The 72,089-nt window shown below is 34.1% G+C and overlaps 4 protein-coding genes, 2 long non-coding RNA genes and 1 pseudogene across 7 annotated transcripts in view; 4 read left to right on the forward strand and 3 right to left on the reverse strand.

Moving 5' to 3' along the window:
* The window catches only part of LOC126723459 (mediator of RNA polymerase II transcription subunit 15a-like), a 10,164-nt gene extending 4,708 nt beyond the window's left edge, over positions 1 to 5,456 (reverse strand). Inside the window, exons 1-6 of the mRNA XM_050426880.1 lie at positions 5,234 to 5,456; positions 3,859 to 4,467; positions 2,918 to 2,988; positions 1,731 to 1,805; positions 252 to 1,580; positions 1 to 139 (exon numbers count right to left, since the gene is read on the reverse strand). The exon at positions 1 to 139 is cut by the window's left edge and continues 89 nt beyond it. Coding sequence (XP_050282837.1) covers positions 1 to 139; positions 252 to 1,580; positions 1,731 to 1,805; positions 2,918 to 2,988; positions 3,859 to 4,384 — 2,140 coding nt within the window. The 5' untranslated portion in view covers positions 4,385 to 4,467; positions 5,234 to 5,456. The remainder of the gene's footprint in view (positions 140 to 251; positions 1,581 to 1,730; positions 1,806 to 2,917; positions 2,989 to 3,858; positions 4,468 to 5,233) is intronic.
* Positions 5,457 to 31,719: 26,263 nt separating this feature from the next.
* On the reverse strand, positions 31,720 to 32,688 carry LOC126722448 (zinc finger protein 1-like). The gene has a single exon (XM_050425599.1). It carries the CDS (start codon positions 32,686 to 32,688, stop codon positions 31,720 to 31,722), a length of 969 nt encoding a protein of 322 aa, XP_050281556.1.
* A 276-nt stretch (positions 32,689 to 32,964) lies between these two features.
* Positions 32,965 to 38,553, forward strand: LOC126722449 (protein WHAT'S THIS FACTOR 1 homolog, chloroplastic-like; annotated as a pseudogene).
* A 4,452-nt stretch (positions 38,554 to 43,005) lies between these two features.
* On the forward strand, positions 43,006 to 51,142 carry LOC126723460 (uncharacterized). 2 transcript variants are annotated; one of them, XM_050426882.1, is made up of 7 exons: positions 43,006 to 43,091; positions 43,211 to 43,277; positions 45,796 to 45,868; positions 45,960 to 46,053; positions 49,124 to 49,246; positions 49,484 to 49,541; positions 50,141 to 51,142. In XM_050426882.1, exons 2-7 carry the CDS (start codon positions 43,245 to 43,247, stop codon positions 50,642 to 50,644), a joined length of 885 nt encoding a protein of 294 aa, XP_050282839.1. In that variant the 5' UTR covers positions 43,006 to 43,091; positions 43,211 to 43,244; the 3' UTR covers positions 50,645 to 51,142. The 2 variants fall into 2 exon arrangements, with proteins under 2 accessions (XP_050282839.1, XP_050282838.1); XM_050426881.1 differs by lacking the exon at positions 43,006 to 43,091 and having other exon boundaries at positions 43,098 to 43,277.
* Positions 51,143 to 53,479: 2,337 nt separating this feature from the next.
* LOC126723461 (cysteine proteinase inhibitor 12) lies at positions 53,480 to 57,268 on the reverse strand. Its single transcript, XM_050426884.1, has 4 exons — positions 56,940 to 57,268; positions 55,193 to 55,412; positions 54,437 to 54,582; positions 53,480 to 53,842 (listed from the first exon to the last, which is right to left on the reverse strand). The coding sequence occupies exons 1-4, from the start codon at positions 57,048 to 57,050 to the stop codon at positions 53,705 to 53,707; spliced, it is 615 nt and encodes a 204-aa protein (XP_050282841.1). The 5' UTR covers positions 57,051 to 57,268; the 3' UTR covers positions 53,480 to 53,704.
* Positions 57,269 to 61,896: 4,628 nt separating this feature from the next.
* Positions 61,897 to 64,605, forward strand: LOC126723464 (uncharacterized). The gene is made up of 3 exons (XR_007654327.1): positions 61,897 to 61,997; positions 63,611 to 63,775; positions 63,903 to 64,605. It is a non-coding gene; the product is annotated as an uncharacterized LOC126723464 (long non-coding RNA).
* A 4,267-nt stretch (positions 64,606 to 68,872) lies between these two features.
* On the forward strand, positions 68,873 to 71,304 carry LOC126723463 (uncharacterized). The gene is made up of 3 exons (XR_007654326.1): positions 68,873 to 68,978; positions 69,980 to 70,144; positions 70,266 to 71,304. It is a non-coding gene; the product is annotated as an uncharacterized LOC126723463 (long non-coding RNA).
* The last annotated feature ends 785 nt before the right edge of the window (positions 71,305 to 72,089 follow it).

Below are 72,089 nucleotides of genomic sequence, written 5' to 3' on the forward strand. Positions count from 1 at the left end.
TGGGCATAGCATTTGTGCAGCGCTTCATTTTCCTTGTTCCATTAGCTGGTGGTGAACTTGATATCTGGTCGGTCATACACACTACTGCTCCAATTTCACTAACGGAAGCACTTAAGGCTTTAGATGAGATCAAGTTCACCTGAAATTGGAAGATGATGTTAATACTTCTCCATACATATCTATATTCTGTGTGTTTTGAAGAAAATGTAAAACCAAAATATTTGAGGTGGAAATTATCAATTTAAACTAACCAAATTAATTAAGCGCTGAATAGGCTGCTCAGCAACACTTGGCTCAGCAGAATTGATTTTAGACATTTTATAATTTATGCCATCCAGATTATTGGACTTCTCAAGCAATGGTGAGGCTGACATCTCAGGAGTGCATACAACAAGTGATGTGCCTGGTTCAATTGAACCAGGTCTGTGTCCAAGTCGATTCAAGGAAGAAGAAGGTATGACACTGGCAGAGGTAGAATTTGCAACATGGAAAGGAGTTTCAACTCCTGTAAGAGGTGTTGTCAAATTTTGCACATCAATATGAGGAGATTTCTGAGCTAGTTGGGGACAGGAGACTTTGGGCGAAGAAGTAGGAAATGAAGCTCCAGAATTTGAATGCTGAGAAATATACATTGAACTTTGACCACCTGATGGATGTTGCAAAAGAAGTCCTGATTTATCACTAATCCCTCGTTTAGCTCTTGTGTCCTTTACTGCAATTTCCTGATGCTGTGGTTTCTCAACACCCATCCCTAATCTTACTTTCAAGTGATTTATGTCATTCAACTGATGCTGTTGTTTCTCATGAGCCAGCAGCTCTGTAACCTGCTTTTGCTGCTGTTGCAATATTTGTTGATTCTGTTGTACCAATTGCTTCTGCATTTTGTGCTTTTGATATTCTTGCTTAGGCATTTGAGTCGGTACATCCTGATGTTCCCACTTTTGTTTCGGATGCATGTTCTTAGGTGTATTAGAACTTGATTCAAGAGGAATCACATTTGACTGTGGTTCATTCATTTGCCTTCTCGACAAAAAGCTGTTCACATTTAATTGTGGGAGAGTGCTCGCAGGACACTGCAAAGATCCCTTGGCAACGTGCTGCATTGATTTCACCGTATCTTCTTCTTGTGAAATTATCAAAAGCCCTTGTGAATTCATCATGTTTTGCTGCAAAGTTGCAGGATCTGACAAAGAAGACTTTGAATCCTGTTGCAAGCCTGTTAAGTTGTCCTGCTGCATTGCTGTTAGAAAACTCTGTGGCTTAGTAGATTGTAGTTGGGGTGTCTTTCGATCTTCATGTTGATGTACTTGAAGTGTCCGAGATTGTGGCTGTGCCAAATGCTGCACAGAATGCAGGTTAGGATGACTTTTTCCCTGCTGCATTGAAGAAACAGACTTCTCTCTAAGTGAGTGAAGGACACAAAGTATCCTCTTCTCAGCTTTATCGATCTGCCTCTCATAAGCAGATGTGATCTTGTTTTTGGGCACATTTAGGAAGCATATAATTTGATCCAACATGGACAATGTAGTCTTAATTTTCTCTGTTTGGCCCGTCTTTGGCTGTTGAGGAACAGAAGCATGCTGGAGAAATGTAAGAACAACAAACACAACACAATAAAATAAGGAATCATTATAGTGAGAAAATTTTAGATTTATGAAAAAACATGGAAAAGCTAATGTTGGTTAAAATGGAAAGAAAATTTACAAAAATGGTTCTAAGTGATAGCATACCTGCTGGAGTCTTTTAGTTAACAATTGCTGCCAACCATTAAGTTGTTTCAAAAACCTGCTCCTTAACTGTTCAACCTGCAAACTAAAATTGTTAGAGATATAATGATTCAAGGCTTCTGCTCATTGATCATGTCATGATCTGACCAGAATATGTATACTTGTAACCATCAATATATAATGATTGTATCAACAGAACAAGACAACATACTGATAGCAGCTTCTTTACTGTTGAATTCTGGCATACAGTGGAAAATACTGTAATATTAATAATATCAACACACAGAACAAGAGGAGAGAGGAGGAACAAGCATATTGGGGATATAATCCTCAACCATAACAGTCATGAAAGAAAAGGAAACGTGCATGCTGTGGCAATCAAGAGTTTTGCAAGGAAAGAATCTGAAAGTTACAATTCTATTGTGACTCGCAAGGCAGAACAACTTATATTTTGTAGGTGTCTACGTCTTCACATGTATGATTACTTAGTTATGGTAATGATTTTGGAATCCGTATTAAGTTTTCATAACTACATTGAGAATTGTCCACTAAATATAGAAATCTTGGAAGTTTTCAAGAGGTTCTCATTATTGTTGTCCAATACACAGAATTTTAAACTTTCTCAATATTTCCAGAATTTAATTGATGCAGGCCAGAGCAGTCTTTTACTTCCAAAATGTCATCATACCCCTGGTGGGTGCATTGGCTTCCCATGCACTCATTTCATGAGTTTGCACTAACATTAATGAATTTGTATCATACTTTTTGCTTCTAAAAAAAACAAAGTGAATAGTTATCTTCTGTCATGGTGATGAATCCATAGTTTCTTTCTCGCATGTTGTTCAATAATGCCATGTTAAGCACCTCTCCTTATTAATAGGAAAGAATTGTTCCATAAATGAAGTATATTCATTGTTTATCTAATAACATCTCCAACCTATAATCCTGAGTTCCAATTGACATTTGGGTATCCATGATAGATTTTCTCTAGTTTCATAGCATGGGTACTAACATATGAGAACTTCTATGGTCTTGGAACATAGTATAAACCAATTAACCAAACTTTTGGCGAAAATTTGTGACCATATGAATTTTACTCGTAGTTAACTCGTGTTAAGGCACACAGATGCTTCTGAAATAAGGATCAAGATGTAAGAAATCTGCATACAGGGAAAAAAAAATTATATTACCCTCTGATAAGTGTCCTCTTGCAAATCACTTATATTTGCAAACCTTTTCCCAGATGTCGAATATATTGCTCCTATAATGAAATATAGAGAAAATTTCATTCATCTGTCTACTTAAAAGTAAATCTAATAAAATGAAAGGTAAAAAACAACATTACTGATGTATGCATAAAATCAACTGCTCTGAAATAAATTCCATTTAGAGGTAAAAAAATCCAAAAGAGAGCATTTTCTATTTGTACAAAATCTCAATAAGAAACTATCTTACATTAAAATCTAGCTTCCATGAAAATTTTAGCAATATTTGTGTCAACAAAAGCTAATTTTTCATGGTTTTTATTTTGACCATATGAAGATTACGATTTATGCACTAACACTTCCTAGAACCTGGCAAGCACAACCATGAAGATTCAGTAGTTTATTAGACAAGCAGTTTAGAATTTTATAATTATAATTATCTGTGATAACCATGATGATTGAGAAACATGAGACTAGTAATCAATAACTAAGCTACAATTATATAGAGTAAAAAAATATTTCAAATTTTCTAAAATGAACTGAAATCCAAACAATGCCAGAAATGTGGGAGGAAATCAGCCTGCTTCAGCCAATGAAGTTACACAAAGGAGGCACTTAGGCTTTTATGTAAGGATAGGGAAGGAATTGCTTCCTAAATCTATGATTAATCAACTATCATCACTACATAAAATAAGTGGATCCAACAGTTCAACAATTCAGTGCAAATGTAATTCGGGAACTGTTATGTATTTAGTATAACAAACTGTCATAACAAGAGAACGAAAAAAGAACATAAGGATACATAAGAATATGCAGGTACGTATTATAACATAAAATAGTTGATGAAATGTCTGAATGGAAAATTTTTCTTTTCTAATATTGAATTTGAACAATTATTTCCTGCCCAATTATGTGCTTTAGCATACCCAATGTCTGAAAATTTCCCATCATAACTTGTGATGGATTTGGAGGTTGTTGCATCTGTTTTTGCTGTGATTGAGATATCAGTTGCCTCTGTGGAAGCTTTGGTTCTGATTGTTGCCCTTGAGTCAGCACTAAAGCCGAATCTGTCTGCTGTGTTTGCCTCTCCATTGCATCCATAGTTTGCAGCATACTAGAGTTACCACATTGTTTCGCACGTAGCTGCTGGCACGGCTGTAGTGAAGGGAAATTACTTTGTCGAGACAACTGCTGCTGATGTGTGTTTGACTGATTGTTTTGCTGATTCTGTGCTATACTAGTAGCAGCCAGATTTGAGTTCTTTAACTGTTGTTGCTGATGTGATGCCAATGATGGCTGTGATTTATTAACAGGAGCATGTTGTGTTTGTTGTGGTTGATTCAAAACCAGATTAGGATGATTCAAAACCAGATGAGGATGCTGTGAAAACACTTGACACGAAGACTTCTGGCTCTGTGGATGATCAGAACCTACAGACGATTTTGTTTGCATGATATATAGCTTGGAATACTGCAGTTAATTGGTGTGTATGAGGATTTTCCTTGGCGGCGAATTTGGAAACTTGAAGGTACAATCTGAGATTTTAAATTGTAATTACTTTCGTTAAGAATCTTGCAGAAACTTATCTTTGAATTTATTTTGCACGCACCCAATGGATCTTGAACCCACAATCTCCACCGGAGTGTGTAAATATAAAATGAACCTAACTAATTACATAAATGGGAATTACAATTGAAATGACAGAGAATCAAGGAAACCTATAATTTAATGAGTATTGCATAGATCAAACAATGATCTAGCGAAATTCGACTTCAATTGAACTCCAAGACTTTCACATATTAAATTATAAGATGAATCATTGTCGCCAACAACGTCTAACTCAACTGGGGTGGGTTCAAGACCCATTAGATGCATGTATAACTTACCAATTAAAAAAGAAAACTACGATTCTCTCTCGCCGATGGGCTCTAACTCAAATAGGTGGATTCAAAATCCATTGAGTGCGTATATAACTTACCAATTAGGTAAAAAAAAAAAAAAAAAAAAAAAAAAAACTATGACTCTCTCATGCCAGTTAGCTCTAACTCAAATGGGTATGTTCAAAATTCATTGGGTACGTGTGTAACTTACCAATTTAAAATAAAATTTAAAAAAAAAATCATATATGAATCTCTCCCCAAGTGTATAGCAGTAGCACCCAGCAGGTATTCATGCACACGATTAACAAAAGAATTCACTAATTTTTCCTACCAAATTCAAAACCAAGCACATAATAAAGAAATAAAGAAGAAAAGAAAAGAAAAGAAACACACGTAAACACAGAGATAGATGTACAGTTACCTGTATCAGTGTGAGAACGTTAAAAAATGGAGTGCTAGCTTTGGCTATGGAGTTGTTGCTTGAGGCACAAGGAAACTGTTATACTGTGATAAGAGTTCTACAGAGAGATGAACATATATATATAGCCGCTAGTGTGAAAAGACACCTGTTTGGTAACAGGTTTAAATATGGAAGGTGGGGCCTACTGAGTTGGCATTGCCTTTTTCAGTCCCTATGTCTGAGCTGTGCATGAAACTTCAACGGTTCGCGTATATTTCAATCCATATGTTTGGTTTCTACCTTTTCAGTCAAAAAAAATCCACATGTTTGGCGGCGCTGGAGAAAAATTAATATAGAAGAAGAAAATATAAAAGTTAGGGTAAAATACTTGTGGGGTCCAATAATTGATGGGCCAGGCCCACTTGCTGATGGAGAGTTCAAACGCCTAAGTTGAAAAAGGTCATGGCCCGAGCTCAAGAATAATAAGGCCCAATTGGCCCGGAGAAGCAGCCGAGGACAGTGCAGTCCTCGGCTGACCCAAAGATCCACCAAGAAGAGGGGCAAAACGGTAAAGGGACATGTTTGAAGGGAAATCTAAAATATCTAGGAAAAGCTGCCTTTACCATCTTCCCATGCATATCTCTGCGCCTAACAGAGCCTTATCCTTTAACTTTATTAACCACTCCCAACAACTTTGGGTTGGGGTTCACAGGACAAGTATCAGTCTTGGAAATGTCGACCCTACACGTGGACGAAGGAAAATGAATGCAGACTAGTATAAAAGAAAAAATAAGTAATATAGAGGGGGGTTTTCTCAAAAAAAAAAAAAAAAAGTAATATAGAGGGGGGACTGGCCAAAGAAAAGGGAGGCTCCCAGTCTACCTCCAGAGAAAAGGCTCCAAGGGTGAAAGCGCTTAAATCACATATGAACACCACCAGAACCACCACTGGGTAACTAAGGCCTAGCCTTTCGAATCCACTCTCTACAAATGATATTGTTAGGGCCCATTCACGTGCGAACCCAACTCTACTGCGGTTCGCCGCGAAACGTGTCCCTACAATACTATTTTATTATCTAAACTTATTAAAAATCTGTTTTTAATTTATAAACTTTAAGAATTTCATTTTTTGCCTCTAAATTATTAAAAATGTTTTATTTATGTTTTTAAAATTTATTAAAAATTTATTTTTTTGTCTCTAAACTATTAAAAAAGAATTTTTTTTCATCTCTATTTTTGTTTCTAAATTATTGAAAAAACTATTTATAAAGTTTAGGAATGAAAAAAGAACTTTTTAAAGTTTAAAGATGAAAAACAAATTTTTGTTAAAGTTTAAGGATCAAAATAATATTTTACCCTAAAAGTTATGGAAGTTCAAATTATAATTGAATAGAAGTGAGAATAATTTGCTAGTATTAAATTAATTCTAAATTAGAGCTTAATTTCTTTATTTAGAAAAAATAATATAAGGGTAAACTACGTATTTGATTCTTATTCTTTATACTATATTTTAATCTGATTTCTAACTTTTTAATTGTGTCAATTTGGTCCTAACCTTTCAATATTGTATCAATTTAATTCATGCAATTATCTTTTGGATAGAAATTGATGACGTAGCAAACAATAAAAATAAAAAATTAGGTTATTGCCACATCAATGGAAAATCGGAAACTAATTTTTTATTTTAACCATTAGTTACATTAACAATTTTCATCCAAAAAATAACGGCAAGAACTAAATTGACACTATACTGAAAGATTATGGACTAAGTTGACACAATTGAAAGGTTAGAGACTAAATTGAAATATGATGTAAATAATAGAGACCAAAATTTTAATTTACTCATAATATAATTATATAGAGATTTTATTATCCAAATTTTGGATTTTTAGAGAAAAATAAATTAAAAGAAAATCAACCTATCAAATGGTCTGGATATATTACTGCTAGGCGCTCACCTTTAACGGATAGTCAGCACAAGTTCTAATGAGATGAGGGAATAAGGGCTGAGATTTAAGTTTCCAGAAGAGAGCCACATACACACTTAAATTAAGTTAGAGTAAGATTTATATCTCATATTTTTTAAAAATAAAAAATGATATGGACATATAATTTTTATTTTTAATTTTACAAAAAGTACAATTATAATTAAAGTTTAAGTTGCTTTATGTGTGTTTGATTATCTCAACAGGTAAAGTTTTATATTCTCAAATAAGAAATTTGGGTTAAAACTATACTAAAATCTTATAACTATCTTGATCTGATGATAAACAACAATTATTGTAAGGCGAATGACGTAGGTGGAAATTCTATCTATCTAAAGAAAAAAAAAATTGCTTTTCCATTCTCACATCCTTCCTCTTTTATCAAATATATAAAATTATGTAAAATGTTATATATTCTCAATCTCCTTTGATATCCTTCCTTCCAAACCGTAGCAAAAGATAACAATAATTTTTTTTTTTATCAGAAAAATCTATTCTTCTTTTTTTTTTTCCCTCATGATATTTTATCTTATCCATCATTCCCATCCATCTAATTTTCTATCTCGTCTATTAAACAATGTCTTAAATTTTTAATTATATAATGAATCTATGATCAAGTGATAATTTATCCTGTAACTATTAAATATATCATCAAATAATTTATATATATATATATATATATATAACCAATTGTCACATAATAAATTCAATGAATTTTTCTTCAACCAAATATGGAAAAATTTGGAAGAAAATTATCTTTGTTACCATAAACTCAAGAGTAAGGAGTGTATTTTTTAGGTCACTCAAAAAAAAAAAAAAAAAAAATTAGGGATGTATTGGGATTGACACTGCACCAAGATAAACAAACCACAGTTCATAACAAATTAACAATCAACTTGATTTTTAACCGATGCACCTTGCACTGATAAGGCGTATATAGCAAGTTCAATTCTATGTACTTACCTTCAAAATTTAGGTTACTTCTTTTTAAATTATTTCGTAATTTGTGTGTGGTATTCCTAATATGTGGTCAAAAGAATAATGTCATTTTTTTCTTTCCTTCAACATACTATCATATTCATATGTATAGTCAATTGAGTGCAATAACTTTAAAATTATTTATAAAAAAAAAAAATTGAATTTAAACAATTGATTGGTGACATGATTATCAATCTTTAATCACCTTGAAATTTTGCAAATATAGAAAATATACAAAGATAATGTAATCCAACGGTTGATTTGTTAAAATTTGCATCCAATTAAAAAATATTAAATGGTGTAACATTGTTTAAAGGTACACGTGATGTAACTTGAATCCAACCATATATATATACTAGTTATAGGCCCATGTCTTGCACGGTTTTATGAAAAAGCTTATAAAATAAATGTATAAATAATTTTATATTTTAATAGATTCAATAAAGATAAAAGAAAAAATTATCAAGTGTAAATAATTATCTCACTAAAATCAGGGGTAAGATTTCTTCCTAAAACTAAATTAAATTGATAATTCCAAATTGAATTTTAAATTGATAACTTTAAAAAAAAAAAGTACCAAACAATTGATAAATCTAAAATTAATATAATCTTGATAATATTATAAATTAAAATTAAAGTTGATAATCTAAGAATACACGTGTAGAACATCTTGGTAATTTGATGTAACATAAAAATCAAATAAGAAAATTGTTGAAATTAATTTATTAATTCTAACTATATTTAATCATTAATTCTAAGACCCTAACCCTAAGCATATAAATTAGATCAAAGCTAAGAAAATTAGTTTAAACAAAAGGCAACCAATACACAAAACCTAATCTATTTAATAAAAACAAAATACAAAAACGAAGAAGGAGCCTTTAGAAACTTGACAATGTTTTCGAATGTTTTGAATTTATTAATTGAAATCACATGAAGACAAAAAACCAATAACAACACTAAAGAAAATAAACAAAATGAAAATAATAATAATAAAAGAAGAAATAATCCATACTTGCATTGTCATAGGATTTAGGCATTCACATATTGAAATAAGCTTCACTCCAAAAAGGATATATAGGGTTATATATATTGGTAGAGTTTCATTTGAAATATAACTCATTTAAATCTTATTGAAATTAAAAATATCTAATCAATGTGTTTGTTTTTATCCCATAAAAATTGGAATTAAAAAAAGGTCATATGAATAGAATGAAGAAGAAAAAAAAAATCAGTTGAGTCAATATAACGTAACATATAAAAAAAATTTAAAAAAAGGTGTAAATTTTTTGGTCCCTACATTTTGGGCTGATTCTTGATTTAGTTCCTAAATTGATTTCACTCTTAAGTCAGTCCTAGATTTCAAAAAATCGATTCTATTTTAGTCCCTGCCGCCAACCTAGTAACAGAAAAATCAAACGTAACAAACAGAGTACACTGTTGGCATGTTATATGTTGACGTGGCTAATAAGATAATAATAAAATATTTTATTTGACATTTTTTAATGCCACATCAGCATTTTTTAATTAAAAAAAAAACCACGTCAATATTTTCTAAATTAAAAATAATAAAAATAATTTTTATTTTTCAATTTTAATTTAATTCAAAATATAAAAAATAAAAATAAAAAATTATTTTTCAGTTTTAAAGATTGAGAAAAAAATTTGTAGAAACTTTCTCAAATATTCTTGAACTTTCTTGGCAAACAAAAACATCACAAAATTTTAAATATATCAATTTTTAGACCAAATTAAAGTTTAAAAAAAAAAATTTGAAAACCCCCCACAAAATCAAAACAAAATCCAAACTCACAAATGATTCATAACTCTCTCTCTCTCTCTCTCTCTCTCGTGGTGGTGGTGGTGGAGTCATCCCACGATGAGGAGATGAAGGAGTAGCGACAGACGGAGTTGTAGTCATCCACGGCTTTGCTGGGTGCGAGCCGAGTTGTGCTCACCAACACTAAGACTCTTCTTGGGCTCATAAATAACGTTGAAGCCAACAGGCTTGGAGACCGAGTTGAAGTGAGGCAACTCATTTGGGATTGGACAATCTTTCAGTGAGTTTGATGGGTTCGACTTCAATCAGTGGTGGTGGGTTGTTTTACTCTTAACCTCTGACTTTCTCTCTCTCTAAACCCGACTCTCTCTCTTGATTGTTTGATAAGTGGTGTGGTGGTGGGTTTGATTGTTTGATCGGTGGAGGTGGTGGCTGGATTTTTTTGTGTTTTTGTGGGGGTTGGTCATTCATTGGTTTTGTGTTTATGTTTGTTTCAAAAGAAAATTTCTGGGTTTGGGTGGAAAGAAAATTTCTGGGTTTAAATTTCTAGGTTTGGGTGAAAATTTATGGGTTTGTGTTTATGTTTGTTTGTTAAATGTGAGTTATTTTAGTGTTTGGTTTGAAAGAAAATCTTGATTTTCTGGAAAAAATGTTGATGATTGTTCAAGGAAAATTTATGAGGTTAGTTGGGTTTGTTGTTATTATGAGCCGAATCGATTGGGTTTGTGTGTGTATATGTTTGTTTCATAAGAAAATTTTTGGTTTTGGGTGGAAAGAAAATGTTGTGATGAAAATCTTAGGCTTCAACTTTTTAGATGTGAATTTAACAGTGTTTGGTTTGAAAGAAATTTTTTGTGAAAGATGTTGAATGCCCTTATATTTTTTGTGTTCCTAAGTTCTTGTGATTTGGGTTTATATTTTTGTGTATTCATGTTCAAATATGAATCTATGTATTTTTATGTTTTTTTAATTTTGTTAAAATTGATAAACTTTTTTCTTTTAAATCAGATGCTGACGTGGCATGCTAATGTGGTTATTATTATTATTATTTTATTAGTCACGTCAGCATATAACATGCCAATAGTGCACTCCGTTTGCCACGGTCAATTTTTCTGTTATTGGGTTGACGGTAAGGACCAAAATAGAATTAATTTTCTAAAATTAGGGACTGATCTAGGAGCAAAATCAATTTAGGGACCAAATCGAGAATTGGCTTAAACAATATGGAGCAAAAGTGCATTTAAGCCTTAAAAAAAAGAGTGAGAGAAAGAGAACGTGGTTGATAGCTATAAGGAATCTTGACATATATATATATATATATATATATTAAATGTCATCAATATAGAAATTATCAAATTAATGGAGATATATACTATTTTTTGGAATAGATAGAAATTATCACATTATTGGAGATATATATTGTTTTTTGGAATAGATTTATATTAATCACCTCTTGAAGAATTTGGATTGTGCTTATCCCTTAATAATCAAGCTTTGTTGCTTGATATTCTGATAAAATAATATTAATTTAATATTAAAATTTTGAAAATTTAGATGATAAATATTATCTAAATTAAATTTTTGTATGTTAAATATTCTCCCTTAATTTAAGAAATATATCCTAACAAAAAAAAAATGTAATCTAATTTTATTTAATGATAATAATGCATTAGAGTTTTGGTAGTATACTTTTTTTTTTTTTTAGTTCTTTAAAAATCTGAAAATTTAATAAAATTTCGGCAATTTGGTGAAGCCACACGACGCAACCAAGACGTCTAAGCCCAACTTTTATTATATATAATAATAATAATATGATATATATATATATATATATAGGGTTGAGTTCAAGTTTTACCTGGTGTAACTCAAAACAATGTTACATCACCCAATAACTTATTATTGAATTCATATTTTGAAATTTTAATTTTTAAAATTATATGTTCCATAATCCATATGTTGTTAATATGCATGTCAATTTTCATGACGATCAGATATAATATAATTTAACATTCGATCCATAAACTCAACTTTTATACATTATTTTAAACTACAAAAACTTAAAATATATAATTGATTGATAGCATGGCTATTGATCTTTGATCACTTATAAATTTTGCAAGCATGGAAAATATACAAAGATAATGTAATCTAATAGTAAATTTGTCAAAATTTGCATCCGATTAAAAAATATTGATTGGTTTAATATTATTTAAAGTTATACTAGGTGTAACTTGAACACAACCCCCACATGTATATATATAAATATATATATAAATATATATATATATATATATATATAATGCCATTATGCCCTCTTTATATTAGCTAGTTTTTATTTTGGTCCATTGAGTATCAAACTTTGCAATTACACTCTCAATTATATGGTTGATATCAACAAATATGTTCGTTCCCTCAAAGATTTGCCGATGATAATTTTTTTTTTCTTTGACAACTTAATATAATATGTGTTGATAGAGTGGAATATTTCTGTTACTACAAGTTAATATTAACAGTAGGGAAAAATATCTTTTACACCCTCTTACTATTAGTTAGTTGCAATTTTGATCTACTAATTATAAAAAAACTAGCTTGTAACCTCATGAATATGCATGAATATAATTAAAAACAATCACAATTAGACAGTTCAAATTATACATTTTTTTTATAGAAAATATTGAAATTATATATGATATTAGCTTACACATTTTTAAAACCATAAATTTTTAAATATGTAATGGTTTTCATTATTAATATGTGTGTGTGTGTGTGTGTGATTTAAAATTTAATTGGATTTTAGACTCTTTGGCTTTTACACCCAATAATTTATTTGCCACAAAAATTAAAAAATTAATTGGACACAGTGCAAAATTGGACTCCAAATGAAATCCAATTTAGAATTTAATTGAGTTTGAACTCTCTGCTTAGCTCATTCCTTCAAAATTCATCAATGATGAGTCTTGAGTCTCTTAAATGACTCAAACAATATTGTTTGTTAGGCCCTTTTGTAGATTTGAATATATTGTGCTATTGACCAAAAAACACACACACACACACAAATACATGAAATTTTATAATTTCTTTCTACGAGTTTTCATATTTTGAAATTATCACATGATAATTTATTATCAATTGTGATTATCTATTGTCAATGTAGATGTGACCATTTTATTTTGTTAAATTTGTATAACATTTTTATTTTTATGTAGTTTTCATTATTTATTTGTTATTGTTTTTTATAAATTATTGACCTTATATTAATTATTGATCCACATAACCACACTCATCCATACATAAATAATACATTTAACAATCACTAATTTTACTATTTTTTTTCTTTGAATCACTAGTTTTATAACAAAAAGTTATTATAACGTGATAACAATATATACATGTAAAAAATCCTCTATATTTCTTGGTTATTAAATTATATAAAGCTATATTACTGTGACTTAAATAATGCTCTCAAGTGTAGGATTGTCGCAAAGTAATAGCTCGGTTGTCTGAGGTCAAATCGACAGGGAAAAGAGAATTGATTAGCAAACCGTAAGAGAATAAAACTAAAATAATAAAATTTTATTGAAGAGATTTTTGATGGTTTAGTGAAGGTAATTTAAATTGAGTGAAAATGACAATATATTAAGGCTCTAAGGTGTAGGGATCCACACACAACACATCTATTGGTAGTCTTAACAATATTTATTTTATAACTCAACTAAAATTCATATGAAGGATGATCTTAGTCGGATGATTTAACAATAAGAACTCAAGAATTAATTGTCTAAGGTAGTTTCATGAAATTGATTGATTTTAGGTAAAACAAAACTAGTGAATTAGTTCGCAAGGAATACTAAACATTTAATGTGACCGGAGTCTACGATAAATCAAAGGATTATACAGAACTAAACACTTTTCTAGATGAGTAAAACAATAAAAAACATAAAAATATAAGCATTAAAACCAATAAATAACTGTTAAGAACATACCAATAAACGGTTGAGTTTCACCCCTTGCCATAACAAGGCTTCTAAAAAGCCATAACGCAAATAAAACTTTAAAAACTGTAAAGAAGCTTTGAGAAAACCTAAATTATGTTCTACAACAGCTCCCCTCTGAATTTTGCCCTAAAGAGCCTTTAAATAGGTCAAGGAATCCTATTACAAGTTGAATTCCCGTTTGAAGAAAATCCCAAGTTTTTATACTTTATTTAACTGACGTTTTTGGCCTATTTAATTTCAGAATTATGACTTTTGGTAAACTACAAAGTTGTAGCCCTTTAAGTTAGCTTTCTAGCCCAACTTGAATCATATCGATTGGACATCTGAGCTGAAAGTTATGCTCCAAATACTAACTGGTGCGCAAGCTGGAATCCTAATCAAAATTGGACTTAGATTAGGTGCAAATTTCCTTTGATCCATTGCTCCAATTGGACTTGAATTTAATTGGGTTTGCCTTATTTGACTTTATCATGGCCCTTGTAAAATTAAAGTCCATTAGCTTTCTTCTTTGCACAAATCCACTTATTTAATTTCATTATCCTACAAAAGACAAATTCACGCATTAAAATTCAATTAAGCACAAAATTGATTATTCAGCATTATTCCAAAATCAACTATAAAATGCATAAATTAACTCAAAATAAGTATGATAATGCTTTCTAATAATGATATAAATATGCAAAATGAAGCTATTATCATATATTATATTTATACCATGTACACATTCACACAAATAACATTATATCAAAAAAATAATAATGCACACAATTAGTATCAAACACACACACACACACACACACACACACACTCTCACATATATGTAATATAAATTTATAATAAAGAAAGACATTCAGAACCCATAAGCACTCACATCTTACTTTTAGAGTCAGAGATACATAGAAAGTTAGATAGAAAACAGAGATGAGATGAGATTCATGAGAGAAAGGGAGACTAGTTTGTGTTGTTAATTAGTTTTGGGATGAACTGATCTATGTTGTTTGATTTTGGGCATTTATTTGTGATCAGTGTATGTAAGATTTAAGGCAAGTTGTACAAAAATATTTTTAAGGCTAATTAAATTGATAAAAAAAATATTTTATATATAAATTTTTTTTTCAAGTCAAGGGGTTTATTTGAACCTTTTGAATTACAAGAGCAGCCACGCTTAGCTTGGTGAGAAAGTATAATTAAGTGTTTGTATGTTTAACAGTTAGTGTGTTTCTAAATATATATATATATATATATATATTGTTTGTTGTGAAATAATACAAAATAAAAATGAAATGTGAAAATAATTTTAGAAAAAAATACACTATTAATAAGAAAAACCAAATTCATGTACACCAATATCACATAACCAAAAACCCATTCACGTGTGCCACCTTTAGCCACCACAATATTCATTAAAGTCGATGTCATTCCTAGTTGACTCATGCAACCCATTAAAATCCACACAAACTGACCTACCAAATTGTTTCAATTTAAAGACCCTTCAATCTTCATGACCCACTAGCTAAATCCTCATCTATCGCATCCACACCTTAAAACCCATCCAAAAGACCAATAATTAAGGGAAATTTTATTAGGAATTTTGGAAGTACACTCCCTCCCTTTCATATAGAGATGGGCCCTATGGTAGGTGGAACCTACCCCTATGTAAAAGGGGAGGGAGTATACTCACGAAATACTCAATAATGGCCCATAACCAAGGCCAACCCAAAATGCCCAAATCCACCATATTTTTTAAATCTTAATAAGAAAGCTTGAGTAGGAGTTGATCAGTGGTTTGATTTGAAGTTTGTTCTTTTATGTTACAGGATTTGTGTGTTTTCTGTTGATGGAGTGGGGTATTACTCTCTCACTTATATTTGTTTACTCTTTGCCTATAATAGAGAAGACACCATATTATTGCATCTATGTAAAATATATATATATATATATATATATATTAGTTACTACATACTAAAGAATACTTCAATTACCAGGGAGCTAGGAAAATCATATATTTTATATTGCATTATAAAAATTGGGTTCTAAAAATTGTGATTGCACCAAGGGTTAATCTTTTTTGTATAATCAATGTGCCCAAACTTTGTATCAAATGTATGTTTGCCACCAGTTTTTTCACTTAATTTTTAACTAATTTTGTTTATGAACAGTTTTTTAAAACCTCAATTTTTTCTCATATTTTAAAATAATTTAAATTTTAGTAAAAAGTAATCAGCAAAAAGTCAAATAAGTTTTTTTTAGAAGAAAAAGCCAATTAAATTGATACCAAACAAATACCAAGTGTCTATCCTTTTATTTTAGACTTTAAAAATTATGTGATTCATTTATAATTTAGAATGGTTTTTGTGGGGACCGGCCCAAAATAACAGGTTGGCTGGGCCCTAGTCCCATCCGAGGACTCAATCCGTCCGAGGAGTCAGTGTGGCCCAAGCAATCCTTATTCAGGCCCACTGCGGCAAAGAGAACATGTCCGAGGAGTAATTTCTCCTCGAATACTGTAAAATCCGGAGTAAAGGTACATCCAGGCCACTATAGTCCATCTTCCAAATACGTAAAAGGGAAGGAAACTCGAAATATCTCAGCAAAGGCTGCCACCACCACATTAAATGCCTTACAACTACTCTCCTGGCCGCATTAATGAGGAGAAAACCCCTGAACAGTGTTACCTTGGCTACCGTAACTCACAGAGAATTGAGGGGGGTGTCTGATGGGACAGGTGCTCAAGTGGGGGATTGGATGATCAACAAGTGTAAAGCCCAGATGATTGGAAAGGGCCTATATAATATGTAAAGGTCCCCCAAGAGAGAGGACGGACAAAAAGGAGGAGAGAATACTGTAAAGAAGTCTTATTGCATTAATCTGTGTCCATTAATCAAGTTTCGAGCCTTATTATTTGTGAGGGACCTCTCTTCACGATAGCATTTTTCGTTCTTGTTTCTGTATTCCCTTATCCTATGCGACAATCCATTTAAACTAACTGATACAGAGTTCTTTAGCCCATACTCTTCAAAAAATTCATTGTGTGGGACTTTTTGGGCCAAGACTTGACCGACAAGGATTGGGCCACTAAAATTGTGCCCCTACAATTGGCGCCGTCTGTGGGGAGAACTTAAGTGTCAGTAAGCACAACGGTTAAGCATGGCAGGACTAGGTCCACACCAGGAGAATTCCCACTAAGCTGACCCTCAACAGATAGAACCCATTAAGTCTCGGCGGCAGAATAATCCTTCCAACCCAGGCAACAGAAGGAATCATGAGGGAAGCGTACATACTGCCCAGATGAGCCAAAGTTGTAAGGTTGAATTTAAGAACTTTCAAAAGTCGTACCCAAATAGGTAGTCACGTATCTCAAAGGCGACACAACCATCAGGCCATGCAGTGAGAGATAGATAACCTGAAAAGAAAGTTGCGACGTGCGCAGTGAAAGCGATCTCCCTCCAGCTCAGATGCATCCTCTAACGAGAAGGACGTGAGTTATCGACGGAGGTCAAGAACACCCCCAAGTGAGACCCTTTCTTACGAGAAGGAGTCTCACCCTGTGCGAAGGTATGAGAGCCCGTCCAGCAAGGGTTTGGGAAATGACGCTATGAACAAGGCATTAGATTAGATCTCCAGATCACCCTTCGCGCACAGAATCGAAGGGGCTAAATTACCTTGACGTTTTAATCAACCAACGTTTGCCATCTATAATGGCCGAGCAGACCTGGTGGAGCATGTAAGCCAGTTTAACCAAAGAATGGCCATCTACTCCCAGAATGAGGCTCTGATGTGCAAAGTTTTCCCGTCTAGCTTGGGGCCAATGGTGATGAGATGGTTCAACAGCCTAAAGACAAATTCCATAGGCTCCTATAAGCAGCTCACTTAGGCTTTTTGTTCTCGCTTTATTACAAATAGCAGGGTCCCTCGACCCCTAAGTTCATTATTGTCCTTATCCATGCGCGAAGGAGAGACCCTAAAGGCGTACTCGCATAGATATTGGGAGATGTATAACGAGTTGGATGACAACCACGATGATGTCGCTATTAGCACATTCAAAAGCGGTCTCCCCATCGAACATGGCTTAAGGAAATCTCTCACTAGTAAACCAGTTGCCAACGTTTATCAGTTGATGGATAGGATTGACAAGTACAAAAGGGTGGAGGAAGATCAGCTACAAGGAAAGGGAAAAGAGAAGATCACTCCCCCCAAAGGGAATGATTTCAGGTCGGAACGATATAACCATAGCCAGCCAAGGAGGGATTTTTCGAGATAGGCTGGACAAAGTAACATGCAAACGTTTAATGTCGTGTTCAGAGAGCTAGTACAGCAAGTTCTGGAGAAAGTCAAGGATGAACCCTTCTTCAGGTGGCCAGGAAAAATGGCTGGGGACCCTTCGAAACGCAACCAGAACCTGTATTGTCACTATCATCAAGACCATGGACATACCACTGAGGACTGCAGAAATCTATGGAATCACCTAGACCAGCTGGTCCGAGAAGGAAAGTTACGTCACCTTTTACACCCCTCAAGCGATCATCCAGGCCAGGCAATGCAAGAGCCTCGAAAAGATGTATCATTAAGACCCCCCGCAGGGACGATACACGTCATCCTTGTCGCTCCTGGAAGAACCGGGTCATTTCCTTCCAGGGTGCTGTCTGTGGCTCGGCTCTCTGCCGAGGACAAGGAAAGAGAATTTAAAAGATCTAAGAAGGGAAGCTCTTTAATATTAGGATTCTCGGACGAAGATAAGAAGGGAACTATCCAACCTCAAGACGATGCCTTAGTGGTTACGTTGAGAATCGGAGGTTTCGATGTGAGAAGGGTGCTGGTAGACCCGGGTAGTGCAGTAGAGGTAATGTACCCTGATCTATACAAGGGGCTGAACTTAAGGCCGGAGGATTTGACGGCTTATGACTCTCCCCTTATCAGCTTCGAAGGGAAGACGGTTATACCAAAAGGGCAGATCAGATTACCCATAGAGACTGGGTCAGAGGTGGTAAAGGTGAACTTTATCGTGGTCGATGCCTACTCGCCCTAAACAGCAATAGTAGCCAGGCCATGGATCCATGCCCTAAAGGCCGTATCTTCCACACTTCACCAAAAGGTAAAATACCCATCCAGAGGCTAGGTGGAAGAGATTCGCGGAGATCAGGCCATGGCCAGGCAGTGTATGGTGGCCGCCATCTCACGTCAGTCCAATGCTAAGTCCTCGGCTTCTGAAAACTTATAGCAACCAGCCACCTCGGCAGGGCAAGTCAATGGGCCAGCCGAGGAGTTAAGGTGCGAAAGTTTGGAAAGATTGTCGTTGACAGTGACCCGGAGAGATTTTTCCAGATCGGCTTTGAGTTGCCTCCTCAAGAAAAAGAGGGACTAGTCGGGTTTCTGAGGAGAAATGTTGATGTGTTTGCATGGGATGCTTACGATGCCCCGGGGGTTGACCCTAGTCTCATTTTTCACCACTTGAATGTTAACCCATCTTCCATTCCAAAGAAGCAACCACCCTGACGTCCTTCGAAAGAACATGCCAGTGCCGTTAGGGACGAAGTGACGAAGCTGAAAAAGGCAGAGGCTATCAAAGAAGTTTTTTACCCCGAATGGCTGGCAAATACGGTGGTGGTAAAAAAGAAAACGGGGAAGTGGCAAGTCTGCGTGGACTTCACAGACTTGAACAAGGCATGCTCGAAAAACCTCTTCCTGTTACCTCGAATTGACCGATTGGTAGATGCGACTGTAGGCCACCCTCGAATGAGCTTCCTGGACGCCTTCTAGGGCTATCATCAGATACCACTGGCACTAGAGGATTAGGAGAAAACGGCGTTCATGACACCTGTCGGAAACTATCACTATAAGGTGATGCCTTTCGGACTAAAGAACGCAAGGTCAACCTACCAAAGGATGATGACCAGAATGTTCGAACTTCAGCTAGGCAAGGTTATTGAAGTCTACATAGACGATATGGTGGTAAAAAGCAAGGTGGTATCCGAGCACGTGAAAGACCTGGAGATCATCTTTGGCATTTTAAGGGAGCATAAGTTGCGGCTCAATGCTTCCAAGTGTTCATTTGGAGTCGGATCTGAGAAATTCCTAAGCTATATGGTAACTCACAGAGGAATAGAGGTAAGCCCGGATCAAATCAAGGCGATTAATAACCTACAGACTCCTCGAAATCCGAAAGAAGTGCAGAAACTCACTGGCATGATCGCAGTGTTGAACCGGTTCATATCACGATCTGCAGACCGATGCCGACCTTTTTACCTCTTAGTAAATAAGTGGAAAGAGTTTGAGTGGTCGGAGGATTGTGCCCTGGCCTTCCAGCAACTCAAAGAATACTTGTTGCGGCCACCCATCATGTCTAGCCCTAAGGCGGACGAGGTACTGTTTGCATACATAGCGGTTGCCCCTCATGCTGTAAGCCTGGTACTGGTACGGGATGATAATGGAGTACAGCGACTAGTATATTACGTAAGTAAATCGTTGCATGAGGCTGAAGTGCGTTACTTACCATTGGAGAAGGCAATTCTAGCAGTGGTGCATGCCACGGGAAAACTCCCCCATTACTTTCAGGCACACACGGTCATTGTTCTAACCCAGCTTTCCCTTCGATCGGTGCTTTGAAGCGCCGACTACATAGGAAGGATTGCCATGTGGAGTGCACTTTTAGGGGCCTTTGATATTAAATACATGCCTAGGACCTCTGTCAAGGGTCAAGTCCTCGCAGACTTAGTCGCAGAGTTCGCTGAACCTTCTGTAGAAACAATAACCAAGAAGGAAGATATGGATGGAAAATCAGTTGGCACAATCTCAGCATGGGAGATCTTGCGCTGGAAAGTCTACATGGACAGCGCGGCCAACCAAAGAGGATCTGGAATTGGGCTAGTTCTAATATCGCCCGAAGGTATTGCCATTGAAAAATCGCTTAGACTCGGGTTCTCAGCTACGAACAACGAGGCCGAGTACGAAACTTTACTTCAAGGAATGATGATGGTTCAAAAATTGGGCGGAAAGGCAATGGAAGCGTTCTCGGACTCCAAATTAGTCATTGGCCAAGTGATGGGTGAGTTAGAAGCTAGAGATGCTAGAATGTAAGAATATCTCGATCGAGTCAAACGCCTGCGGTCAGACTTTGAATCTTTTAACCTGACGCATGTTTCTAGAAGTGGGAACACACATGTGGATTCGTTGGCCACTCTTGCCACGTCCTCTGCACATGATCTGCCACGAACAATCCTTGTTGAGGATTTATGCTAGACAAGTTCAACTGGTAGAGACGTAGCTCGGATCCATCAGATTAGAAAGAATCCCAATTGGATGGACCCCATAACAAACTTCCTCAAAGACGATATGTTACCAGAAGGAAAACTGGAAGCCGAGAAGATACGGAGGAATGCTCCTCGGTTCTGGTTGTCAGAGGACCACAAGCTATACCGGCGTTCCTATTTTGGTCCATACCTATTATGTATACATCCAGAGGAATCCGAGTCCTTGCTCGAAGAACTACATGAGGGGATTTGTGGAAGTCACACAAGAGGAAGATCGCTGGCGCATAAGGCACTCACCCAAGGGTACTGGTGGTCGAACATGCAAAGAGAGGCCCAAGAATACGCAAAGAAGTGTGATCAATGCCAAAGATTTGCCCAAAATATCCACCAACCGGGGGGAGTCCTTAACCCCCTCTCCAGCCCCTGGCCGTTTGCTCAGTTGGGTCTTGATATTGTTGGCCCTTTCCCTAAAGCAGCAGGGAATAAGCGATATATAATAGTCGGCACTGATTATTTCACCAAATGGGTAGAGGCTGAACCTTTGGCCAACATCAGGGACGTGGATGCCAAGAAATTCATTTGGAAAAACGTAATTATGCGTTTCGGAACCCCTCACACCCTCATCTCGAACAACGGTCTTCAGTTTGATAGTAAAAACTTCAGGGAATACTGCTGCGGCTTTGGGATCACAAACCGATATTCCACTCCTGCATACCCTCAAGGAAACGGGCAAGCCGAGGCCGTGAACAAGGTCATAGTGAGCGGGCTGAAAAAGAGGCTGGATGAAGCAAAGGGGAGATGGGTGGACGAGCTCCCCCACGTTTTATGGACCTATCGAACGACGCCGCAACGGTCAATGGGTGAAACTCCTTTTTCAATGACTTATGGGGCCGAAGTCGTACTCCCAATCGAGAACATCTTCCCCACATTGAAGTCTAGCACCTTTACCCCAAAAAACAATGACGAGTTACTGGGGAGAAGTCTAGACTTAGTTAAGGAAAAAAGGAAAAAAGCAATGATCCATATTGCCTGTTATCACCAGAAGCTAAAGCAGGGATATGATGTTAATGTAAAACTGCAACCTTTGAGTCTAGGCGACCTCGTGATGAGGAAGATTCTCGGCAGCGCTAAGAACCCTTCTTGGGGCAAGCTGGGACCCAACTGGGAAGGACCGTATCGCATCACATCTGTGGCCGGAATAGGTGCTTATTACTTAGAAGACTTAGATGAAAAAATTGTACCTCGCCCGTGGAATGTAAATAATTTAAGAAGATATTATTATTAATGAAAACGGCTATGCCTATGTTTTGTTTCATGATCATCGCATACCCCTTGGTCCATTTCCATCTCTATGAGTTTTGAATAGAACCCAAGTCCTGCATGGCTCTTCGGATCACAGACTTAGGGGAAATTAACAACTTATGACATATCTACAAGTTTTAAACAGAACCTAAGTCCTGCATGACTCTTCGGACTACAGACTTAGGGGAAATTAACAACTTGTAGCATCTCTACGAGTTTTAAACAGAACCTAAGTCCTGCATGGCTCTTCGGACCACAGACTTAGGGGAAATTAACAACTTATGGCATCTCTACGAGTTTTAAATAGAACCTACGTCCTGCATGGCTCTTCGAACCACAAACTTAGGGGAAATTAACAACTTATGGCACCTCTACGAGTTTTAAACAGAACCTAAGTCCTGCATGGCTCTTTGGACCACAGACTTAGGGGAAATTAACAACTTATGGCACCTCTACGAGTTTTAAACAGAACCTAAGTCCTGCATGGCTCCTCGGACCACAGACTTGTTGGGAATTAACAACTTTGAACTCCTGTGCAATTTTAAGGTACATTCGTAGTTTAGTGTTATTGCATCTATTGTTCTAAATTCGCCGCACGACACTGCTTTTTCTCATTCGTTTATATTTGTTCATATTGTTGCAAACATTAACTAGAGGAACAGTATTAACTTTGAACAAAATAATAAAATTATATCAACATCAGTCATAAGTACCAAAAGAGAATGGAAAAAAAAAAAAACATTCTATATTAATAAGCCGAGGTCAATACAAAGGAAGGTCTTTACAAAAGAACAAAAAATAAGACAACTCCAGCTCCAAAAAAGAAATATATATATATATATATATATACAATAATTAAAAACCCTAGAAGCTAAGCCTCAGCAGGAGGATTCTCTTTCTGCTCTGGCTGAGGAGGAGGAACCTCCTTGGCTTTGGAACCTGCCCCCAGACCCTCGGAGACGGACTCCTTGGCAGGATCCTTGGCATTATCAAGTAAGGGGATAGCATCAGGAATAACCAGGGCCTGCTCGAAAGTTTCAGGGCCGCCGTCAGGGACCTCTCAGATCTCAGGAGGGAAGAAGACCTTCTCGAGCAACCTCAATGCCGAGTCTGCAGGAAACCCTGCAGCATCAAGGGCATGAGCCCATGAGATGCTGCAGTAATCCCTGCATACCTCTGGAAGCTCCTCAGAGAGCCTGGCTTCAGTCTCCTCCGCCCCGAGCTGATAAGAGGCCTTCTTTTCAGCCTCGGCTGCTTCCCGAACTAGCTGAGCCTCTTCTTTAGCCAGCCGGACCTTCTCTTCAGCTTTCTGTAACGCCGCCTTGAGATCCAACACTGTTTGCCTTTCAGTGGCAAGGTTGTCTCAGTCACGAACAATTTTTGGCATTGGTCCTCGGCTTGGGTTTCAGCGTTCTTCAAGCCAGCCTTGGTGCTCCGGCGGTTTTTCTCCGCCTCTTTGAACTTCTTCGAGAGTTCAAAATTCTCCTACTTGAGGGACCCTACAGATTTCTCAACCTCGGCACGAGACTGAGCCTCAGCTTCTGCCAAGTTGCGGTTGTTGCGGCAATACTCCTCGGCCACAAACACTTGTTGAGTAATCTGCCCACAAAACAACAAAACGATTTCTTAGAATGAACAAGGTCTAATGATTTTATGAAAGGTTAGAAGAGTTACTTTACCATCGCAAGGTCCCTCTTGAGGGATAGAAAGAGCTCAGGCTGAGAGAATCGCATGTAGGCCTCCATGTCCCGGGGAAGGAGCACTGGCTGCTCTAGGGCCTCAGCTATATATCCTGCTCGGCCTCTGTTGTATTCTCGGACCGAGGCAGTGTAGGGAATGGCAACCCCGTCTACCTCGAGCTTTGGGCTCCAAGTGCGCGGATTAACACGCACTTCGACCCAGTTCTCTTCCTCCCGGCTTTCTATGGAAGAAGCCCTTTTATTTTTCTGTCCCTGGGTGGTTTTTTGCTGCTTGTCCGGGCGGGGGACCACCTTGTCTTCCTCAGGGATTTCAGCCGGCCTTTTCTTCTTTAGGTCCGGGTTAACCTTGAGGCCGAGATCAGAAGGGGGTTGAGGGGCAACTGGAGGAAGGACAGGGGTCTGTGACTGGGCTGGCGCCTTTGATGATTGGCCCTTTCCTCGGGTAGCCATCAACTCTCAAAGCTTTTTCCTTTGCCGACCATATTATCTACCTCCTCATCTGAGGAGTCGTCTGAGCAGGTTATAATAATTGGAGCGCCGACCACAGAATTTCGATCCTGCTCTCCTTCAGGGTCTGAAAGCTCAATCAAAGGAGCTTTTTGAACCTCCTCTTCAAAATAGAGCTCGTCTATCTCCTCCTCAAGAGAAAGACGAGATGATTCGGTCTCTCCTTCAACTGGCGCAGCAACTTCAAGGTTGTCTGGCGGAGGCAATTGCGCAACTAGTGGAGGATTCCGAACGGCAGGTAACACGACTGGCTTGAGATCTTGTTGGGCCAAAAACTTGGGCTTGGATACGTCAATCCTAACCAACCTTGGACTACCAGCTCTTATGGCGTGGCCAATGGCTTGGAAAGCGCGAGTTAGGGGTTGGTAGCCCAAAACCAGGTGAGCCGTGCGTAGCTGTCCGTCCTCAGTAACGTAGATTTCTGACCTCAAAAGATAGTTCAAGGCCTGAACGTTTACGTGGCTCAGCCGAGGAGCAACTTGAGCTCTATCTGCAAAATAGCCGAGAAGAATATTATGGTTAAGTTATAAAAAATTTTTGATTCTTAAGCAAAAAAAAAGGGGGGGGGGGGGAATGAATCTAAAGAGCTAAGCCCCCTCCCTATAGGATTGGCCCCAGAAGCGCCGCACCTAGAATTCCTGCTCGAGTTGGACAATGAAAACCATCGCTCCACTCTCCTGAGGCAATGAGGAAATCATCCTTCATAGTCTTATTGGATATGGGGAGGCAGGAGATTAGCCTAACGACCTCGGACCGAGATTTAAGATAATACCCCCCCTTCTCAATGTAATGGCACTTGTACAGATGAACCACATCATGCCAGGTAAGGCCTAGACCCATCCGTTCGTTCTGGACATCTACGCAGCCTAATATCCTGAACATGTTTGGAGCGCACTGATGCGGTGTCAACCTATGGTGGTATAAGTAGTCCCGGGTGATCCTACGCATGGGAAGTGTCATTCCCCCTTCTATAAAAGCAATCATGGGAATGACGACTTGACCCACGTCTCTATCTGTTAATATTCCTTCTAGGGGACAGTACTGCAGAACCACACCCGGTGGGATATGATATTTTGCCCTAAAGGCCTCCATGGCAGCCGGGGTATCTACTAGATCCTTGAATCTACCAATCTAAGCTAACCTGGAAGGACGGAAAGAAAATCGAGATGAAAATTGAGAGCCGAGGAGAAATTTGAAGCAACGAAGCAAGCAGAACTTACGGTTGTCCTCACAAATAATCACCAAGACGCTTGGAAATCTTCTCGAGGAAGGATGTTTCGCAGAAACGGCTACAGAAATATGAAGGTCAGTAACGTTCATGAATCTCTGGGCGCTGGAGTTCTCTGAACTTCTTATGTGCTAGTAAAAAAAGAGAAACGAGTCTCTTTAGGGCTTTATATAGTCGGGGAAAAAGGGAAATCACTCCCGCTCAAGAATTCTGGGAAGAATGTCAGCCGTTGGATCCGCGCTTTGCCGTTGGATAAGGGAGACATGAAGCCGCCTGAAGTAAATAGTCACGCCTCATAAATTGTAGCGCGTCAAAAAGTAACTGCCCCCACACGTGTGAATCAGGAGCTAATTAATTCCATCCTTTGTAATGTCAAAACCCCGCTTTTCTCCTCAGAAGGAGATCAAAAACCGGAGTTTTTAGGGGCTATTGCGGGGACCGGCCCAAAATAATAGGTTGGCTGGGCCCTAGTCCCGTCCGAGGAGTCAGCGTGGCCCAAGCAATCCTTATTCAGGCCCACTGGGGTAAAGAGAACATGTCCGAGGAGTAATTTCTCCTCGAATACTGTAAAATCCGGAGCAAAGGTACATCCAGGCCACTATAGTCCATCTTCCAAATACGGGAAAAGGAAGGAAACTCGAAATATCTCAGCAAAGGCTGCCACCACCACATTAAATGCCTTACAACTACTCTCCTAGCCGTATTAATGAGGAGAAGACCCCTGAACAGTGTTACCTTGGGTACTTCAACTCACAGAGAATTGAGGGGGGTGTCTAATGGGACAGGTGCTCAAGTGGGGGATTGGATGATCAACAAGTGTAAAACCCAGATAATTGGAAAGGGCCTATATAATATGTAAAGGTCCCCTAAGAGAGAGGACAGAGAAAAAGGAAGAGAGAATACTGTAGAGAAGTCTTATTGCATTAATCTGTGTCTATTAATCAAGTTTTGAGCCTTATTATTTGTGAGGGACCTCTCTTCACGATAGCATTTTTCGTTCTTGTTTCTGTATTCCCTTATCCCATGCGACAATCCGTTTAAACTAACTGATACAGAGTTCTTTAGCCCATACTCTACAAAAAATTCATTGTGTGGGACTTTTTGGGCCAAGACTTGACCGACAAGGATTGGGCCACTAAAATTGTGCCCCTACAGTTTCATATTGAACCTTATATTTTAAAAAGATTTTGGATAAACCATATTTTTTTAATCATTTTACTCTATAGCCTCTATATTAACTATAATTAATAAGAGATTTATGATTCAATTTTCGCCTACCAAAAATCAATTAGTGTCTTAGTTTAATGATAAAAAGAAATCATCATAAAACGGACGTCATAATTAAGTTTGAAATGTTATCCTACCTATCAAAACTATAATTAACAAAACTTGCATCAATTGTATTTTTATTTTTATTTTTAAGAATTGTGATTTTTTTATAACAAAATAAGTTGTCGTTCAAACTTAAAACATTACAAAAAGTCATTCAACGTGAAACTATAAGAACTCTAGTATACTTGAAAACAGAAAAATTATATAATAACCAAACATTTAGTTGTTATCACAAAAAATTTTACAATAAAAATTACATATTATAGATAAGCTTATCTCCAAATCAATCTTATCATATATTATATTTGTACTCAAACTTGTATCTTATATATTGTAATTGCATCAAGAGGTCGTCAACTCTAGACCTAGGCCTAAGGCCCTTTATGTCTCAATAATTTTTGAAGTACCCAAGGCACTCCAACATAGAGCAAATAAAGCCCCCTAAATTTCTTTAGCATCCCTATAGGATGATAATTGATTTTTTTTTTTTTTTTTAAAGAAAAACTATAAGTGGATTTTATATTCTTTCACCCTCCTTCAAGAAGGCCCTTAAGATATTGAGCCATTGTAAATCCAACCTAATTGAAACTTTAAACAATTATAACAAAAAAATGTTATAAGTGTGTACCAAATAATTATTGAACATCCCATAAAAAATTAATCATTGACAATCAATTTCCCTAATAAGGCTTTTATTTTTGTAAACCAATATTGCACACAATAGATTATATTATTAAGTGAAACTGAAATATTGTCTTTAATAAATTATGTTTGTTGAAATTCTACTTAAGATCGATTATATCATAAGATGATTAAGTGGGGACTGATATCAATTGTAAAAAAGAGTTATTAATAAAACTAAATATAAAAACTTGATTTAATAATTTTGCATCCAAAAAATATAGAGTAGATTTAAATAATGAACATATTTTCTCTAACTATTACCAAAGTTTTAAAATCTTTTAAAATACTACTCTGATTAAAATTCTACTGTTTTAGAAATTTAAGTCATTATGTCCCTTAATGCAATTAAGCCAATACCAACCAACCATCTAATTTATATATTTATATAAGCATATAATATTTCATATCTAAGATAAGGGGATATTCCCTTCTCAAAGAGGTGGGGGTGTAATTCCATTTTTCTTTAATAATTCAATTTTTATAAATAGGGAAGGGAGATTCTTGGTTCATTTCATAAATGAGTTTAAACTATTCAACTGAGGAACAAGAGTACTCTTAACTCTTAAGTATTGACAGATAAGTAATACTCCATTAAGATTAATAGAGTATCACATATTTTCATTATTTGGCAATTTTTTAGAATAATTTAAAAATCCAATAGAATTAGGATACCTTATAAGAGAGAGAATCAATTACATTAATAGCATAAATTTAAAGCTTTTTTTAAAATGAATTAATAAGAAATAAGGGCTTAATTTTTTGCTGATACATCATACATTCAATGTCACACCTGTTCAAAAATACAAGCAAAAAATTTACTTTTTCTTTACTCTAATAATTCATACAAAAAGTAGAATATGTGTCAAACATTGTCAATATTTTTGGGCAAATAATAAGAAGAGGGAGATGAGATTCAAACCACATACATGACCACGTGGGACATCACAAGAAATATCATTACCATTAAACTTTCTATTACTTGAACCTCACAAGCTTTGTCATTTTTAGATTTATGTATACGATGTGGACCAATAAAAACAGTGACCAAAGTGTCTAAAAATAAATAGTGCTTTTCAATCTTGAGATTGATATCACCAAATCATAGTTTACTCCTTTTTTTTTTTCTTTTTTCTTTTTTTCTTTTTTTGATAACAATCATAGTTTGCTCTTAAGTACCTATGAACTACTAAATTTCATTTAAAGTAATTATGTGTATCCAAAAAATGTAAAAGATGTCTTTCATTCAAATCTGTATTATTTTGTCAAGAATTTTGCCACTTAATGTCATTTTCTATTCTCCTTTATTATATAAGAATGTCAAGGTTCAAATAATTCTCCCCTAATATTAATGTAATTATTGAATAATAATAACATTTCACAATTGTTGATTGTGTTAATGGCCTGGCAGTTACTAGTATTTTGAAAATTTTCCAACTCATACCAATGTAATCTTCATTAAATTAAACCCTTGATTGAAGGGGGAAAAAGAAAGCTGTTATTGATAGATAAAAAATTAATTTCAATAGTGATTTTAAGGAAAAGAACATAAGACTGTTTTTAAATATGGATCCTTCATCCTTGGTTCTCTTCCCAAAATAAAAGGAAAAAAAAAGTACCACAGGTTTGAATGACATTTTCCCATCTCATTTTGGTTAAAAACTATTTGTGTAATAATTAATAAATAATTTTCTATTGAAGAAGTATTATGGTTTATACTTTTTTAAAAAAAATCTTATGGTGATAATGTTTTATTTATTATTTATAATTTGATAGTTACAATAAGAGAGAGAGATTTAAATCCTCGACATTTTCATTGGAAATATCATGAAGCACCAATTGAACTACAAAAATCTTAGCTATGATGATAATAATTCATTAAGGTAATCCTTTTTCAAAAACAAAATTAATTTAGGTAATCCATCTTTTTTGAACTAAATAAATTACATAGAATTTATTATATTTTCAGTTTGTGATCATACCGTTGTGAACTTCGTTAAAGAACATATTGTGTGTATATAACTTTTCATATTATCCGCTAAAAATTACCATGATTTTAAGGGGAATTTGTGGTGTTTCTTCATGTTAGAACTACATTCCCTTTATTCCTTTGTGTGTATATTTTTTTATTTAGAAACTTGTGTGTGTATTTGTTTAAAAAAAAAATTATGTTAATTCAAGATATTCAAATTACTAATAGCATATATATATATATATATATATATATAAGATATTCAAATTACCATAACGTGGTTTAATTGATCCAACGTGCTCTCTGTGTGTCTCTATCTTTAATAGAGCACATGCTCAGAAGATTTTAAGGTGATTGCTTGCATCGTGATCAAGGCAAGCAAATTTGAATCTTTGATTATTATGATAAAAGTTTCTTGAATTTATAGGTACAGTTGTAAATCTTTAAGCTTTCCTCTAATAATAGGGAAGAAATTATTATTTAAATAAATAATCCTACTCACTTCCTCCACCAGATATATTTCCTTTTCCAAATTTAAGATAAGAAGGAAGAAGGAAGCTTATGCAGTCATGTACGGATATACCCACTTCAACAGTCCTCCCGGTAAACTTAATAATTTCTCCCTAATAACAAATGTGTTAAGTGAAAGTTGGACAATTCAATTCAAAGTAATTATTACTATAAAATTTATTCAAATTATTTTGAAACTCGATAGTTATCACTTCTCCAATGGCATGTTAGAGCGTTAATTAAGAGAAATGTTATGTTTATAAATACTTATACAACAAATCTTAAGTGACAGGTTGTTATGTGCTGTTATTGATGGATAAAAAATTAATTTCAATAGTGAGTTCAAATTAGAGTCAATAACAGCTTATCAGTTAAGATTTGTTGTGAAAATATTATAAATATAACACTTCTCAATAATTAATAATATTATTGGTCTTTCTTTGGTTAGGAATTAGGATCACTAAATTAACCTTATTTTTTCCTTTTCAAAAACCGAACGGTAATTCCAATGCTGTTAGCTCAAATGTGCACTTGGGATATTTTTCTTTTTCTTTTTCCTACTCTGCGAGGGAATTATGAGAAACTCAAAAACTCATGGATATATAGTCTTAGGAATAACTAAACCAACCCTTTTACGTTTTAGGCTGATTTAATTTAAATAAGCTATATTTTTTGAAAATTTAAATGACCAATATTTAAGGTATTAAGTATTTCTAAATAAATATTAAAAAGGAAAGAATTATTGTCCATAAATTATCTAAAATAAATAAATTAGCAATAGAATCACTCTATAATCAATCAAGCAATATATATAGTTAGGCAAGACTTAAGTATAGTACTAAGGTGATATTCCTTAAGATTCTGCCATGTGAATTTTTCCTTATAAGATTGAAGTGTATTTTCTAATTAATTAACCACATGGCTCAATCTTAAGTATAGAACTTAAGGAACAACACCTAAAATATTATACCTAAATTTTGTCCTTTATAATTATCTCGAACCATCAATTTGAAAAACCATGTTTACAAGCATATATGCTTGTTAACGTGGTTTTTCATACCTGCACTTTCAACTAAAAACTTTCATACCAAAACCATCATATGCATCAATTCCAAAAAAAGGGTAAGTGCAAAAACTAAATTACAATCCAAAATCAAACCATGATTTTATTATTATAACCCTACATTAGAACACCTAAATACACAAAAGTTCTCAAACAAGAACACCTAAAAATGAACAAAACATCATAACATGTAATATTATTAATTATAACCCTAAACTAGAACAATATCTAAAGCTTTAGTGACAAATCAAGTCCAGGGGCTCCATTTTTCGGAGGACCCTCCCGGTGAAGATAATCACCGGTAACAGTTGGCTTGATGTCAATTTTTGATGTGTTAATTGTAGAAGATCCACCAAGATTGCGAAGTGCATTAGTGTTAATCTCCTCAAGTTTTATAGCAGGACTAGAATTCCCACCAGCAAGTCCAAAACCACCATTATGTGCCTGAAACCCTTCCATCCTTAACCTATCCATGTTTGGTTGTGGATTCAATAAGGCCTGCCTAGACCAACCAGCGTGACCAAATCGATACCCGGGTGAAGAGGACCAAGGAAAAGAAGGCTTATGAATCATAGACTCCATTCTAACACCAAGAGGTGATGATGATGATGATAATGATCTATGTAAAGATCCATACAGAGGGTGTGTGGAAAGGTTTGAATATGGATAGTAAGGAAAATGATGTGGATGTCCAAAAGCACCCATCTCCATACCTTGACGTCGTTTAGCCAATGCACGCTCTTGTTTGTGTGCGTTTTGATGACCACCTAAGGCTTGAGACGAATAGAAGTTTCTATTGCAAAAGTTGCATGTGAAAACCCTATTCCCTGGTTGTTTTTCTTGGGTGTTTTCATCGGATACAGGCTCGTTTGGGACCTGAGAAGAGCTAGAATTCATGGAATTGATAAGATTGAGTTCTACCTTCGATGACCCACGATTCGAATCATCGTTTGAAAGCTTCAAATCGAGTAAGACACGAGAACTCGATGATCCCAAAGAGGGTGCAGGCTGATCAGCATGATCAGAAACATGTTTGGAAACTTTTTCTTTCATTTTCATGATCATGGCCTTATTGGACTCATCAACTCCTAATTCTTTTTTGAGTGAAAGAGGAGGACCTTCAGAAGTAGCTGAGATGCTAGAGGCCTCAGAGGCACAAGGCCGATGAAGAGAATTACCATGTGCTTGTGCTTCCATGGCAAGAAAGTAGTAAAGGGATTTGTGAGAGACTTGAGAAAGATTGATTCTCTTTTTATTAAGGGTTTGAGTTAATGCAATATCCTTTATTTATGGAAAGAAATCCCTTTGTGCATTTATCACATGCATTATATTAGCAAAAAGATTCAACTGATCTGGTAAAATGATGAGGATTTGGCAAGGCTTACCATTTGGAAATTTGAACTACATCGGTGAACACGTTATATACTCAATTAGTCAAACTTCCATAAAAAGAGTCTAATATATATGGTGGCAATGAGTGCATCAACTTATAATGTAGTTTTTAACAAGGAACCAAAGTTGGTAACTGTATACATAAAAATAAAGAAGAGGAAGAACATGGTATCTATCTGTTTAAAGTAAAATAATTATTTTGGACATGCATTCATTTTTGCCTAAACTTTTGCAAGCACCAGTACACTGTTTAAAAGTCCATTTAAACCTTTTTAAATGGTTCATAACTAATCATATATATGACACTTAAAACACCAATTAACTGCTATGCTTTAATTTATTTTCTCCTTCTTTTAGGCATGATTCAAAATAAATTTTAATACAGCCATTAATTTTCTTAAATGAATTTATAATTATATTGGGATGTTATTCCTAGTTAGGAAACCAAACTGCGGTTGCAAGTATGGGTGGCAAAATCCAAAGCGGCTAACCCATTTATAAACAGGTCATAAATTGAGGTTCAACGGGTTTGGATCAGATTTAGATTGATACAACTGACCCATTTAATAAATAGGTCGTGTTCGTGTTCAACATACGAACTCATTTGACTCATTTAGCTTATAAAGGTATTAGCTTTTGTTAATATTATTTTGTTATTATTGCTTAAAATTTATGGTTGTAATTATATTTTAATTTTAGTTATATGAGAATTGATAACATGTTATTCAAGTCAAGTATGACCTATTAATCTAACAGGTTATAAATGGATTATTTGTATTGACATTTACATAAATTGTTAATTAAAACGGGTTAGACATGTTGTGTCGAATCGACCTATTTAATAAACATGGCGTGTTAGGGTTGAGAATTCTTAACACGTTTACTAAACAAGTCGGGTTCAAGTCAACTTATATAGTCGAATACTCATAATTCAACATGACAAAAACCCGACATGCAAACACTCGCAAGTCACAATACTATTGTGCAAAAATAGCAAAGTGTACATGGTTTTGTGAGCTCATAAGGATAAAGATAATAAATTTGGAAAAAAAAAATTAAGACTAATTTACCTTACATAAAAATCAATATTTTAAATTTACATTATTAATTTATTATTATATTACTCATTTAATTCTAGAAGCTTGAAACCATTAAAAAAAAAAGAATTAAAACCAACCTGCAAATTTACAAGCAGCTACACATAATCAATAAAACTTGCACATTTAGAAGGTTCTTCGATTTTGCAACTTGCATGATCTTCCAAGCTGCGCATACTATATAAAAGATTCTTTGAAAAAGCTCTAATCCAAGTGTGAAATAATTTATGATAATTAGCTTGTTTGTGCTTAACACACTTTAAAGGTTTGGAATCATGGTAATACTGGCATGATTATCCAAGATGCATACTATAAAAGATTCTTTGGGGAAAACAAAATCTTATCCAGTTGAGAAGTCATTTAGGATAATTAGTTTAATTGTGCTTAATACTTTCAAATTTTGGTAAAAAAAATTAATATCCGTTTGTTTATGAGAAAAAAAAAAACTATTTTCCATATTTTTCAGTGTCTGTTGTAGTTGGAAATTCAAGTCAACGGAAAATAACTCAAAAGAGACGAAAATTGTTTTTTGTCATTTCTTTGTACTCTTACTCGGTCACTCCTACTCTATTCATATATTCCACCACTGCTACCTCTATTTATCTCCATTCAACTCGCACCACCATAGTCACTACCATTGCCATCATCACCACCACCTCACCATTTTCTCTACCACCAAGTTGTCACTATAACTAGAAGTCTAGAACCATTATATATACTAAATATTAATGATTTTTCATACAAATCATATAATATAATTTTTTGGATCATTTTAGGGTGGTAACAAAAAAAGTCAATTTTTTGAAATTGTCTATTAACGATATTTAAGCCAAAAAATAATATTTCTTATCAAACAAAGGGTGAGCTGTTTTCGATCATACTACAGGCTACAGGCTACAGCATTGATTTTTCTGTGATATCATTTCGGATAAGAAGCAAGCAAGGATGATGACATTCTCGAAATGAATGGTAGAACCAAGTAACAATGACAATTAACTAAGGATGATATATATATATATATATATATATATATATATATATATATATATATAGAGATAGGTTCAAGTTACACCTGGTGTAACTTCACAAGAGTTACACCCTTTTTAGACCGTAGATTTTTATTAGATCTAACGGTGATAAATCACTACTTCTCATGCCATTAATATAGAGTCATTAATGCTAGATTTTAGATTTTAGAGGATATCCTAGTATTAATGATTGTCTCTCAAATTTTTTCATTTCTTTCTTCTTGTGTTCTTCTTCTTTTCTTTCTTTTGTTTTCTTTTTTCTTTTTTCTTTTTTGTTTTCAGATAAACACACCTGTGAACCTGGATATTTTCATCAATATCTGGGTTTCTACAAAATAAAACACTATCTTAGGATCAGATTTATCATTCTCTCGAAAATTAAAGGATCAATGCTTATCCTCAATTTATATTAAACACAAACAACGATTACTAAAATTAAAGAATCAGAATTTACTTTTGTGCCTGTAAGTGCCAAAATTAATTACTAAAATAAAACAATTTATGCCTCTTCCAAACTCCATGATTTCATATTCCTAAATATAAAAATTAGTCATATATCAAATAACTTGATTCATTAAACAAATTCACCAACACTGTTATAAAAAGAGAGTTTCATTAAGAGGTGACCATGAATTTCTGACGAAATTTATGTAAACCCATCACGTCTTGTAGAACAACACACACATATATAGAAGTTCAAGATTCAACGTTGATGGCTATGCCCACAAATAATAATAGTGTTTTTATTTAACCAAGTTGAGGAAAACATAAAGAAAACATAATCGGATAAGAAGCACAATGGACTTATTTGGCATCCTACGAAAGACATAACTTGTAATAGTCAAGTGGTATATTATAAAATAATAAGGTCATGCTAAAGAAGGTCTGCAACTCAGAAAGTTAGGAATAGCGCTTGTGCAAGGTTAGAGATAAATTAATTAGAGAGAGAGAGAGAAACAGAAAATAGAAAAAAAAATAGTAATATAATATTCCCTACCATTAATTTGGTTAGTCAGTGTGACAAGTAATAAATGTTTAATAATGACATAGATAGTTGACCTCTTTTAACCTTTAGATCTAATAGAAATCTACGGTCTAAAAAGGGTGTAATTCTTGTGAAGTTACACCAGGTGTAACTTGAACTCATCTCATATATATATATATATATATATATTTATATGGATTAGACTCAAGTTACACTTAGTGTAACTCTAAACAATGTTACACCATCCAATAACTTGTTATAGAATTCATATTTTGAAAATCCCACCGTTAAATTACATGTTCTATATATTCTTAACATTCATGTCAATTTTCATATCAATTGAATGTTATTTACCATTTAATCCATAAACTCATCTTTTATGCATTATTTTAAATTACAAAAACTTGAATTTAAACAATTGATTGATAACATAGCTATTAATTTTTTATTATCTTGAAATTTTACAAGCATGGAGAATATACGAAGATAAGGTAATCTAATGGTGAATTTGTCAAAATTTGTATCCAATTAAATAAATATTAAGTAGTATAATATTAATTAAAGTTATATAAAGTGTAATTTGAACCCAACCATTAGATTACATTATCTTCGTATATTCTCCATGCTTGCAAAATTTCAAGATAACTAAATATTAATAGCTACGTTATCAATCAATTGTTTAAATTCAAGTTTTTGTAATTTAAAATAATGCATAAAAGATGAGTTTATGGATTAAATGGTAAATAACATTCAATTGACATGAATGTTAAAAACATATAGAATATGTAATTCAACGGTGTGATTTTCAAAATATGAATTCTATAACAAGTTATTGGATGGTGTAACATTGCTTAGAGTTACACCAGGTGTGATTTGAGCCTAATCCATCTCATATAAAGATGGATTCAAGTTATACCTGGTGTAACTCTAAAGAGTTGCATCTTTTCTAAATCATTGGATTTAAATAGATCAAACGGTAAAAAAAAACACTCATTAATACTAATATTTTAATTAGTATCTTATTAATTATCCCTTATTTATTGCATTTCATACCAATCTCTAAACCTAAAAAAATACAAAAAAGTATACGTCTCTCTCTAAATTTTTTTTTTTCCCCACCATTTCTCAAAAAAAAAAATCCACCTCCACCGCTAGGTCGCCGGTAAAAGAAAAGAAAAAAAGAAGAAGCCGCTGGTTGTGCAACTCTGCCATAATAACTAGCTCACAATGAAACCCCAACACTTGCTTTGTTCTCCATCTAGCTACTTCCTTACCATTATTTATCTCATACAAAATATCCTTTTCTTCAAAACCCTAAACTTTCTGTAAAATCCTATTTCTCCCCATCAACCGGATCACAGTTTTGGGGCACAAGTTTAGTTTTGCAACAAAGTAGTAATAATGTTAGTTTGAGTAATCTGAGAAAAACCCCATTTGGACTCGGACCCATTAGAGCTGTTGTGAAGAGAAGAAAAGAACTTCCTTTTGACAATGTCATCCAAAGGGACAAGAAGCTGAAACTAGTGTTAAAGATACGGAAGATTCTAGTGAGTCAACCTAATAAAATTATGTCTCTTAGAGAGCTAGGTAAGTACAAAAGGGAATTGGGTCTTGACAAGAAGCGACGATTTATTGTTTTGTTAAAGGAAATTCCCTGCAGTGTTCGATATCGAGGAAGAAGGGGTTTTTTCATTAAAGTTCAAGTTGACACCCGAAGCTGAAAGGCTTTATTTGGAGGAGATGAGGATTAGGAATGAGATGGAAGATTGTTGGTTGTTAAATTGAGGAAATTGTTGATGATATCATTGGAGAAGCGGATATTGTTGGAGAAGATTGCCCATTTGAGGACTTATCTTGGGCTGCCATTAGAATTTCGTAACACTATTTGTCATAGGTACCCGCAATACTTCAGGGTTGTTCCGATTGAATGAGGTCCTGCATTGGAATTGACTCAAAGGGATCCCGAGCTTGCAATTTCAGCAGCTCAGTTAACTGAGGAGGAAAATAGAGCTAGAGAAGTGGAGGGGAAAGAAACAGAGAGACAAAGAGGCGTGCAGTGGAGGATTTTTTTTTTTTTTGGAGAAACGGTGGGAAAAAAATCACAATATACCCTGCAACACCCAACACCAGCAGCAGCACAATATGAAATCAAATCCCAATACCGAGTGTTTAGCCAAAAAAATCCCAATACCCAGCCAAAATCTCACGGTCGCTGAGTTTGCTTGCTACTTTCAATACTTTCGTTTGCATGTTTCACAAGACAATGTAATTCTGAAATTGTAAAAGGCAATTTCACCAACAGTTGGATGGAAAGCTAAAAATGACATGGACCGCCATATGTCCATGGCTATCTTAACAAGATCAAAACATTCTGAAACCAAGTCCTTCATGTAAACTTTGTGTTTCAGGCACCATGTATTTGCATTACCGTAATCCTCGAGTTCCCAAACATCAAAATGGTAAGGATCGGCATGAAACATTTGGAATATTCGGAGATGCCCATGGAAAACTCCAAAGGAGACAGAGCCTTTGGGCGAAAATTCAATGGGTGGATCGATGAATGGATCGAACAGTAAAAAGCCTTTGATCATATTTTTCTTTATCTGTATCCACCCAATGCAGCTTCCCATTGTAGGCAACAACACCAGCCTGCAGAGTCTTTATTTTGAAGGAATTCAATCTTCAGTCCCCTGGCGATGAAACGACTAGATTTGAATCACACCAACTAAGTTACGTTTGCAGATCTTTATTTCACCGACTAAACACTTGATATTGGGATTTGATTTCATGTTGTGGTGTTGCTGGGTTTTGGGTGTTACTGGGTTTATTGTGTTTGGAAAATAAGAAAGTGCAAAAATTCTAAAGAAAATAAAAGAAAGCGAGGATTCTTTTAAAAATTCATTTTCTTTATTTTTTTTTTCTTTTAACTAATCTTTTCTGAATTTTATTTGTCTTACATGGATTTCTTTTATTATTAAAATGTTGATGTGACTTTTATAATATTTGATTAATTGATTTTATATTATTATATTAGCCACATGTGCGCCTACAAGGCAGACCATTTGCCATGTAAACATTTTCCATTAGTGAGTTAACGGTAAGGACTAAATTGACTACAAGTTAAAAAGAATAGGGACCAAATTGACTGCTACTAAAATTTAGGGACCAAATTGACCGTAACCCTAAAATGTAGGGACTAAAATAGTGTTTTCGCCTTACAAATAACCTAATAGTTAAGAGAGGGAAAAGTGCAAATGACTCGATAGATTGAAGGAGGAAAGTGCAATTTATTCTATTTTTATCATGCTTAAATACTATAAGGATTTCTTATAAAAGTTCCTATATTTACATCCTCCATTAGATTCCTGCCACATCATATTTTCTTTAAATGATATAACAAATTACTTCATTAACAAATAAAATCATAATAAACACCTATTAATATGTATCATAATTAGCAACTTTCAATCTTTCATATTTAGAAAAAAATTAAACATAAAATATTATATTTTGTTGAACTTTTATGTATATTTCACAAGTTACAAACTTTTTTTAGAGGAAGGTAAGGAGCACGAGTTACTAACTAGTTAACAATAATACTACTAACTCAACATTGAAGCAGCCAACCAATATTAGAACTTGGAAACGTATCCTATGCCAACCTAACCTTAATGAAGCAAGGGTCCAAACTGAACCAAAGAGGAAGAGGAAACAAAGTATCAGTGATGTGGATTCTTCAGAATTTTCACACAAACGCATGCATGTCTCTCAAGAAGTTCAAAACTCAAACAATCTAGTGGTGGAGGCTATTGAACAACCCCGCCAAGAGCCATGAGTTTCTTAGTGTGGAACTATCGCAAGCTTGGAAACCTGTTGACAGAGAAGGAGCTTGGGGATTTAATCCAGGCAAAAGATCCCGCCATCGTGTTCATGGCCGAGACATGGACAAATGAAGCAAGGCCAAAACAATAAAACGCAAGTTGAAGTTTGATCATATGTTCTTAGTTCCTCGGATTCACAGAGGGAGAGGACTGGTTCTTTATTGGAAGGAGTCGATGAATTTGCGAGTGGAGACATCCTCAAAAAATCACATAGACTGTATCATTGGGGGAGGCAATGAAGGAGCATGGAGGTTTACTGGCTTCTATGGTGAGCCAATCACACACAAACGACACGAATTGTGGTCTGTACTCTGCCAGTTAAACAATCAATTCAATCTTCCCTGGTTGTGTGCAGGTGACTTTAACAAAATATTAAGGGGGTCCAAGAAAAAAGGTGGGTCTAGTAGAAGTCATGCCCAGATGCAATTGTTTAGGGATGCCATTGGTGAATGTGGCTTTCTCGATATGGGGTACAAGGGAAATCCTTTCACATGGAAAAAATTCTATCAAAGTGGGTAAACCATTTGGGAGAGGTTGGATAGGAGTTTGGCGAACAATGAGTGGCTTGTACGGTTTGGAGGTTCCGCGGTGCACCACTTGACATGTAGCACTTCAGACCATTCTCCCATTCTAATCCTACCCGAAATTTTGGAACTAGTAAACCCAGAGAAGCTCTTTTGCTTTGAAGAAATGTGGGTGGGAGATGTGGGTGGGAGATGAGGGTTGTACAAATACCATCAAGGCCGAATGTGGTAAGAGGGGTTTTGCTCAAGATGGATCGGGTATTATGTCAAAGATTGAATAGTGTGGGAAGGCTTTGAAGCAATGGAGCAATTGGAACTTTGGGTGCATTAGAAAGGAGTTAAAACAAAAGCAAAAGCTCCTAGCTAAGGCAGAATTGGAGGCACTCACTACAGGTATAAATTTTCAGGCAAGGCAACTAAAATGTGAAGTCAATGATCTATTGGACAAGGAGACAAGAATGTGGTTTCAAAGATCCCGGGCATTGTGGGCTACTCATGGGGATAAAAACTCTAAATATTTTCATAGTTGACCTACACAATGGTTTCAAAAAAATAAGATAGAAGGAATAAGGGATGAGGTGGAACAGTGGAGATCGGACCCAAAAATTGTAGCTTCTGTGATGTTGGAATTTTACAGTAACCTATTCTCATCATCTAATTCTGTTCAACCTAAGTTGGCCTTGGAATCAGTTCAGACCAAAGTGACCGAAAATATGAATAGGCAATTGTTGGCAGAATTTTTAGAAGGTGAAGTTAAGCTGGCTCTCAATCAGATGGCCCCACTAAAGGCACCCAGACCGGATGGCATGCCACCCCTTTTTTATCAACACTATTGGGACTTGGTGGGTAAGGAAATTACTAATTTTGTCCTCTATTTTTAAAATTTAGCTTCACTACCTGAGCATCTAAACCATACATTCATCACCTTGATTCCAAAGGTTAAAAATCTCAAACAGGTATCTAAATTTCGCCCCATAAGTTTATGTAATGTGTTGTATAAAATTTTCTCAAAGGTTCTTACAAACAGGTTGAAAAAGATTCTCCCTTAAATCATCACTAAGCACCAAAGTGCTTTTACAAAAGACAGGCTCATTTCAGATAATATTCTTTTGGCTTTCGAGTCTCTTCATTGTATGAAAAATCACAAATCTACCAAGGGGGGCTTTATGGCACTCAAGTTAGATATGAGCAAAGCCTACGACCGTGTGGAGTGGCCCTTTTTAGATTGTATTATGAGAAAAATGGGGTTTGATGAAAGATGGATCACACTCATGATGATTTGCGTGTCAACGGTCTCTTATTCTATACTCATCAATGGTGCGCCAAATGGCTTCATTAGACCAACAAGGGGGATAAGATGATGTGGCATGTTAAGATCGTAGAAGTAAAACATTGGTTTTACACCACGTCCTTATATAATTTAATCTCTTATTATTATTATTATTATTATTTTGCAATAATTTTAGTGAGAATTCATGACTATTGAGAAAATGTAAAACTTTGATACGATATCTTAATTTTTTTTTTGTTGTTGAGAGTTTTAACCTATGATGTCCGTCCTTAATAATAACTCTTTATTATTAGACCAAGACACCAATCGATTTTTGGTGTATGCAGGGATTGAACCCCAAATCTCTTATTCAACTATCAGAGACTTTACTAGTTAAGCGAAAAATATTTAACAATATCTTAATTGCTATACTTTAAGTTATTCAACTAAATTTAATCAAGTTTACATTAAAAAAAAATTAAAATTGAATCATGTGACTGTATTAAACAAGAGTCGTGTTAACGGGTGCGCCTAGAAAAGTTTGTAACACTACTTTTATGAGAAATATAAAAAATTATCAGAAAAATTAATTACTTTATCACTTTTCCATAAAATATTTCTAAAAATAGTTCCTAAACAATGCCCGCATCCGTCAACATTTCTCATTAAACAATACAATGCAAAATCTAATATATTCCTTAAGAGTTAAGATAATTAAATTCAACTATGTGAATTTTTTTTTTGAGATAATTACAATACGTTGTTAATCCCGTATTTTGGACTTTTTATCACCCTAAATTTTTAAATACTTTGTGGATGAGTAGATATCAATTCAATTACAAGACTTCTAGCGTAATATTTCTTAATGTAAAGACGTGTTTGAATTTATTTAACAAATTCTTACTATAAGATTTTGAAAACTACACCTAAATTTGTATATAATATTTTAGAAACAATAGTTAAGTTTTGTCCATGATAGAAAGCTACGAACTGAATCAAACCTCTAGGGAAAGAGCCAAGTTTCTTCTCTAAATTATAACGTAGATTCCAAAAGGCAAAAGTTTTTCTTTAAAAAAAAAAAAAAAAGCAATTACTTCATATACAATTATTAATTTATTACCAATTAAAAGAACAAAACAAATAGGTTACTGAGAAAACGAACTGTCTGTCACGAAACCACATTATCATAGCCTATTTACTTTTGCATTAATAAATGTCATTTGCAAATCTGTCCTCCTATGATTAGTCCGTCTTGAAATTTTAGTCACAGCATTGTCACTATACTCCAAATTATTTTTTTTATTTTTTTTATTTTATTTGTTTTTCTTCGTCAAACTCGTGCTGACGGATATTCCGTTGAAACCCGAAGCGAAAAAAAAAAAGAAAAAAGAAAAAAAAAAAAAGTCTTTATATTTTTTGATGGGTAAAAACTTTCGGATCTGAAATGGGTTGTGATTAGATTTTTCATATGATGATGATAATAGCAATGATTTTGTACTGAAAATTTTTGATACTCTGTTTTGTTTTTTTTTAATGTTTTAGTATTTAAATTCAATGCCTTAAAGATCTCATAGCCATGAGGAAAAAGCTCGATACCAGATTTCCTGCTGTAAGTTTTCTCTATCTCTCTATCTGTTTTTAGTTTTTTGTAAGCTATGTTTGGTTTCTGAGAAAATGAAATTATGGTAAATTAGTTCAAAATCTTAGCTTTGGGGTTGAATCAGCTGGTGGGTGTTTCAGCTTTGTGGGTTTTATGGGTTGTTTTGATCTGGGGTCTTGTAAAGTTTTGACTTTTTTCATTGCTATGGTTGTGATTTGTGGTAAGAACAAAGAAATGGTTGATGGGTATTTTGTTTTTGGGTTGAATTCTGGATTGGGGTTGTGTTTTTTTTTTTTTTTTGTTTAGGTTAGGGTTTGGTTTTTCTGAGATAGAATTGAAATCAGCTTGTGGATGTAGTATGTTTTTTGGGGCTTATGGTAATATGAGACCGGGTTATGTTTTGCTTAGGTATTTGGGATTGATTTCTGTGTATTGATGTTTAAATCAGTTTATGGGGGTTTTGTTTTTCGTGACTATTTCATTGGTGACATTTAATCAGTTATGTTGTTTAAGTTCTGGTACCAGTATTGGTTATCAAGTCAATTAATTCATTTTTTTTTGGTTCCTTTTGGTGCTGGGGGAGGAGTTGAAAACCTCAGTAATGTTCTTTCATGCCTTTGATTAGTATTGAAATCATGGATAGGATTTCCATGAATGGGGAGTTTTATTTTTTGGTATGTTGGTTTGAGAGTAGGGCTGTTGGGGAAACGAGTTAAGAAGCTATTTAGTATGGTGTTAGTGTTGTTTATGTATCTGGTTTCTATAGAAAGCTTTGTATCCCTTGGGATTACAATACATATTGATCAAATTGGTGAATTATTTTGTTGATTCTGTGTCTAGTGAAGGATGGCATTTCTGGTTTTTTTTTTTTTACTAGTTTGAGAACTATATGGGACAGAATTTCTTCTTGGACCCTGAACTTTTAACCTGATATTCGTAATTCAGTTGCCTATGTTCAAGATCTTGTCCACTCGCATCAATTTTGTTAGTTGAAGTTTGAGTTTATTGTACGGCACCAATGAATGTTAAAGAAAGAACTTTAGCAATATGGCCAGCTGACGAAATCAGATGATTTCTCTTCTAACTTCCTTCTATGATTTCCTACCTAAACATAACAGGGTCTGTTTTCATGGTTGTTTATACTTTATACTCACTTTCCCCCTTAACCGCTGGTAAACATTTCCTGCCTAGAAATATGAATTTGTTGACCCAAAAAATATATTATATATAAAAAATATGGATAGAATGAGATGTCCATCTTTAAACCAAACAAATAGACTAAACTATAATACTAACACAAAACCAACTGCCCAAACCAATCTGTGGTGGGAGTGATGGCCTTGAAAATGCTCTCTAGGAGCTGCTAGCCTGCTACTCTCTTAGCTGAAAAAAAGGGCCTCCTCATTTCACAATATGTGAATCCAACCCAAAGTATTGTGCATGGAACAAATCACTAACTTGGATTCTGCTGTATCCCTTTGTCAGGCTATAACTTTTAAGAAAGCTCTTATCACTGCATGATTATACAGTGTGTCAGAAGATCTAGTATATCTCCCCTAGTTGTTCTACTTCTGCTTTGAAGTTTGATCTTTTGCCTCTCAATATCATTCCTTTGGCTGGCCTCATAAAAGTTGCTATTAAGTATTGGTCTACTGGATATGACTTGCAACTTGGATTTTTTTTCCACATTGTATAAACCCTTTCTGAAGTCTGAACCCTCTACTTTTTGTAAGCTATTTCAAAAGGTCAGGTGGTAGTTAAACAGTGTTTTAATAAAGTAGTATCTACTGTTTGGTCCCTCATACTTGCCTTGTTTGATAGGTGGTCCCTCATAGTTGCTCCAAAACAAATTAAAAACAACCAGTGACATTTAAAATTATTAGCTTTCTTTAGCAGGGAGTGATCTAGTGCACTTGTCATGAATGACAGATTGATGATGGGATCAGCCAACAGCATGTTCTGGACGTCTTTCCAGAGTATCTTTTCTTTTTCATGAGTGATATACTTCAGAACCTGGAATAAAAAGCCTATAGAAATGTGAAGAGTCCGAACTATTACTGTTGCCTTAGAGGTGCCTCTGATATATTATGTTAATCCTATAATGTAATACTGCTGACCTAGTGGCTCAGGCAACTTAGTTTCCTGGGCCTCACACCCCATGGGGGTAGTACAATTGGCTAGGGACCTCGCCTCATGAAGCAAATGTCACTGGTTTGAATCTCCATTCCCCCTCCCCTTGGGCCAGAACTTTAAAAATTTTAAAATTTTTAAAAATCCTAGTTATTAGAAAAGAGGGGGACAGACCTTAGCTTCCTTGGTTTTCTTAATACGATACTTTAATTTGAGAGATCTGTTATACTCTTCTACTGGTGTCTAGCCTGAAAATGTTATCTTATGATGCTCAAAGAGAAGTGACAAAAGATTATTCTAGTTGGTATTTCTCATTTTTAGGTACCTGTAATGTCTTTTAATCGTTGCCGTTGCATAATCTAATCTCATTATCTGATATAAAGTATTGCTTTGACAGGCTCGGATTAAAAAGATCATGCAAGCTGATGAGGATGTTGGAAAGATAGCATTGGCAGTTCCTGTTTTAGTTTGTGAGTAGATTTGACTTTCTAGGGTATTATGCTTCTTCAGTCCTTTGATATTTAATTCCCTGGCTTATCATCTTCTTGAATAATTATGCAGCTAAAGCGTTGGAGTTATTTTTGCAAGACCTCTGTGACCGTACATACGAGATAACCCTTCAGAGAGGAGCAAAGACTATGAGTTCATTGCATTTGTAAGTGAAGGATTACATTAATTTGTGTTTTCACAAAAAAAATTTGCCTTTACCATGCATTTTTCTGTGTTTTACTTCTTGACAACTTGGCCTTAAATGAGGGCTGCAGGAACGTTAATTTTTATCAGCCCTAGATACTCCATTTCATTCATTGTTTGATTCCCTAATACGGCAAGTTCTGGTCCTATCACTTTGTTTCTGAGTTTATTAGCTTTGTTTTGTGATAGCTACTGTAGATAATGAGAGGATTTTATGTACTTTGCTCTCTGCAGTGTAGTTGTTATTCTAATTGCTAATAAATGCTGCTTGTGATCAACCATTTAATTTTATTTTATTTTGAATTAAGTGCATGAGAAAATCAGTGTAGATAAGACTGTACAATGGTGTCTAACAGCATAGGCAGAACCTTTTAGTAGATGTGGATATGAGTTGGTTCAATGCTAGGGATTTGGGCATACACCAGGGGAGGGAAGATTTAAGGAAAGGAAGAGGGCTAGTTCTTGTTGTATGACCCATAGTTTCAATGGGCCTCTAGTGGAAAAAAGGGTTGACTAAGTGCACATATATATATATATATATAAAGTCTTCAGTGCATTTTGCATGTGTTTCATTTTTGTCAAACTTGTGACATATCTCAATATAAGTGGCATTACTGAAAGTCACCATTTCAGTCAAATTTTCTCCATGTGTTTAATTTCTCATAAATTCTTCAAAATAAAGGGCTAAATTATCGCAATAATTGTGAGTTATCCCTATAAAGAATGAAGGCCTGTGCGACACCCGGCATTTAACACTCCAAAATCTGGAAATGCTAACCACAGTTTCAATGATAATGGGAATATTTACTGAAATGATTGTGAAAATACCATTATCATATGCACACATAATTCAATAAGCTGTTTTCTCTTGATGTGGCATTGTGATTCACCAATGGCTGTTATAAGTTCATAGGCATCTCAGTCATACTAGTTACTGCTATGGGAATAGTGTATAGAGTAATAGTCAAATCAGCATTCTCTTTTCAAAAATTCACAAAATCATTCCCAATGTTTTGAATAAAGTATCCTATTACTCTTATTATCGATCAAAAAAAAAAAAAAGTATCCGATTACTTATCAAAAAAAAAAAGTATCCTATATATAATGGCCGGAATTATCCAATTTCACTCTTAATTAATTGATTACTATGGGTTTCCTTTTTGAAATGCACGTTTTTTTAGGTACTCTGGTTGTTGAGATTGAGGATACTGCATTTTGACCTTATTTTCCATTTTAATGTTACTTCCTTTTGCAAAAACTTAAAAATGACATGGTTAAGTTATGAAGCATTTGATATTCTCAGGCTCCATCTCTTAGGACCTGCTAAATGACAAATCAAATCCTCCATGCGTTCTGTGTTAAGCTCTTATGGAGGGTTAGGACCTACATCTAACAATAGTATATGAGAATCAACTTTGTTAGAATTTAAATGACATATCAATTTTTAGGGGTTTTCACAAATATCACCCATGGGTTTTGATGTGAATGTCCATTTGGTCCTTGGACTATTTGAACAATTAATCTTCAAACCAACCCCTGCACTTTAGTTTTGTAACAAATTAGACCTTCTGTTAGTATTTTCTGTTGAAATTAACAGTTTTAATCAATTAACATGTACATAATAATAATGACATTTTAAAATTATTGATGATGTGGAAGTACACATGTTCAGATTTTGTGTGTGTGGAAATACTAGTAAAATTTTTAATTTGTTACAAAACTAAAGTTCAGGGGGTTAGTTCAAATCGAAAGTCCAAGGATCAAATTGACATTCACATTAAAATTCAACAATGATATTGTAAAAGCGCTCAAAATTTATATGTGCTGTATTCGTTAAGGGGATTCATGGCAGGATGAAAAAGGGTGGGAGGAGAGGGGAGGGGAGAGCACGTCAATAAGAAGAGAGAAAAAAAAGAGCAGGGGAGAGGGGGGGTTGCTGGGGGAATCCTTTCAAGCCCTCCATTTTCAATCCACAGAAAGGTGCATGCTTTGGAGGAGGGGGAGAGGCTTGGTGTCGGCCATTACTTTATGATTTTGTTCTCTGGCTATTTAATGATTTTGCCCTTGTTTCATACTTTTTTTAATTGTTAAGTTACATCCAATGGGTTTTGAACCCAAAATCTCACCTTCCTTCCATTCTTGTGGGAGGAGGAAGTGCCATTTGATCTAGAGCTCATTGGTCTTTCTTCATGTTCACTTTTTAATTAATAATTGGAGGTCAATGGATGGTAAGGAATTGCGTGTGTCTCTGCACACACAACCACACTCATTCTGACATGAAGTTTTAGGAGGTGCTTTTACATGTGGTACTTTTTTGCGGTTATGTTATTGGTAAAATGCATATGCACTGGTTTGTCTTTCCCTTCTCTCTGCCCCCTAGAATTGAGCAAAAAACAGTGGCACCCTTTGCATTCCTCCCTTATTAAACCAAGAGTGAGTGATAAGCTCCTTTTCATACCTCTTGTCTTCCTTTCTCCCTACCTTCCATTGCAAACACACTGTTAAGTGGTTGGTAATACACACAACAAGTTTGTCTAGATATTCCTTGCCATATGAAGAATTTTTCTAAAACTAAAGATTATCTGGTTGCCTTCTTATTAGCACACTCCATCTGAATGGTGAGACAAAAATACAGTATTGTCTCAATTTGAAATGCTTCCATCTAATAGATCTTAATTGTGATTATCTATGAAAAAATAGTACTATCTGGCCAGACTTCTCATTATGATATCTTGTATCATTTGCTTACCCCCACTTCTCCACCCTCCCCACCCCCCCCCCCCCCCCCCCCCCCTCTCTTTCCCCCAACAATCCATGCCCCATCAGAACCCACCCAAAAGAGAGAAGAAATCTGAGGTTATGGATGTGTGTGCGCTTTTGGGATTCTTTTCATAGGTTATTGTTAATGCTTGGAACTCCATTAGGTCTTGTTTCCTTTGGTAATAGTATCATGCTGCTCCCTCTTCTGCATACTTTTTTGTTTAGATGATATTGTCAAATTGATCTTACAAATTTCTGTACTGAATTTGCAGAAAACATTGTGTGCAGAGCTATACTGTGTTTGATTTTCTGAAGGAGGTAGTCAGCCGAGTTCCAGACTATAGTCATGGTCATTCTGATGCTGGTGGCGAGGATCGTGCCATTTCAAAGAGAAGGTTAGAAGAGAAATTCCTGTTCTTTCTTCCCTTCTCATTAACCTTGATATATATATATATATATATATATTATATTGGTTATTACACATGCACCTTCTAGGTCTTGGACCTGTGACCTCACCCTCCACATTACTCTTTAAAGGGGAAGAAGGTGCCATTTGAGTTAGCGCTCGTTGGCTTCATTAAACTTGATATACTAAGCAATTAGATATACTCATTGGCTTTTTATTCTACCAGAAAAGCTGCAGGCGATGAATGCAATGACAGTGATGAGGAGTTGAAGAAGAGCAAGATGGTAATAGCTCCTTTCTTAATTAGCTCCCTGACATATTGTTAATAAAGTCATTTGTTTTGTTTTGTTATATCAAAGCATCATGTTTTTCTCATTTACTACTTAGTTGAACAATTTTAATATTCAAGAACTGGGCTGTTTTGTCTCTTATCCTTTTTTTTGGTTGGTATGTTTCACAAGCACATGGTGGGCCTTTAATCCACGACCTTATCTCCACCTTGTTCTTACAATGGGAGGAGGTGCCATTTGAATTAGAGCTCATGGGCTCTTATCCTTTAATTTTTTCTTGTATGTTCAAAACGAGACTTGTTTGTTTAAATCAAGGAAAATGCATGTTTAGATCATTCCACTTTCATCTTTTCAATCTCTCTTCAGCAATTTTTAGTGTGAGTTGAGTTGAAATTCATCTGTTAGATTTCAGTGGCTGCTATAATGTGTTTTCTGGTCCTTTCTGCTATACAAAATCTGATATAAAATATACTTTCAGGTTTATTGAAGTTGGCATATAAAAGCATCTTTAAATTGTCGTGGAGTATTTGATTACGTAAGGTGTATATAGGATGTAATAATGATTTTGTTTTCTGATTTTTAATATCCTGCAGCATGAGATGAGTCATGCGCATGCCAGCAGCAGTGGTAGAGGAAGAGGGCGGGGTCGAGGGAGAGGTCGTGGACGAGGCCGTGGAACGATAGAAAGAGAGGCGCACCATATTGATACTGGATCTGACCCCAGCACGTCGCTTCAGCAGGGCAACAAACATAATCAGAACCCTGACACATTGATGGATAATGGTTCTGAGGCAAAGGAATTGTCAAAGGAGAATATTGCCACTACAGATGGTGCCAACCCAGCAGCTCGAAGTTTTGATCTGAATGCCAATGTTGATGATAATGAGGACACAAAGGCCACAGCAGCAGCGGCGACAGCAGCAGCAGCAGCCGCAGCCCCGGCCTCCTCAGCTGGGCCTACTACCGAGACTAGACACGAAGAATACCCCGGATGGTCTCTTTCTGATGTGGACAAGATGGCCATCGACCCTCTTCAGCTTGCACACCTCAGCAAAAGGTTAGACGAGGAAGATGAAGATTACGACGAAGAGGGGTAACAATGCATGAAATGGACACTTATTGTAATAGTTAGTAATTGAAATCAGATTAAAGCTAGCTCAGTGGCAAAGGGAATAAAAGAACATATTGGCGATGAAAACATGGCCCATGAAGGTTTCCACAAGATCAGGAAAGTCCCTTATTTCTTTCTTAGTTTGTCTTCATCACCACGTGTTTCTGTCATGCCATTTGCTAACTATCATTTCCAAAGGTAGCTCTCCCTGACAATTGAAGATATATTAGTTTGTTCACATTCACTATTAATCAATGTATGGCAGCCTTGGTAGAGGTAGATTAGAAGCTTTTCTTTATTATATTTTGTTTGATTATGGTTGTTAGTTATTAGATCAAGTCAATTCACTTGGTGGTTTTACTTCCTCAGGTGAAAATATGTTTTAGAGTATGTTCTATTAGATTGTCCAGACTGCTTGCTGTAATACATTTCGTTAGCCTTATGCATAATGATGGAATGTTACTAGTTGAGACTGTTTTCTGAACTCTCTGGTACCAGTAAATACTCTAAATTGGAAAGAAAAAAAAGTATTTGTTTACATTGAATTCTCAAATGATGGTTTTTTTTAAATAAAAAATAAATTCAATTCAATTTAATCCATGAAATTTGACTTTAATTTTTAGGGCAAAATATAGCTACAAAATTGCTTATAGCTTTAGGTTATAACCTTACTCAATATCTTTTTATTATAGATAAATTTTAACAAATTTACCATTGGTTTATATCTTCTTCTCATATTCTCCATACTTGCAAAATTTCTAAAAAATTAAAAATCAATAGTTATATCATTAATAAATTTTTTATTTTACAAGTTTTTATAGTTTAAAATCATGTATAAAATCTAAGCTTATAGATAATATATTAAATAATATCCGATTAATACAAAATTTGAATATATAAGCATAAAATACATGCAATTCAACGGTTAAATTTTAAAATATATAATAATATTTATTTTATTAAATTAAATTATAATAAATTTTATAGCTAAATTTTATCATAATTTTTATCCATTTATTCCACTGCCAAATCACAAATGACGTTTAAATTTTCTTTTTATTAGTAAAAATTTTAATGTGCTATTTAATAGCATTCATAGCAAGGGAGCTAAAAAATTTAGAAAAATGATATGTCTACAACATTTTTACAACAAATTTTAAGTGGCAAGTTGTTATTATTGGGGCAAAAAAGTAATCTTAGCGTTAGTTTAAAATTTAAACCAATAATAACTAATCACCTGTATAAAATTGTAAAAATGTTATAAACGTGATATCTTTCAAAAATTTAGCAACTCAAAAATCTATTTTATATATTTTAGCAAATACTCCCAATATCAAAACTTCTATTTTAACATCTATCACATTAAAATAATATAAATAAACAAACTAATAAAATAAATATAATAATCAACCTCAACAACCAACTGCCACCATCATCCACAACCCACAAACACCCACCCCAGCCCACTGCCACCATCAACCTCAACAAACTAATAAAATAAATATAATAATCAACTACAACAACCCACTGCAACCCATTACCATCATCACCCACCACAACCCACTACCATCATCAACCACCACAACTCACAAACACCCATAACAACCCACTACCACCATAAAAACCAACACAACAGCAACAACAACCTCCACTGTCGGCCCACCAGCCACAACCACAAACCCCAAGGGAAAAAAAAACACACACACACACACAATCCAGCACCAACACAGCACAACCACCACCAACACAGCACCACCAACAAACCCCCAACCACCACAAAACAAACCCACAGCCACAAATCACAAATCAAACCCACGCCACTGATATGACCCACCACCACCAACTCCATCAAAAGACCTCTGAAATCTAGCAACCCAAACGCTGAAATCCACCAAACCCAAATCCAGCAACCAAAACACCGAAACCACACACCGATCTCAACCCTGAAACCGACGCACACCGATCTCAACCCCACTGCATGCCCACGTCGCACACTGATTTCTAATCCATTTATCACTGTTGAGAGAGATGTGAGAAAGGAAAGAGATGGAGAGGTAGAGAGGTGAGAAAGGAAAGAATTGAGAGAGAGAGAGAGAGCGTGCGGGATTATATGTACGCATGTGAGATTAAAAAATTGTTTTTTCTTATACCTTCCAACTACAGTGGGCTGCTATCTTTAGCAGCCCACTGTAGCAATTACTTAAAAATATGTAGCTTTACCTTCCTTGCTGTAGTGTGTGTTTTTGGTGTTTTGGTTGCTAAAATGACTAAATAAATAATCATTTGAGCATAAGTGCTCTAATAGATCTTCTTGTTAAACTCCATTCGCTAACAAATTTGAACAGCTCCCGATTGGCAACTAAATTGACCATTGTAGTAAAAAATTAAAGGTTTAAAATGGATTTTAACCAAAAACAAAAGTTCCCAAAATAATGTTGATCCTGGCAAACTCTAGAAAATTAAGTTGATGCATAGCATGTGGGAGTGAGTCACATTGGGCCCAACAAGCCCTACAAAGTACAAACCTCCCCTTCACGTCATACCCTTCAAGATATCCCTAGCTACAAAATTTGGAAAAAGAAATGTGAACATCAAACAGAGGCCTCTCTTGATTGTGTCTCTCCCCTCCATCTTCAGCACTCTTTTCTCCTCACTCACTTCCCTAACAAGCTGACCCAGCAACCAAGTCTCCCTCATCAACACTGAAACCCATTCAGCCATCCAAACACATACAACAGCTTCACCATCACAACAGGCCAAGGCCAAACCCCAAAATCACATCCAAGGTGGTCCATTATAAATACACATCACAAACCTTGAGTGAGAACAAAGTACATATTATAAAAGCCTTAACATCACCATGCATACATATATATTTTTAGAGCCATACATTCTTTTAAATTATTAAAAAACAAAAAGCCATACATTTTTCTCAGTTTTTTGGCTGATAAGCCACACTTTAAAATCAACACAAAAACAGAAATTTACGAGCCCAAAGTGTTATAACACCCAGACCATACAGATTTGGTGAGATTAGCATATGGAGTTAGGACTCGTGAGGCTGCATCTGATTCAAGTGGAAGCTCCCTTCATTATTCTTATGTACCTCCACTTTAAACTTTTCTTCTTTGCTTCCCCTCTTGACCTTTAGAAGCATGTCAAACTTTGCAGATTCATCTATCACCTGTTTTTCAGTCAATTTGTTAGTAAATATCAAGCTGGGGCATCTTTAAACACCATCTGAAGAATTTTATATGTGACAAAATCATTTTGCTTTTAACAGCCAGTATCATTCTGTTCTTCTTTCCTATTCCATTTCTCTTACTAGCAATTTTAAATAGTTATAATTATCTACTGCCATATATGACCCTACCAGAGTAGTTGCCCTTAATTACTCCAAGCAACAAATGTACCAACCATTATGGGAATAATCGCTTTCATTAAAGATGCTAAAAGAAATGAAATGTCAATTTTCTGTTTCATGCAACATACTACTGAAAATAATGAATAAGATATTGATCTGAATTAAGAAATGCACCAGTTTGCCCTCCTTCTTTACCAATTAGATATACATATAAGTTTTTATAAACAATCAATTATCAAAATGCAAATAACTTGAAAATATAGATAGATCCTGAAAACGATCATTATAATTAGATTTCAAATGCAACAGAAAATACAATTGGAGTAAATTCAGTGCACTGTTGAATCCAGAGACCAACAGAAAATAGAGACCAAATCACAGTTAATTGAGAAACAAAAAGGACATTTAACTGACCTCTGCCTTTGCATGAATGACCTCTTGCAGTTCATAGGGGAACAATGAGTTAGACCTCTGCTGGATGGTCTTGACAGCATGATTTGCTGCATCTTGAACCGAGGGGTCATGTGTTGGCACTGCTTGCCATCCTGCACCATGTCCATCTGATTACAAAAACACAGGAAATTATCACTATAATGTCTTTTTCATTGACTAAAATAAACTTCAAAACCAATAAAATCTATATCAGAATAGGCAGGTCAAAAGGATACAACATCAAAGAACCCTAAAGATGGCTAGTTAAGATTTTGGCTACTCAAACTTCATTTTATCATGGCACCCAATCTAAAGCCTTTGTAAGAAAACATAAACCAAGAACTCTCGTCTTAGCACCTCAAGAAACATCATTTTTGGGTTTCAGATCATTCTTGGCTTCTTACAAGTTGCAACACCTTCAACCTTAGCAGTATCAGCTGACTCTCATTACACTTATCCAGTAACGTGCCAGGAAAGATATCAAATTAGAAACACAGCAATAAAGTCTAGACATACATATTTACCACTCACTTGACAAAGTGACCCTCCACCCACAAAAATTAGGGATAGGTTTCACACAATGTCATCCATATATATTACATATAACATCAATACATAAAACTGTCAGACTTGAAAAAAATTGTAACAAAATTTAGTACTTAAGGAACCACACAGTCATATGCCGTTTAAATTGCAAACCAAAAATAATGGGAACTTGACTAAAAGAATGTTAGCCACCTCTTTTAACCCCAAGATCTGAAGGGGTAAATGACGGTGAATCACCAGCATGCTTGAACTCCTGCAATTCTTTGAAGTTCAACCAGGGCTTCACCCAAACCTTGGCCTCATATAGCTTCTTCTTACCCGCATCAACAGCTTCAATAGTAAGATGATGCATTGTCCCAGCAACTACCTGTTCTTGAGCCTTTATGACCCTTGCAAACTCGAGCAGGGCATTCTGTAAAAGTTCTCAACTTGGTCAATAAAATATAAAATGATGTTCATTTCATTGAGATAGAGAGAACAAGATTAAAAAAAAGTACAAACAAATTATAGGTAAACAGATCAAACAGAAGTCCTTGAAAACACAGAAATTAAGGACTAAAGTGGCGTAAGAGTATACCTAAGGGCATATTTAATGGCAGCTATGGAAAACAGCATCACTAAAAAGCATTTATATGGATTTCATTCTTGCAAGGTCCCCGTAAATTTTAATCAGCAGTCTGCAAATGGTGGCAGAAATGCAGAAAATGAGATTTTTTAATTGTTTCAAAAGTTGAAAAAGGCCAGCCAATCTTGGTTTTTGCTCTCCTGCCCCAAGACCCTCTTTTTTTGAAGAAAAAAAATAAGCTAATTAGATTTGCTACCATAATATTTTGATCACCCCCCTCTACCCAAAAAAAAAAAAATCTTCTTTGCTTTAAGCTTACCCCAAGAAAATTGAGAAGCATGTATAAAGATCTTGCCTTCGTGATTAATTGGAGTTACCATAATGCCAAGAGCCGGTATTTCCTGTTTATTTCATAGAGAAAAACCTGGCTTAAGTTTTAACTTAAAAAATCTCTTCTTTCCCTTCATACATTAAGTTTTAACTTGAAAAACTACCTTACCACAACAAATCTTAACTTCTAATGAGACTACAAGTGGCATCAATGGGCGAACCACATTAGAAAGCTTATTTCGCCAAGAACAACATTAATGCCAAACCGACAACAGGATGAAACTAATCCCTTTCAATTTTTCAAGAGCAAAATTCAACTTCCTAATTTGAAGGATGAAATCAAACTTAGACCAAATTTCAGAGACCAATACAGACATATGCAACAACCACCACCAAGCCTTAGTCCTAAAACTTTTGCTGTCAGCTATGGACTCTCAATAGAGGCATCACAGTCAGCCACATGTATTCATTCTGCCTTTCTATTTTATTCCATAGTTATGGGATTTTTTTTTTTTTTTTTTTTTTTTTTTTTTTTTTATAAGATCCACGAGGTCTTGGTTTCAAAACCTATAGCTAGAACCACTTATGGCCACCCCCAAATGATTTATCCCTGTAATTACCTAATGTGTAATAGTCAGGTGCTCGAATAGTTTATGAACACTCTTGCTAGAAGATTAAAGGTCTTTCTTTAATTTTTTTTGTTTTTTTAATATATAGATTATAGTAAAATTTGTATATAAAATATGAGAGATTGATCTCCAGTAATTATTGTTAAATAGAAAATGTAAATTTTAACGTTGGGTAGTTAAAACACATATCCAGTTGTTCAAAAAAAAAAAAAAAAAAAACAGACGTAACTTGAAAAACCCAACCCCATTAACTCCCAGAAATGTTTTACTACTAAGAATACAGTTTTATCAACAGAATATGCATCATCGTATTGGAAAGTTGTTAAAAAACAAAAACAAAAACATGAAAACAATTGAGCAAAACAACCTTAAAACAAAAACCCATAATTAAAACGAAAAAAAAAAAAACATGAACCTCTTTCTTGTTGTGTTGTTCGACAGCGAAACGAGCGAGGCCTTCGATCTCGACGCTGTTCTGAGCAGAACCTCCTTGTTGAGAATCGTGCACGCCTCCCAGAGTTGCCATTTGATTCGATTCTAGATAATAATAATAAGAAGACCCTTTGAAGAGAAACCAGAAGAAAGACGAAAACTGTTTTGTAAGGAATGTAAAAAGCGAGTTGTGTTGTGTCGAATGGAATTGGACTGAAACTGAACTCTTATTTCAAGGTTTCGCCTTTTTTTTTCTTTTTTTTTTTTGGACGAACCGAACAGAACCGAACGGAACGGATTGGATTGGATTTTCCGTTATCTTTTTTCTTCTTCACTTTGCTAGAACTAGACTAATATCGTGGCGCGTCGTGTGTTAACGTTTCGATACGTGTCGTACGCGTGTCAATCTGTATTGGCTTGCTTGCTTGCTTAATGTCTAAGCTTTGAAGAATGTTTTTGTGGGGTCTGTCTTAATTTTACTTTTTCACTATTGTTGATATTAATTTCACTATATATTTGAGTAGGCTAGTGCGTGAATAAAAATGGATCCAATCACAAATTAACGCACAAGTGTATTATGATTTTGGGTATGTTCGAATAAAAAAAAAAAAAAAAAGGGAAGTAAAATTAAGACTTACACCATAAGCCTCTTTCTTTCCCTCTCTCTCTCCCCTCTCAAAACTTACAAATTAAGCCAGCCATTTTAATATGGGGTCCTTTTCTTTAACTTGGTCATCTGTTATAAGAATTAGCTCGCTTATGGATGTAGGTTTGAAGAAAGGAGTCAAAGTTAGAACTCTTAGCTAAATAGGCTTTGTTAAGTTTCTTCTAATGAATTTTAGGCCTAGTCTACACACATGATGCAATTTTCAAGGATAAAAACCAATATTAGTGAATACTACTACTACTAATAATAATAATAAGGAGAAAGTTTCATGTTGAATGATAAAAATCTACCTTCATTCAATAGTGATAATTTGCCTTGTTCTGCAAAAATTCATTTATTCTAAATATGAGGATAATTAGGATTCAATAGTAGGAAAATCTTGTAGGTAGTTAGGGACCTTGCAATGATATCAGTAATAGGTGCATGCTACTAATGTTTTGTTGTAAGACACTTTGAGTTGTTGTCTAAGTGATGAGAGAGAGAGAGAGTAATGGTAAAATGGTGGATCTATAATCTATTGGGTATTTTGAATCTTCATGATTTTTGGTGTGGGCTTCTCCCCATTTTATGGCTTGATTTGCATAATGTAGAGAGTATGCACTGTCTTCAAGGACCAATGCCTCCTCTTACACTATTTTGGAAATAATGTTTGGACAAATGATTTCATTTTAGTCATATCAGAAAGATTATTCACTCCTATGGGAAGAGTCCTCCCTCCTCTCATAACAAGTATGGACTCCTATGTGAGACCCATGGTGGAGTCCACACCTCCTATGATAGGAGAGATAACTAATAATTTCTTGAGAAAAAGAGGGTTAAACTTACCATTAAAATTGACTTGCCTTTCTTATAGATTGGTAAATCGATCAAGGCAACTTGTCTTTGACAAGACATGAGGTTATTGTGCGTTAAATGCTTGTTACTTTGGCTAAAAGAAAGAGGGAGGGTATATTCAGTTGAACCAAGGCTGATGCAATCTGCTATCCTTGGCTTGGATGGCCCCAAGCTTACCCATGGCTAGAAATGGAGATGACATATCTGCAAAAACTCATATTCCTCATCCAGCAAGACCATTCCTCCTTTCCTTTGGTTTGGTTTTGAACTTTTCTTGAGCTTGGGCCAAGTTCAACACAACAATAGGTTTTATGGGTTCTTTATTCAATAATGTGATTGCCTATTTATTGGGCCCATGTCGTCTTGGGCTCCATTGGGTTTGTGTGTATGTCCACTTGCTGGCCCAAGTACACTTCAGTCACATTCATATTGGGTCTGGACAAGCCCAATTGCTGAACCTTTTAGAGACTTCAATACTAAATATAAAAAGGGAAAAAAAAAAACATTTGTCACTCTATATTTCACAAAATAATAATAATAACTAGTCGCTAACCCGTGCGATGCACGAGAAATGTATTGAGTACAATATATAATTTAATCTTTGTTTATTTTACTACAACACCAAAATTGAATTTGTAAAATAAAATCATATAGCTAAAACATTTGTTAACAGCTATACGTTTCAGACATTTATTAAACTATATTATTATTATTATTATTATTATTATTATTATCAACTTAACAGTATTTTAATATATGATACCAACATGCTTCAAGAAAATGTCCAACACTGAAAACAATTTCGAAAACAAACTCAACTAAACAGTTTGATGAATAAATATATTACAATCTATAATATAAGCCAAGAAATCAACTTTGAAACCAATATGAACAAAATCCACGTCAAACAAAACCATTTCGATCATTAAGAATATGACTCACTAAAGTCATGAAAAACACATGATTCATTACAAAAAAAAAAAAAAAAAAAAGCATCTTTAGTCTTTATAGATTTTGCCTAAGTACCTAGATACCTTGACACATACTCACACAAAAATCATTAAAGAAAGAATCAAAGAACATACACAACATGTACATACGCTATGAAAGTAAAAAATAAGAAAAACAAAAGAGACGTAAACACGGACAATTAAAGAAAAAATATAGGAAAAAAAAGTTAGGAATAGAAATATAAGATAAAGATGGGTTACCCTCAAAAAGAATAATCCATGGATATTCATTGAAATCTTCTAGATAATTTCTGATAATAGAAAAAATAAAACCCAAAAGTTATGATGTTAAAACTTCCAAAAGGCCAAAAAAAAAAAAATTTAAAAAAAATCAGAAGATTCAAAGCTTCAAAAGTATTGAAACAAAACAATATATATAATTACGCAATAGAGAAATACAATAGAAAGAAGAGAATCCATGATTATAGCTTTTCTACTATTGAAATTGGCCAGACAATTAAAGGTATTGCAAAAAATGAACTTAAAAATTCATATGTAAACCAAACAATTAGAAGATTTTGAGCCAAGAATTTATTAAAACAAAACAAAAATTATGTGACTACACAATGGAGAAATATAATAAACAAAAAAAATATGTCTACACAACATAGAAATATTAGAGAAATATGAGTTACCTTTTAAATGTTAAAATTCAAAATATTAAAACTTTTAAAAGGTTAAAAAAATTTGAAGATTTAATTAAAAGATTCAGGCTCAGCAATTAAATAAACAAAACAACAATTGACAAACTTATAAGAAAAAGCAACAAATCTATAATTTTTATTGAACAAATCAAATAACCCTAACCTTGATGCATTGACCGAAGAAGGAGAGGAGTTCAATACATAAGTGGAATATGTGAATTGTGAAGCATGAGCCGCCCTCAAAAAAATTCTTGAAGAAAAATAAGTTTTAAGGAGAAAATTGTGTTGCGGCAAAAGAAGATAATAGCAGATCTAATCATAAAATCTAAAATAAAAAGAATTTAAAATAAAAATAATAAAAAAATAGTGGTGACCAACGGCAATACATATAAATATAAGATCTTGACCAACCTTCATAAAAAGATGTCAGTTTCAATATTTACTTTGTGCTGAGGGTCCTCAAATATCATCTTCTCCACGAATAGTTTTTGGGGCTTAGGTTTTCTACGCAAGCAATTCTTAAATAGGAGAGAGTAGAGGCGGTGGGAGAGTGTCCTTATTTGGATAGAAGTCTAATTTGCATTGGAAAAAGAAAACAGTGATGAGGTGGAAAATTTAATTTAATTTAAATATTTTAAATATTATGCTGACGTAGAAAATTGTGGGAACTTCAAAAGTTTCGGTTTTATATATATATATATAGATAATTCTCAACAAGAATCGTTAATTCTTGGCGAACCTTACCGATGTACAACTGCTAAGTTAAACTCTTATTAAATTATTAAATGAAAAAAGCTTCATTATTTATTTTATAATATATTATAATTTTTGGTTGAAGAAAAAATTGATTTTATACAAATACGATATGCTTTTTACCATGTAACTTGAAAGTGATTGTTGTTTTTTATGCTTACTAATTATATTTTTGAAATATTTTTCTTAATTTACATATGATATTAATTTGTGTATATTACGACATAATCCTAGTATAATAGAGTCAAACTCAAAAGCAAACATGGAAATTACAATTTAGTTGAATTCAGAATTCCAAACCTCAACTGACAAGTAAAGAATATATAGCAGCAGACATATTTCCCTTGCACAAAAGAAAATATGCCTTGCCGGTTGGTGAGAAAATAAAAGCAAGAGAATTTCAGCTTTAATATAGAAAAGAAATAAACTATAAAATAAAGCAAGGAAACTCTAATTTCCAAGTAAGAATAGTTTCTGAGTAGCCTTTCACATTACCGAAAGGGTAAAAGGGTAAAAGGTTAAAAGCAAGACATCATGTATGGGAATTTCAAACATAACAGTTTAAATTTATTTTCCTTGTTTGGATAGATTCATTTAAAAATTAGAGTATTAGAAGTTTTTTATTATTAAATTGGAGTATTGTTGTAATCATAAATTTTTTTTTTTTGGGAGCAAATGGTACTAAAGTAGTCATAATTAAATGAATGAGAAAACAAAATGTTCGGTATGAACATTTCAGAAAAAAGAAATGAAATGTTTGTAAGACATATAGACATGGATTAAAGATTATAAATAAATAAAATAAAATAAAAAAGAGAGAAAAAAAGTATATAAATCAAAGTCAACAAGTAACAAGCATAAATGTCTTGCCCATTTGCTTCTCTTTTTTCTTTATCTATTTTATTTCTTTTGTTACTGAGAAGGTTGTTTTTTGGGCATGATAGCGTAATTTGAATTTGATGAAACAATGAAGAACATGATTCCTCGTCAAAAAGCAATACCCTTTAGTCCTATATATAGTTGAATTAATTGATGAGCTCCACCACATAAACTTAGTTATGACAAAATTGAAGTTGAGGCTAACTTGAAAGGTTTCTAAGGGTGTTTTGAAGCCAGATTGAATTCATATTTCTGTAAGTATTGATGCACATTTTTGCTACTTTGTTTACATGTGTTTGGTTTTCTATGTATTAAGTATTACTAACTTGTAACCCTATGCATATATATAGATATATTTAAAGATATATAATAAGATGCATAATATAATTCTTATACATATAATTTAAATACTATTGATAGTCATTTTTATATTTGTTAACTCTTTAAAAAAAAATTTTAGAATATTACTATGTATAAAATGTAAATGGTCCATTTTAAAAAAAAAATTATTGTGAAGCACTTTTTTTTTAATGATTTATTTGGTTTTTGTACTTAATAACTCATTTGGATGAATATTTATAATATAGTCCTACATTTTATTCTAAAATTAAGAAATAAAACTTTTTAAGAATAAATAATTTAGGTCATGTGGCACAAAATTGGAATTCTAATTTGGAATTTTAATTTGAGTTTCTCTCAGATTCGCCTATTTTATATATATATATATATATATATATATATTTATAGATTAATCAGTGTTTGACTCTCACTTGAGCTGATATAACTTATAACTTGTATCAGCTAGTTGAAATGAGGACTTAGTGCATGTAGTTTGAGTTGTAGCACCATATTAGATATATTCTAATCTATTAAGGTACCTATTATTCTCCAATGATTTTCTATCTAAAATCAAGATTTGAAATTAGGATATATAACACCTAGCTTAAACAAATTGGAACACAAAAATTGTTGATAAACTCTATAATGGAGAACTTATATATATATATATATATATAAAATTTGAAAAGATTGTATACTTGTTGAAGGCATCAAAATTTGTTAACGAATTTTAAAAATATCAAGGAAAAAGTATAGTTCCTTAAAGTTTATGGGTTTCTAAAAATCATTTATCATGAAAAAGTCACTAGAAATGCTAAAAATCTTGTCAATAAATGAAAAATGTAAAGTTAATAAGAATATCAAAGAGGAAAAGGTAATAGTAGTAACATCTTAATCAAAGTTTTTAGCAAAACTCATTTCCCTACAATCTTCAAATACTATTTTTTCCCCTCTTTTTCTTGTCAGTGAAAGAAAATGTATATAGAAAAAGAAAACATGACCTATTAGATAGAGAAGCATAGTCACTAGAAATGCTAAAAATCTTGTCAATAAATGAAAAATGTAAAGCTAATAAGAATATCGAAGAGGAAAAGGTAATAGTAGTAACAACTTAATCAAGGTTTTTAGCAAAATTCATTTCCCTACAATCTTCAAATACTATTTTTCCCCCCTCTTTTTCTTGTCAGTGAAATAAAACGTATATAGAAAAAGAAAACATGACCTATTAGATAGAGAAGCATATGACTCTAGCTTGCTTGGCAAGCCTTAATATCTCTCTTATACTTTTTCTCCTTTTTCTGAAATTTCACTTGATGATGTTAACCTAGCATATATTTAAGAAATTGCTGGGAAAAGTTCTTGTCTATTGAATCTTGATATTTGATTAGTCTCTCTCTCTCTTTCTTCAAATTGGCTAGCCCTAAAGATAATAATTGGAGACATTATCGTGGTTGGAGGCAAACGACTTTTTTTAGCAAAGTTTAAATTATGATACCATCTTATTTTTTTTTTTATTTTTTTTTTATAGAGTTTTAACCTATGAAGTCCACTTCTGATGATTGTACTTTTTATCATCAGACCAAAACACCAATCGGTTTTTGGTGTAGGCGAGGATTGAACTCTAAATCTCTTATTCAACTATCAGAGACTTTACCAGTTGAACTAATTAAATATACATTGATCATCTATAGAGGTATTTGTCGAACTCCATAATTTTTCCTTAATGATCTATATTTGCATTCAAGGTACCACCTAACTCAATTTTATTGTTTTTATTAAAAAAAATCTATTGGATATTATATTGTTTGTGCATGAGATAGAGATGGAGCTTCAACATTATAGACATGAGCATCCATTGGATTTCAATAAAGCCAAGGGAATAGGATTGCTTTGTTCGATGGTTTGAGGAGGGGGGATTTGTACCTCGGATGTCTCTGTTGGAAACACCAAAAAATGCCAGTTGAGTTACAAGACTCTAAGATTTCTTTGTTCTGGGTGCTTAGAACTAGTTTTGGATCCTAGGTCCAAGTGTGTAGAATGCAAAGGATGCTACCATCATAAATCATGTGCGGAACTACCTTCGAATTGCAATATCCATTGCACATAAAACATCCTCTTATTCTCTTCGAAAAAGTGCATTTTACGAGGACAAAGGATATAGCAAATGCAAAATACGCAAAAAAAAAAAAAAAATTCTAGATGTACTTATTGTTGCTCTTGTTACGACTTTGACCTTCAAAATAAATGTACTTCTTTACCATCCACCATGGAAGCTGAAGTTCACAACCACCCATTGATCATCATTTGGAAGTGGGTCACGTTCACTTGCGACCTTTGTGGCAAAGAAGGCAATGGTGTGTAGAATGCAAAGGATGTAGCATCATAAATCATGTGTGGAACTACCTTTGAATTACAATATCCCTTGCGCACAAGACATCCTCTTATTCTCTTTGAAAAATCGATTTTATGAGGACAAAGGTTATAGCAAATGAAAAATATGCAAGAAAAATTGTTTCGGATACACTTATCGTTGTTCTTGTTACAACTTTAACCTTCAAAATAAATGTGCTTCTTTACCACCCACCATGGAAGCTGAAGTTCACAGCCACCCATTGATCGTCCTTTGGAAGTGGATCACGTTCACTTGCAACCTTTGTGGCAAAGAAGGCAGTGGTGTACCCTAAATATATGCCCTATGTGGTTTCTATATGCATAAAAGTTCTACTTCTTTCTCATGTAAAATCAAAGTTGTACATCACAAGCACCCCTTCAATCTTACCCATTCTCTTAAGAGTAATGCTAGATAGGGATACTACAAATTTTATTACATTAAATTGATGTGCTATCAATCATTGAAAAGTAATTCAAACATTCATTTATTAGATTGTTGATGTGCACCAATTACATTCATTGTCATATTAGTTTATAAACATTTTGTATTATTTGTATCATTTTCTTCTCTTAAAAAGTTAACATAGACTCCCGTTGGAAAAAAAAAAAAAACATTTGACATAAACTATGGCCTTTGTCAACTTTTTTTATAAAATGGACATAGACAACAGGCTTTACTATTGCTAGAGTTGCAATTTTGTTGTCCACCTCAATTATGCTATAAATAATGGAAACAAGAAGTACATAAATTTGTTGGAACTTAATTCAATCAAAAAATATGTTAGAAAATGAAAGTCCAAAGCTTAATCAATTCATTTAATCAACGACTTACAAAGTAAATAAATAAATAAATCAATGTAGACATGACTTAAATAGCCACAAAAATCAAACACTTCACTCATGAGCACAACTTAGAACTTACTAATGAGGTTCAAAATGAAGAAGAAAAAAAAAAGAATGGTGACATTCTCCCTACATTTTTTTTATACATTGATCGTTGAGGTTGAGAGGATTTAAACTTTGGATGTCTATGTTAGAAACAACAAGAGATATCATTAGAGTTACAAGGCACTTAGCCTGTGTAAAGTGTAACTTTTTTCTTCAAAAATCTTGTGTTGAATTACCTAGAAAAAAAGTGACACCCACTCACCTTCATCCCAAAGGCATCTAACGGGAGTAAGGTTTTTCCATGTAATGCCTATGTTTGTGTGTTGCAATGACTTCACCTACAACTGTGAAACATGCATGTTTGATCTTGATATTAAATTTAATTTGATCTTCATGTATTTATTCCCTTTTGAATTCATATATTTTACTAAGTTGATTTCTTATATTGGCTTCAAATTAAATATCTTCATCATAATTTGCAAGATTTTTTTTTCTTTAAGTTATCTTCTCCATAAACACAATTTTTTTAATAGTAACTGCCATGTTTAACTTTGGCCATATGGGTTGTCTTTAAATAAATGGATGGTAGGAGGATTTGAATTTCATATACTATAATATGATTTTTTATTATTATGCTTTTTGGACCAATACATTCTTTTAAAAAGTTTACTATGGGTGATTTGATAAAGGTGAAAGATTGTTTATATAATTGTTTAATAAAAGGCGTGTTAGAACATCCATTTTCTTGCTCGTTAGCGCTTTAAGGGCTGCCAATCCCACTAGCAGCCCTTTTTCCCCTCTGATCCGCTAATAGGCACTAGCAAAGCATAGCAAATCACACTAAGCCCTCTCTCTCTCTCTCTCTCTCTCTCTCTCTCTCTCTCTCTCTCTCTTAAGCAAGCCATTTTAATATGGATTCCTTTTCTTTGACTTGGTCATGTGTTACAAGAATTAGCTCGCATATAGATCTAGGTTTAAAGAAAGGAGTCAAACTCAAAAACTATTAGCTAAATAAGCTTTGTTAAGTTGCTTCTAATGCATTTTAGGCCTAGTCTACACACATGATGCAATTTTCAAGGATAAAAAACCCATATTAGTGAACACTGAATACTAATAATAATACTGAGAAAGTTTCATGTTGAATTTTCCTTGTTCAGTAGTGAGAATTTGCCTTGTTCTGCAAAAAATTAATTTATTCTAAGTATGAGGATAATTAGAATTCAATCGTAGAAAAATTGCATAGATAGCTACGAACCTTACAATGATATGAGTAATAGGTGCATGCTATAGATGTTTTGTTATATGACGCTTTGAGTTGTTGTCTAAGTGATGAGAGAGAGAGAGAGAGAGAGAGAGAGAGAGAGAGAGAGAGTAATAGTTAAATGGTGGATCTATAATCTATTGGGTATGTTGAATCTTCATGATTTTTGGTGTGGGCTTCTCCCCATTTTATAACTTGATTTGCATAGGGTAGAGAGTGTGTACCATCTTCAAAGGCTAATGCGTCTTCTTGCACAGTTTTAGAAATAAAGTTTGGCCAAGTGATTTTCATTTTAATCATAGAGGAAAGAAAATTATTCACTCTTATGAGAAAAGACCTCTTTCCTATCCCAACAAGTAAGGAATCCTACATGAAACTCATGATGGGGTCCAAACCTTCTATGAGAAGAAAAAGGACTAATAATTTCATGAGAAAAAGAGGCGTAGATTTGCCATTGGAATTAGTTTGTCTTTCTTATAGGTTGGTAAACCAAAGCAACTTGTCTAAGGAAGACAAAAGGTGATAGGCATTAATTGCTAATTGCTTTGGCTTAAAGTAAGAAGGAGAGTAAATTCAATTGCAAATCATTAAAAAAAAGCACACACCGAGGTTGATGCAAGCTGCCTTCCTTATAGCTTGGATGCCCCCAAGCTTTACCCATTGCTAGAAATGGGATGACATATCAGCAAAAACTCATATTCCTCATCCATCAAGACCATTCCTCCTTTCCTTTGGTTTGATTTTGAACTTTTATTGAGCTTGGGCCAAGTTCTTCTTTATTCGACAATATGATTGCCTATCTATTGGGCCCATGTCGTCTTGGGCTCCATGGGGTTTGTGTGTATGTCTACTTGCTGGCCCAAGTACTCCTCAGTCACATTCATTTTGGGTCTCAACAAGCCCAATTTTTGCTGAACCTTTTAGAGATCTCAACACTAATATATAAAAAGTAAAGAAAAACCTATTTGTCACTCTATATTTCACGATGTACCACTGCTAAGTGAAACTCTTATTAAAATATTAATAGAAAAAATCTTCATTATTTATTTTATAATATATATATATATATACTATATAATTTTTGGTTGAAGAAAAAATTCTGATTTTATATGAATACGATATGCTTTCTACCATGTGACATGAAGCTAATTTCTGTTTTTTATACTTATTAATTATATTTATGAAATATTTTTCTTAATTTACATTTGATATTATTTGTGCATAGTACGACATAATCCTGGTATAATAGTGGCACACTCAAAAGCAAACATGGAAATTACAATTTAGTTAAATTCAAAATTCCAAACCTCAAGTGCCAAGTAAAGAATATATAGCAGCAGACATCTTTCCCTTGCACAAAAGAAAATATGCCTTGCCGGTTGGTAAGAAAATAAAAGCAAGAGAATTTCAGCTTTAATATAGAAAAGCAATAAACTATAAGATAAAGCAAGAGAGTTTCAGCTTTAATATAGAAAAGTAATAAACTATAAGATAAAGCAAGGGAGAGATGGGAATTTCAAAGTAAAGAATAGTTTCTGAGTAGCACAAGAGACTAGCCTTTCACATTGCCGAAAGGGTAAAAGGCTAAAAGCAAGACATCATGTATGGGAATTTCAAACGTAACAACTTAAATTTATTTTCATTGTTTGGATAGATTCATTTAAAAATTAGAGTATTAGAAGTATTTATTATTAAATTGGAGTATTGTTGTAATCATAAATTTTTTTTGGAGCAAATAGTACTATAGTAGTCATAATTAAATGAATGAGTAAACAAAATGTTAGTATGAACATTTCAGAAAAAAGAAATGAAATGTTTGTAAGTCATATGGACATGGATAAAAGATTATAAAAAAGATATAAAGAAGCGAGAAAAAGAAGATAAATAGAGAGAAATATTATGTTCACAATATTTTTACAATACTTCCACAACAAATTATAAGTGATAAGTTATTATTAGTTGTAGGCAACAAACTAATTTTTAAGTTGTGGATTCAAATTGGAACCAACAACAACTTACCATTTATAATTTTTTGTGAAAATATTATAAATATTATATTTCTCGTAAATCAAGGTTGACAACACAAATGTCTTGCTGACTTGTTTCTCTTTTTTCTTTATCTATTTTGTTTCTTTTGTATCTGAGAAGGTTATTTCTTTGGGCATGATAGCATAATTTGAATTTGATGAAACAGTGAAGAACATGATTCCTCCTAAAAAGCAATACCCTTTAGTCCTATATATAGTTGAATTAATAGACGAGCTCCACCACATAAACTTAGCTATGACAAAAATGAAGTTGAGGCTAACTTGAGGTTTCTAAGGGTGTTTTGAAACAAGACTGAATTTCTATTCCTGTAAGTATTGATGCTTATTTTTGCTACTTTGTTTACATGTGTTTGGTTTTTCTATTTATTAAGTATTATTAATCAGTGTTTAACTGTCACTTTTGCACACCAAATCGGCTAAGACTTGAGCTGTTATAACTCGTAACAGCTAGATGAAATGATGACTTAGTGCATTTAGTTTGAGTTGTAGCACCATATTAGATATATTCTAATCTATTAAGGTATTTATTATTCTCCAATGATTTTCTATCTATAATCAAGATTTGAAATTAGCATATATAACACCTAGCTTAAAAAAATTGGAACACAAAAATTGTAGATAAACTCTATAATGGAGAGCTTATATATATATATATATATATATATATATGTATGTATGTATGTATATATATTATTTGAAAAAATTGTATACTTGATGAAGGCATCAAAATTTGTTAATGAATTTTAAAAATATCAAGGAAAAAGTGTAGTTCATTAAAGTTAATGGGTTTCTAAAAATCATTTATCATGAAAAAGTCACTAAAAATGCTAAAAATCCTGTCAATAATTGAAAATGTAAAGCTAATAAGAATATCGTATAGGAAAATGTAATAGTAGTAACATTTTAATCAAGGTTTTCAGAAAAACTCATTTCCCTACAATCTTCAAATACTATTTTTTTCCCCCTCATTTTCTTGTTAGTGAAAGAAAACATATATAGAAAAAGAAAACATGACCCATTAGATAGAGAAGCATATGACTCTAGCTTGCTTGGCAAGCCTTATTTTCTCTCTTATACCTTTTCTCCTTTTTCTAAAATTTCACTTGATGATGTTAACTTAGCATATATTTAAGAAATTGCTGGGAAAAATTATTGGCTATTGAATCCTGATATTTGTCTCTTTCTCCAAATTGGCTAGCACCAAAGATAATAATTGGAGACGTTACCGTGGTTGGAGGCAAACGATTTCTTTTTAGCAAAGTTTAAATTATGGCATCATCTTAATTTCTTTTCTTTTTTTTTTATATAGATTTTCAACTTATGGCGTCCGCTTTTGATGATTGTGCTCTTTATCATCAAACCAAAACACCAATTGGCTTTTGGTATAGGCGAGAATTAAACCCTAGATCTCTTATTCAACCATCAAAGACTTTACCAGTTGCGTTAATTAGATACACCTTGATCATCTATAGAGGTATTTGCGGAACTCCATTATTTTTCCTTAATGATCTATATTTGCATTCAAGGTTCCACCTAACTCTATTTTTTTTTTTTTTTAAATGTATTGGATATTATATTGTTTGTGCATGGGATAGAGATGGAGCTTCAACATTATAGACATGAGCATCCATTGGATATCAATAAAGCCAAGGGAATAGGATTGCTTTGTTCAATGGTTGGAGGAGGGGGGATTTGTACCCCGAATGTTTCTATTGGAAACACCAAGAAATGTCTTTGTTATGGGTGCTTAGAACCAGTTTTGGGTCCTCGATCTAGGTGTGTAGAATGCAAAGGATGCTATCATCATAAATCATGCGCGGAACTACCTTCGAATTGCAATATCCCTAATGCACAAAAACATCCTCTTATTCTCTTTGAAAAATCGCATTTTAAGAGGACAAAGGATATAGCAAATGCAAAATATGAAGAAAAAAAAAATTGTTTTGGATGCACTTATTGTTGTTCTTATTACAACTTTAACCTTCAAAATAAATGTGCTTCTTTATCACTCACCATGGAAGCTGAAGTTCACAACCACCCATTGAACGTCCTTTGGAAGTTGATCACGTTCACTTGCAACCTTTGTGGCAAAGAAGGCAACGGTGTGTAGAATGCAAAGGATGTTATCATCATAAATCATGTGCGGAACTACTTTTAAATCTTGTGCACAAAACATCCTCTTATTCTCTTTGAAAAATTACATTTTACAAGGACAAAGGATATAGCAAATGTAAAATATGCACACAAAAAAAAAAAAAAAAATTGTTCTGAATGCACTTATCGTTGTCCTTGTTACGACTTTAACCTTCAAAATAAACGTGTTGCTTTACCACCCACCACGGAAGTTGAAGTTCACAACCACCCATTGATCATCCTTTGGAAGTGGATCACGTTCGCTTGCAACCTTTGTGGCAAAGAAGGCAATGGTGTCCCTAAATACATGCCTAATGTGGTTTCTATATGCATAAAAGTTCTACTTTTTTCTCATGTAGAATCAAAGTTGTACATCACAAGCACCCTATTAATCTTACCCATTCTCTTAAGAGCGATGCTTGATAGGGATACAACAAATTTTATTACATAAAATTGATGCATCATCAATTATTGAAAAGTAATTCAAACATACATTTATTAGATTGCTGATGTCCACCAAATACATTCATTATCACAATAATTTATAAACATTTTGTATTATTTATCATTTTCCTTCTCTTAAAAAGTTAACATAGACCCCGTTGGGAAAAAAAATTTTGACATAGACTATGGCCTTTGTCAACTTTTTTTATAAAATGGATATAGACTACAAGATTTACTATTGCTTGAGTTGCAATTTTGTTATCCACCTCAATTTTACTATAAATAATGTAAAGAAGAAGTACATAAATTTGTTGGAACTTAGTGATGAGGAGTTCACTCAATCAAAAAATATGTTAGAAAATGAAAATCCAAAGCTCAATCAATCCATTGACTCAACAACTTACAAAGTAAAAAATAAAAATAAAAAAAATAAAAAAAACTCTATGGACACGACTTAAATAGCCACAAAAATCAAACACTTCACTCATAAGCACAACTTAGAACTTACTAATGAGGTTCAAAATAAAGAAAAAAAAAAAAGACAAAAATACACTTTTAATCCTTACATTTTGGGCCAATTCTCGATTTGGCCCCTAAATTGATTTTGCTCCTAGGTCAATCCCTGATTTCAGAAAATTGATTCTATTTTGATCCCTATTGTCAACCCAGTAACAGAAAATCAAACGTGGCAGATGGAGCACATTATTAGCATGTTAGATGCTAACGTGGCTAATTATGGAGTTAATGTGATCATTAAAAAAAGATTTTAAAATGTCACATCATCATATAAATGAATTATAAATAAAAGAAAAAAAAATTAATTTCTCAATTTTAATTTTAAT

This window comes from Quercus robur, chromosome 4 (assembly GCF_932294415.1).
Source record: "Quercus robur chromosome 4, dhQueRobu3.1, whole genome shotgun sequence".
NCBI classification, from domain to species: domain Eukaryota; kingdom Viridiplantae; phylum Streptophyta; class Magnoliopsida; order Fagales; family Fagaceae; genus Quercus; species Quercus robur.

Bases quoted from the DNA above. Each gene is read 5' to 3' on its own strand.
- LOC126722448 (XM_050425599.1), bottom strand. From the start codon at position 32,688: ATGGAAGCACAAGCACATGGTAATTCTCTTCATCGGCCTTGTGCCTCT.
- LOC126723460 (XM_050426882.1), top strand. From the start codon at position 43,245: ATGAGGAAAAAGCTCGATACCAGATTTCCTGCT. The intron at 43,278-45,795 runs GTAAGTTTTCTC...TTGCTTTGACAG, and splicing joins TCGATACCAGATTTCCTGCT to GCTCGGATTAAAAAGATCAT. The intron at 45,869-45,959 runs GTGAGTAGATTT...ATAATTATGCAG, and splicing joins GGCAGTTCCTGTTTTAGTTT to CTAAAGCGTTGGAGTTATTT.
- LOC126723461 (XM_050426884.1), bottom strand. From the start codon at position 57,050: ATGGCAACTCTGGGAGGCGTGCACGATTCTCAACAAGGAGGTTCTGCT. The intron at 54,583-55,192 runs GTGGCTAACATT...TTTTGTAATCAG, and splicing joins AGATCTTGGGGTTAAAAGAG to ATGGACATGGTGCAGGATGG. The intron at 53,843-54,436 runs GTCAGTTAAATG...ACTGAAAAACAG, and splicing joins TCATTCATGCAAAGGCAGAG to GTGATAGATGAATCTGCAAA.